Source organism: Galleria mellonella, unplaced genomic scaffold (assembly GCF_026898425.1).
Source record: "Galleria mellonella isolate WM207_F2 unplaced genomic scaffold, CSIRO_AGI_GalMel_v1 utg40, whole genome shotgun sequence".
NCBI lineage: Eukaryota > Metazoa > Arthropoda > Insecta > Lepidoptera > Pyralidae > Galleria > Galleria mellonella.
Window position 1 is genome coordinate 571,166 of NW_026442094.1, and position 72,089 is coordinate 643,254.

General features: G+C 33.7%; 1 protein-coding gene and 1 long non-coding RNA gene across 3 annotated transcripts; one reads left to right on the top strand and one right to left on the bottom strand.

Annotated features, from left to right (window-relative positions):
* Positions 1-353: 353 nt before the first annotated feature.
* On the bottom strand, positions 354-30,838 carry LOC128201346 (uncharacterized). Its single transcript, XR_008253201.1, has 3 exons — positions 30,186-30,838; positions 19,207-19,407; positions 354-533 (listed from the first exon to the last, which is right to left on the bottom strand). It is a non-coding gene; the product is annotated as an uncharacterized LOC128201346 (long non-coding RNA).
* A 3,995-nt stretch (positions 30,839-34,833) lies between these two features.
* LOC113520349 (uncharacterized) lies at positions 34,834-42,364 on the top strand. 2 transcript variants are annotated; one of them, XM_026905665.3, is made up of 6 exons: positions 34,834-35,103; positions 37,532-37,610; positions 38,428-38,514; positions 39,294-39,542; positions 40,377-40,518; positions 41,744-42,364. In XM_026905665.3, exons 2-6 carry the CDS (start codon positions 37,539-37,541, stop codon positions 41,926-41,928), a joined length of 735 nt encoding a protein of 244 aa, XP_026761466.2. In that variant the 5' UTR covers positions 34,834-35,103; positions 37,532-37,538; the 3' UTR covers positions 41,929-42,364. The 2 variants fall into 2 exon arrangements, with proteins under 2 accessions (XP_026761466.2, XP_031770488.2); XM_031914628.2 differs by having other exon boundaries at positions 34,887-34,930.
* Positions 42,365-72,089: the final 29,725 nt, after the last annotated feature.

The window sequence follows — 72,089 nt, forward strand, 5'->3', positions numbered from 1 at the left end:
GTAATAATTTCTTGTACTTAATTGTTTGTATCTATAATAAGTTTACTATTGTAATCTTTTGGAGGAAACAATAAAGAGTATCTATCTATCTATATTATAAATATTAAAGTTAATTTTGGTGTCTTAACGATTTAATCAATATTAAATTTAGCATATGGATAGTATGTAGTATATTATTAAAAATATATATTTACCAAAATAAAAAGCAGCCTTTAGCACTCATAATATACCTTTAAACACACGAAGCATGCTGTGGTTGCCTCTAAATGTAAGAACAGACCTAATCTACTAGTATATTGTATTAATTGGACCTTAACGTTAATTAAATCATGAATCGTCTTTATTATAAAAAAACTTATCGCTCTATATACACATATTTATTTATTATATTACTTTCTGTTACACGTCTATTAACTGTCGTATTTGAAAACTATTACAGGGAACTTTTGCACAAAGCTTAGTACCGTACCGTCGTCTCTTCTGGTACTGACAGTTTCAACGACGCGAATCGAGTGTCCGAGGAATGTAGAAGCCTGAAAGAGAAGCATTAAATGCTTGAAGAAAAAACGTTCTACGAAATAAGTACGTCTCGTACAAGGCACAATAATCGTACTTTGATAACAGATTGAGGCCATTATTTGATTTATATAGTTATAATTCTTTACAGTATTCTATTGTGTGTGCAAATAATTTCTAATCCTTACTATAATATATGTACATAAATAAATATGTGAAAGCGAGTTTGTTTGTTTGTTACCTCTTGGAATTTTATTTAATCTTCGAAAAATTTGGTATTATACATGAGATGGTAAACATGGGTAACACTGCGCTTCGACGCGCAATTGCGCCAACTCACTTTACTATTCTGAAAGTATCAACTTACTTCTTCAAAATAAGTTGACGCACAGCGCAGTACTGAGAGACGTGGAATGGGCTTATATGTATGTAGTAGTGTAGGTATTAAATGTATGTAAATGCACTGTACAATGTATGAACTGGCTTGTCAATCTGTGAAGTACCTCTTAACGAAACCCCGTCGGCATGGAGCCCGCTTCCGTTGAAGAAGTAATCAAGTTTCTCTCGAAATAGAACGTGAAATTTTTGCCGATCTTATTTATGGGGATGATTTAAACCGTCCACAAGTGGCTAAAAAGATTCAGAGAGGGCCGAGATATATCAGGACGTCCTTACTTCACATTCCGACGAAAACGTGGAAAGAATTCGAACTTGTGTTAATGGGGACCGTCGTTTAACGGTCAGACAGGTGGCTGAAGATAATTTGGGCAAAACCGTGGTCCACGAAATTCTAAGAAACGAACTTCAAATGAAAAAATTTGCGCCAAGATCGTTTCCGTGAGTTTTTGAGTAAAAATTCCATTACGGTGACCGAACACCCCCCCTATTCGCCGGATTTGGCCCCGTGTGACTTCTTCTTGTTCCCAAAAACCAAATTGGTACTTCGGGGGCGGCATTTGGGGGACATAAATGAGATTACGACGGGGCAGCTGAGAAACCTACAACCAAAAAAGCCTTCTCACAGTGGAAACGGCGTTGGCACAAGTGCATTATCTCACAGGGGGAGTACTTTGAAGGGGATAAAAGTGATTTACCTGAATAATTGTAAAATAAAATTTTTAAAAAACTTTTATACGTACTTTCCGGACAAACCTCGTACAATGTATGAATTAATGTAAACAAAAGTGAAAGTAGAAATAGAACGAGTTTTATTTATTTATGTTTTAAATACAGCACAGCGATATATGTTACCCTGCGCACCGGCACCATAGCACAAATTTGAGCCGGCGCAATAGAATGCGCCAGATTTACTGAGTTGACGCAAAAAAAAAATCGTCGAGTTACCCATGTCTATCAGATGGAGAAGGCATAGGCTATTATTTATCTTGATCAGTGAACATATCTCGGTCACGCGGACGAAGTTGATGGTAAATATATATATATATATATATATGATTTATTTTGTATAAGTATGCATTATTTTCTGTTAGTTTCTTTACCTATCCCAATAATGAAGTTTTCACTTTATTCGTGATTCACTCTATTCATCCCAAAAGTTGACTGGTAGAGAATGCTACTAGCATTAAATCGCCTTTTGTACTATATTTTCTTTAAGTCAATATAGTTATTTAAATCAAATTAAAATTAGTTTATCAAATCGATCAAAAAAAATATTTTCGGTATTTATTAAAAGGAAAAATAAAGCAAAAGTGTCTATGTCCCTAGAAGGATTGCTAAATTGAAACCGCTATGGCGATAACCTAAATAGAAACTAGTATCAGGAATAAATCATTGGAAAAATTTAATTCACGCATACCCCAGTTGTAACGATAAACGACGGGTGTTTACTTTTTATTGATGTTTTTGTGGCTTATATTGGAGTTGTATTGATTTGTGTTTGTATGAAACACAAAAATAAATTGGAATTCGCCGCGGTAACCCTAAATCTAGTGATTTATGTATAAACACGTTCATACATAGAAACCAGGGTTTAGACATTTTAGTTTAGATATTTTGCCAGAAATGTATATATCTAAATATGACCTCTATTTTTAAATCTTATAAGCTGTCTATCTACTACTGGACATAGGTCCTCCTCTCCTTTGAGGAGTTTTGTAGTAGTTGTCACGCTAGGCAGGTTGGAGACTGCAGCTAGCCTTTGGTGATATTTTAAATGTAGCCGCTACTGCCCATTTCTTTACTATTAAATTCTCTTAGTCGCCTCTTATGACACCTACTGGAAAGGAAAGGGTAGCCCATTCTATGTCGGGTCCACACAGCAACTTATGTTTATTATTTATATACGAGTAGGTATTTATATACAAATGGATAACGTAAATTTTATTAGTGGAAAACTTTGTACAAAAGTTTTGTGCTGGGGTACATTTGTTCCAATCGTGTTTTAGTCATATGGGGTATACCCCATACACTAACGACATAGAATCCTTACATCATCCCAAGTACCACTGCCTATCATATTTTTGCAAATATTTTATTTTTGGCAAAGTTGAAGTGTTTTTTAATTTACAGAGCTAACACTTGTTTACCCCGATATATCTACGTATCTCGATTACACCGTCGGAAATACGAGTAGATATTAGTCAACTATAATTTTTAAGGAGTGTAAGGAAATGCCATGAAGTCTTGGCATATTATAGGCCACGCTTTCCTCTCTCATGAGTGTCGTAAAAGGCGACTAAGGGAATTTAATGGTAGAGGGATCAGCAGCATTTCTCTTTAAACATCACCAAAGCCTGTTGTTACCAATTCGCTTGGTCTGATTGCCAAGTATGGCAACTACTGGTAAATTGCCCCTTATGAAAGATGTCTATGTTTAACAGTGAACAGTTAACAGTTTATATCATGATCATCAAGGCAAAGTAAGTGACAAACGGAGTCGCCGATACGGTTAGTATTATATTAATAAAGCTACTACACTAGTCTAATACGAACTATTATAGAGTACTAATTAAAAGCTAATGTTAGGATACTGAGCTGAATATCTGTCATACAGATGTGTAAGACACTGTACTCGTAATTGTAACGTTAAGATATTCCACAAGACAAGACAGGCTCGTGCCGTTGAATATTAATAGTACAAATAAACTAATGAAGCACCCTCTCAATAGACCTTTGAGTTTAATATTATTAAGAACTCCTTTGTAATCCTAATGAAATTTCAAAAAATAGAAATCATATATATTTTCCTATTATTTTTTTATACAACTTAGAATGGCAAACAAGCTGACGGCAGATCTGATGGAAAGTGGTAACCGTCGCCTATAGACATGAGCATTATGGTACTGCTCATGTCTATAGACGACTTCTTCCATCAGGAGCGATTTATTAATAGTTGCCATGTTTGGCAGGCGGGTTTGCAACGTTAGTTAGGCTTCGGTGATGTTTCAAGAGAAATGCTGTTGATCTCTTGACCATTAAGTTCCCTTAGTCGCCTTTTACGACACTCCAAGACACGAAGGGGTGGGCTATGTTATACCGGGATTTTTTTTTATACAACTTAGAATGGCAAACAAGCTGACAGCCCACCTGATGGAAAGTGGTAACCATCGCCTATAGACATGAGCAGTACCATGGACATAACACAGTGTACTATTTCGCCCATGATACCCCCCATGCGTTGCCATTCCTGAGGACTCAAGTGTTATTCCTCTGTACCCAGTAAATTCACGCCATATCCCATCTATCAAACCGAAACACAGTCATGAAAACACAATTGCATCACGGTAGAAACACGAATGGGACAGAGGTACCCAAGCAATCGACTTTTGTAGAAAGTCTCCCTCTGGTGAGGGAGACTACTATACTGTACTGTAACATCGTTATCTGACGATTTTTTACTATTATATCAGTAGTTAACTGTCCACTGCTGAACATAGGTTTGTCGCATAAAGAGGAGTTTGCCTGTAGTTGCCACGTTTCACAGTCAGGTTGGTAACTGCAGTTAGGCTTTAGTGATATTTTAGGAGGAATTCTGCTGCCTATCTCTAGAGTATTAAGTTCCCTTAGTCGCCATTTATGACACCCACAGCATAAAAACCCACTCTATGGCAGGACCATACATATACGAGTATCTTTATGAATAATACTCATCCCTTATGTCATATAGACAGAGCAAGTATCAAAAACAGGTCAACATTAAGGAGCTAAATTCTCGTTTGTGTGTGGGTATACACCCACATTTATACAAATGTATGTATAAAATTTAAATAAACTTATAAGAATTACTACTTCATATAAACTCTTATTGACTCTCGAGTCACAAAATTACCTAGCACTAGATGGAATAAAAAAATCTGTTTATTTATTTTTGGCAGCTACCTATTTATTATATTTTATCAATAAACTTCAATATTATTATCAAATCCAAATAAAATCTAAATTTATTTAAAGGTAAACCAAACATTCTTAAACTGTTACAAATTCTTTATATACTCTTATATTCATACCATCGTTCTTCTAAACTGAAAAGACTTGATATTATGTCCTTAATTTATTTTTCGCCTATTTAACTATTTTGTAATAAGCACTTTCAATAAAAGGGGTCTGTACCTACAAAAACCAAATCGTTCCACACTAAGAGCCCTCGAGCCTTTTACTCCATTGAGACAGCCTTTGAAGTACACAAAACAAACATAGACAAATTTGTTTCATGTTTATTTAATATCATTAATTTATCCTTTCACAATTTACGTGGCACAAATGATCGTGCTCTTTAAAGATGTATAGTTTAGTGTTGCCAACATTTATCGTTAAGTATCGATTAAAAATCGACACTTAACGATAAATGTTGGCTGGACATAAGCCTCCCATATAGATTGCCATAAAGAACGGTCCCGAGCCACCCGCGTCCCCGCCAGGAATAGCCGAGCCTCCGGGGACCGGGGGCCGTTTCTTTACAGTGGGGGGTTTTTCCAGTAGTTGCTACGCTTGGCAAGCAGATTGGCAACCGCAGTTAGGTCTTTTGAGATATTTTAAGAGGGACGCTGCTGCCCATACTTCGAGCATAAGTTCCCTTACTCGTCTCTTACGACACCCACGGGAAAGGAAGGGGTGGTCCATTCTATGCTGGGACTGACACGGTGAAAAATCGATAGTACGATGATTAATATAATCACATAAATATGACTATCGATAATTGATCTATATATTTGATAGTATCAATAGATCAAATATAATGTATTATTAGTTTTAACCAATGGCTTCGTTCCCATGCTTGGTATATTTTGATTAGTATCAAATTTCACAGCTACAGATTGATTACAGTACCAAAAAACAAACATACTTTCACATATCTATTATTAAAAAGACAAGAGCGCAGCTCTTAAAAAGGATAGATAGATAGATTTTACATTATAATCGAGTAAATTGTGTGAATCTTCACATCGATAAATAAAATAATCATTATGTTATTCTAAGTGAACACTATGGTTTAATTGATAAATAAATTAACAGGCAACATTGTAGTATAGACAAAGGAATCTCCGATATACAAGGTCGTCCATTACCTAAATAGTTTGTATCATTACATCGAATACCAGGCAATGTGTGACAAAAACAATTAATATCTGTCAGCAAATAATATTTATCAAGTAAGCAAAGAGCGAAAGTAGGACTAGTCTGTATAAATATATCAGTAGTTAGGATAGATGTCTACTAAAATTATTCCTTAGTCGTTAATATTTTTATATAACGTGGTATGGAGCACAAGCTAATCATCCGACTGAATTAGCATCGTCATCTATAGACAAGAACAGTAGTACCATTTGCTATATGGAATAAATGACCTTTGACGCCCACGGTACTCGCTGCTTATGCTTTACCATTCTCAAAGAGTAAGATAATTATACCACTGTACCCTGTAATTTCAACGAAACAGCTATCAGCTCAGCGTTTCTCGTCAGAAACACGAGTTGGACTGAAATATTCAGTATATATACAGGACCTTTGTACGAAGTCTCTTAATTTGGATTCCTTTAGAGAATCATCCGTCAAAATCTCGTTCCATCTCGACGACGATTCAGTTTTCGAGTGGCAAGTAACATTGACGTTTGGCTTTTTAAATTTATGCTATTTAGTACTTGTTTTTGATCTTCGAAGTTATGCGCCAAAACATCCACAGCGCCACAAGGGTACGAAAACTACCTATGAAGACAGCGCGTGGAGTACAGTACGTTCTAAAATTTCAAATACATTGCGCGGCGTCAAAACTAAGAATTGTTAATTATATGGTGTGGTGCATTTCCGGTTGAAAAATAATCTACCATCTTAATCAAAGTATTCATTGGAATCAGTTGTTTTCGTTTTGGTCAACCTGTCCCTTACACCCTGTATAATAAAAATAAATTATGTTTTTAGAACACACATTTTCTATTTTATTTCATTTGTGCCAAATTAAACAAAATAGAAAGAAGTGTCACTGTATACATAAATAAATGTGAATAGGTAGGCTATTTATGTTTTATGATTTATTTAATTCGTACTACGCGTACTAGTAAAACAGGTTTTTGAGTGTAAACAAGCGTACAGTGGAGTGATCTTAGGGTGAAATGAAAATTTTAAATTAAATATAATATAAAAAATTAGGATTTCGACGAATGCAAATTGCATGGGACCATATTTTGTGAGAACTTTGAAGGAGTCATTTTAGCAGTCTGGACACCGACCGATCAACATTAAACACCGAACAGAGGCCTATCAATCGCTTACAAACCTCATTCAGAAAGTGCAAACATGTTGTAACATGTGCGTAGACTGAATAATGCTCAGATATTGAAGACTGATAGAGAAAGTTGTAGAATCTCTACTAATAATCGTAGTAACGTAATAGCAGTAGTAATTTTTTTTTATGGAACTGATAATGACAAGCTTACGGCTCACCTGATGGAAAGTGGTAACCGTCGCCTACAGACATGAACAGTAGCATGGACATAACAGAGTATATATTGTTTCGCCCATTATGCCCCGATGTGTTGCCATTCCTGAGGACTCAGGTGTTATTCCTCTGTACCCTGTAAATACACTGCCAAGCCAATTCTCATATGTTGGCAGTCGCACGCATACTAATAGTAGCAGAATTAAACAATACTTGTTAATGACTAACCAAATTTTAGTCATTAGAATTTTGGAACATGTTGGTAACATTTCAGTGCTATAACCATTCGGGACTCGGGACAGGATAAAAGGTAAAGATAAAATTTAAAGTATGCAAATGTTGAACGGGGAGTAGCGTCAGTGATCCCGGCAATTAGTCTTCATTGAGAGTGTCGTCGTATCTGTGTTTTGCATTGTTAATGGCAGTCGCCGACTTCCCGGTCCGTATACTGTGAATGAATTATTTTTATGATATTTTATTAAAAAAATATATATTTATATATAATCATGTTTACAAGGTGGAATCGAAAATATTAGCATTCTGTTGAGAAAGTTTTCTACCATTGTCATAGTAAAAGTCATAGATCGTTAAATGATATAAAAATTTGCACTGTGTAATACTATGTCACCTAATTATACCACATTTAAGCAATAAATTTCATTCATTTGTTCATTCATTTATTTATAATGAGACCACTTTTGAGTTATTAAGGTTTAAGGTAAGGTTTAAGGCGATATTTTGTAAAAATGGATGTTTGTTATTCGTTCATGGAAAAACTACTGATTAAGTTCAAATTAAAACATGGGTAGGTTATATCCTAAATGATAACCTAATCCAATACTTATGTTTACGTTTACTTTATCTACCGACTTTATCTATTCACTAGAGTGAAGCTGTAAAATATAGCTGATGATAAATAGAATAGAAAATCACCATTAAAAACTCATTAACAAAGGTTTCCAAAGCTAAAAAAAAAAAAGGAAAAATAATAATAAAATAATTATAGGTATATGCAGACAGAACTGTTTTCTAATAGAACGAATTAGTGATACTTCGGTTTGTGAAAAAAAAAATATTATAAAATAGAAACGAAAACAGAAAATATTAGGAAAGTATGTCTGCTATTGTAGCCGATGTTTCGTGGCGGCGACTTTACGGAATTCATTTAACCCCACCAACTTGAGAGTGCACAAGTTTACTTCATTTAAACTTGGCACTGGTTACCACTCACGGAAGTCAGGTGTACGGAATATTAAGGTCTAACGCAGGGTTTTGAGAGAATTCAATTCAACTCACATTCTTTATTTAGGTTTATATAGTTTTATGACTAATTTTGCAAAATTTTTAAAAACTTTTGTGAATAATATTATTGAATAATAAGTATGTAGTAGTCATACTATATGACTATTTATTTAGATCAGCTTAGTGAATAATAAATTGCGTCAAAGCTGCCATATCTAAAAGTTGCATAATAAAATCTTATAGTTAATAAACCTAAATATATGTATGAAGTGTCCAAGATGTGATAGTAATATATAATTATTACAAAAATATATTTAAATATGACTAAAAATCTTTTACTATTTATATTATTAAAAAACTAGCTATATCCTGTGGCTTCACTTGTATGTACTAGTATATATAGTATTCTATATGCTAAGTTAGGACATAGTCTACTCATGTACCAAATTTAATTCGAATCCTTTCAGTATATTTTACGTGAAAAAGTAATAAATATTAAGCTATCCGTCGTTACAAACTTTCGCATTTATTATATTAATGGAATAATATTCTAATAGTAATACTATATAAATATAATATAGTGGATGAGTATTTTTTTTTTATACAACTTAGAATTTATTAGACAAACAAGCTGACGGCCCACCTGATGGAAAGTGGTAACCGTCGCCTATAGTGTTTGTATTAGCGCGCTAATTTCTAGAACTGCCAGTTGGATTTTAAAAAATATTTTTAGATTTGTATTGTGTATTATTTAACACCACAATGCGGCAACGGGCGAAGCCACGGGTACAGCTAGTCATTACTAAAATCATTGGCTTTACTGTAATCCAAAAAAATAGTCTAACATAAATATTTAAGGGTAGCCACTCTCGGGTCCATCTATCCCTTCACAATTACACCAGATACAATATAATATGGGTGAAGCAGAGTAATGCAGGTTTTTCAAGCCTCCACTAAACTATTATACGGGTCCTATATACTCATTGTCGAAAGCGTAGTCTTTCCTTACTAATGGAAGGAGCAAATAATACGTAACTACTATGTAGTTTTGTACAGTAATAGATGTTACAGACATCAAAAAAGGTACAAAAGAACATTAAATACGTTGGATTTGATGATGGATCCATTTAGGCATTTTTTAAAAAAACAATGAAATTTTGTATGGTTTTTACATAAAAGTATTTTAAATAAAATTGAATATTAAAAGTAACAATAATAAAAAATATTTTTTAACAATTAACAATGTCAAGTTCACCTATAATATATACGTTAATTTATTTATCATTGCCATATTTACGTTAGTCGCTTGAACAAAAGTCATTATTGAAGTAATAACATTTTTCTAATAAAAGCGATCGTAGTTTAATTTTAAAAGAATTGAGACTGTGTATGACCTTCATTTAGACAGGTCTTTAACAACACTACTGCCTAATAACATGTATTATGTTTGAAAATGTTCAGACGGGGTGTAAAGTTTTTTTAATGGATGGTAATGGAATGGTTACTTCGTCTATGCTATTGATATACTGGCGGTGTGCCAGTGAGGGATGATAGGTGATGATGAAGGTGTAAAGTTAGTAAAAGTTGATGTGTGTATATATATATATATTTAATTTTTAATGCAACTTAGAATAGCAAACATGTTGATGGCCTATCTGATGGAAAGTGGTAACTGTTGCCTATAGACAACAGAGTATACTGTATCATCTATAATTCCCCTCATTCGTTGCCTTATATTAGAATAAATACATATACTGATAACCTCATAAAGAAATGTTGAGTTTCTTTTAGTTCCTTCTTAACGGACAACTTTCAAAAAACAACAGTAAAATCGTAAAAAAAGTCTCTTTAGAAGATATTTCGCATGAATCTTGTTTTACTTTGAATTTAAACTCAATTTCTATATTATGATATTTATAATGGAATACTGGAATGAATAAACAATAGTTTAATACGAAATTAAATTTTAAACTCCCTTGCTGCTGTATCAAATCCAACTACTACTAATTACATAGATATAAACCCTAAATCCCAATATCTAAATACACGAATGGAATAATCATATATTTTAACACACAGAAGGAGAAACTATTCACACTATTAAATACTCAATTAGTACAACTAAAACCTGTAATACCTCTGTGGAATGTAAACTTTGAAGTTATGGACGAAGTTCATAGTCAACTAATAGAGCTTAATATGTTTAATGGAGCATCCCTGAACAGCCATAGTGGGAACCCGTGGGAATCTAACCACTTACTTTAATGACAAATCATTAGCAGACAGCAAACTGCGAGTTTAAAGTAGTGGTTACTGAGGAAGTTGTCTTTGGATTGATTAAAGTGATCTTTGATTTAGTCGATCAATGTTGATAACTGCATATCAAACTAACAATTATTATAAACTGATTATAGTTATTCCTTATTTTCAAGACTATTATGATATACAAATATGAGATTATCTTTAGTTTTTGTTGTAGATAGAAAAATCAAGAAAAAAAAAATAAATGAAAACATCCAACAGTATATGAGAACGTTTCTCGATAGGTTTAATTTGTATGTAGGTAAAAATACTTATAAGTTGAGTGTCTTGATGTCTACAAATAAATACCAAGTGCTAATTTTTACCCGCGATTTCGTACACATACATTTTAAGGTAAAACTTGTACCAGATTTTGACTACGACATACAGAAACAGTGAAATCTACATCCATTTCGGCGTTGTTAATTTTACGTAATGCCGAAATAAACATGCAGATAGAAAGGCAAAAAATCTAAAACATTCACCTTACATTGCTCGTATTAAGACCCATATATATTTTTTCTAAAAAAATCTTCTAAGCGCAGACATAATCTAGTTACAATTTTATTATCATCTACGAGTATATAGATTATAAAGTCTAGATTTGTCTAATACAGTTACTGCTATAAAACTTTCATTATTCTATAAACGAAAGATCTATTTCGAAAACAAACAGGACTTGTATTAGCATAATCACCGGATTTCAAACTAGCCAACGTCAGACATAGTTGGAGACAGCACTGCTTAAGTCCAAACTTATTTATAAGCCACCAGCTAACATCAGATAAAATCAAGACTGTTTAACATTATCGCATTATGGACAATGTATTCAATCTTTAACGTTAAAAAGTACAAAAATATAAATATTCGTTATCATGTCAGCCGTTATCTGTCTATTGCTGAACATAGACTTCCTACATAGACTGCCATAAAGAAAGGCGCTATTGCTTATGGCAGTTTAACATTGGAAGGATTTTGCCAGTAGTTACCACGCTTGGCAGGTAGATTGGTAACCGCAGTTTGGCTTTTAGTGATATTTTAAGAGAGTCGCTGCTGCTCATCCCTCAATCAATAAGTTCTCTTAATCGGCTCTTACGACACCCACGAAAAAGGAAAGGGTGACTCATTCTATGCCAGGATCACATGGCATATAAATAATCATGAATTATTTTAAATTGTGAAATACTTTATATATTTAGTGTAATAAGTATGTATGTAAGTAATCTATCATGTGTTTTTAAACAACTATAAAAATTTTGTCTTAAGAATTTTTTATCGTTTTTGACTACATATGGTTATACCTTAATACCTTAAGTTACTCATTCATGCAACTTGAAAAAATTACCTAAATTGGGACTTCCAAAAGAAGATGATGGTTAATTCGCCATGATTCCATTATTTCATCAATTCTGAATCGATATTCATAAATCTTTATGATTCGAAGCTGTCATTTTTCTTTCGGAATAATACACTGCTTATTGAATAACATAATTTATAAAAAATATACATTTTTATCTTATATATTTTTATTTAATTTATAAAAAGTATCTAACGTCATGTGTTTAAGATAAGTACCGATCCAGTTTGTGACACTTTGGCCCGGGATTATCGTACAACTGTGTCCATTTAATCCGTCAGGCGAACCGCTAGAGCACGTACCATATTCTAGTTTTAAATGCTTTAAGATGATTCCTCTAAATTTAGAATAAATATAGTATTAAAAAATTATAACAACATCAGTAAATAAGAGACACTTAAGAAAAATTTATAAAATTATTAAATAAACATTGTATCCCACAAAAAGTCGATTTCAATTGTGTCAATACCGTTTATTTTTATTTACAAACTAAACCACTGAATCGATTTTGATAAAATTTCTACGGAACCAATCTATAAGTATATCCTATCAGATAAAAAAATCGTTGTCCAAATCGGTTTAGAACTGACGGAGTAATGAGGTAACAAATATAAAATCCAGATAACCCTTCAACGTAACCATAGTGTTTCCGCGTTACAACGTCCGTACCACCTACATTTACGCAGAAACACTTATCCAAAATTAGTTTATAAATTAATGATGTAATCACGTAATCCTTATTTATTAATATATATATATATATATATATATATATATATATATATATATATATATATATATATATATATATATATATTATCCTTAGCGCCTTAACCAATCGCTCTACTAAAAATGTAGGGTGGATAAGGACATAAACTTTTTATCCCAGTCAGTGAATATATCTCGATAACGTGAATATAGTCATAAAAAATAAAGACGATTTGAGAACGTTCTCTTTTTAAAAATGACTTAAAAATAATATAAATATCACTATGAAATATCACTAGGTAAGCTACAAGTTAGTTTCACAGTATCTGCAATTTCGCGTGCACGGCCAATCGACAATATTTTATAGAAAGCTTTCAAAACAATTGAACTGGTGATCGATGTGAACGCACCAATTACCATCGGCCGAAGTAGGTTGTTACACTAGGAATCCATAAAATATATGAATTTCGAACGTTTGCAATATTTTTACGTGCTCTGACAACTGGCCGCCGCAGCGAGTTGGCGAGCGATTGTTACAAACCAATTTGCGAGATACCGCCGTTACGATTATTGAAAAATTTCACAGACACCAATAGAAACGATTCATAAAATCAATTCTAATCGATCGATATTGATATTGTGACATTTTGCACTCTCTATTTGCACCACTAGAACCCTTACCTTTACCACGTAGGGTTTTTGTTTTTAATGGATGATAATGGAATGATAACCTGAGCTTATGATATACGCTGGCGGAGCACCAGTAAGAGATGATAGGTGAGAATGAAAAGGCAGGTCAGGAAGACCATCGTGATGAATTTACTTGGAATTAGAACACGATGGTTTCAAGAGGAAACCGCGAGGAGGTTGTTTTGACATAGTATATTACTAGCAATGGGGCTACTAATCCCCATTATTAACAGTCCCTTTTCCTCTCACCGCGTTGAGTTCTATTAAAAGAACTAAACATAGTGCCCACCTTAGCGTACTTCTGAGCCCCTAAATGTTGAATGACGGTTCCCTGTGCTCTGATGAAGATGAGAAAAAAAAGTCATGTCAGATCCGCGCTGTTTACTCCATAGTGCCTATGACGCCACTCTTAGATCGCACTCCTCTTGAATCTTTAATTCCACCACGCTTCTAAAGCCGCTGCTGCCTAAACGTTTAAGAAACCTGCAACCAACGGAAGGCGAGATACTCGTAATATATTAGACGACTAGACTATTATTATTTTTAACGAAACCTTAACAAATATTATCAGTATATCATACTGTTTTCTTATACTCATTTCTACCTACTTTTACATTTTTACTCATTTTAAGTGTATTATATTAATTCAATTTTCAACAACGACAAAATACAATGCCTGTGAAATTTCAAACACCGTTAAGTTCCACACAATAAGACGGTAATGTATAATGTGTATTTGTGTTGTACCGCTAAAAGCATAATGTTGCCGCAACGTGATGTCGGAATGAAAGCGATTCAAACAGTAGTTCGACTATACAATATTTTTATTCCTGACATGATGGTGAATAAAATTGTCCTTCGTGTATGTCAATTAATTGCACATCATATGTATGTTGTTGCATGCAATTTTATGGTTTTTATTATGACCGAATTAAAAGTTATACCAAGCATTTCTTTTTTCATGATTTTCATTTTCAAAATGTCATAAGAGGCGACTAAGAGGACAAGGTACAGTAGCCAGTGTAAAAGATTGAAAACTCGAAATAAAAAACAAGATTTTTTTTGGAATAAAGTTGACTTTTAACTCGAAGGTCCTATTTTTATTTTAAAGCTAAACTCATGTGCTAAATATACCAAGAAAAAACCATAATGATTTTTAGATGAGGGCTTTTTATTATTATGATTAAATTAATTAAAGTACTCGTAACCGACGAGCGTGTATGAAAAGATTGATGATTGTGAAAGAAGCAAAAGAGGTTTGTTTGAATCGAAGCATTTGGCGTTTCATTGTTTCTGCCTACCCCTAATGAGAAACAGGCATGACAGATATGTATGTATGTATGTAAATTAATGAAAAAAAAATATTTTCTAACAACGCATACTATTTGATGGTTAAGACCATAATGCGTTTTTAAATTTTAGTCTCCGTAAATAAAAGGCGTGGCTTTATCTGCTAGAATTAGATAAGAATGTATGCTACATGTATGTATAAGATACGGTTAATTTAATCAGCAAACATTCATATCTGTTTACCCTCTTATGCTTGTTAAGTAAAGTAAGTTTCTGGTGAATTCATTACGACGGATCATGTGGTACTCTACCAACATAAATCAATGATGGAGCCCAGTTACCATATATATTTTTTTAATGGATGATAATGGAGTGGTAACCCCGCCGGCGTTATCGGTATACGCTGACACTAATGAGGGATGATAGGTGAGAATGAAAGCAGATCAGTTAGTCCATCGTGACGAATTACACTAGAATTAACCACGACAGTTTCCAGGGGGAACCGCGTGGAGGTCGACCTGATAGAGTGTATTGCTAGCAATGGATCAGTTAGACCACATTACTAACAATCTCTTTCTCCCCTACCATATCATTTGACATTTGATAAAAAATTGTAAATATAGCTTAAGTCGACCTACTGTTTGCATCAAGTTTTTCTTGCATGACGCCGCTGCAGGCTTATACCATCTTCTTAAATGAACTCGCCTAGAGATTGCTTTAAAGTTGATATAATTATTCTGTTTCATTTAAACAAGCCGAGTAGAGGTTAAACATTTAGTGTTATTAAATTAAAATTATATTAGACTCTTGGCACTCATATTACAATTTCACAAAGAAGATTAATTCCTGTACTACTGTATATATGTATTATGCATATATGTATTTTTGTTGGATGAAAATGGATTGGTAACCCCGCCTGCGCTAACGGGATACGCTGGCGGAGCACCAGTGGAGGGAGATCGATGAGAATGAAAACAGGCCAGTTAGCCCGTCATGATGAATTCATCAGGAATTAAACATGATAGTTTCCAGGGGAATCGCGTGAAGGTCGACCTGGTTAAGTATATTGCTAGCAATGAGATTTTTAGTCTCTATTACTAACAATCCCTTTCTCCCCTGTATATATTTATTATATTAGTAATATAAATACTAATTAGTTAAACCTATAATTTGTCACAAATCAAAGATTATTCCACCTTGTGTGCCTCAGCAAAGAATAGACCATGCCTTCCTTTCCCGTGGGTGTCGTAAGAGGCGACTAAGAGAGGACAAGAGATGGGCAGCAGCGTCCCTCTTAAAACATCCTCAAAGTTCTAACTGCGGTTACCAACCCGCCTGTCATGCATGGTAACTACTGGCAAAAATCACCTTATGGGAAAGGCTTGTCTCCAGCAGTGGACAAGTTAACGGCTGAAATAATAATAACAAAGACTATTTTTTTTTAATATTCTGTTATTTATAGATTTTATAAATATTTCATAAAGTGTTGTTTGAATAAAATGATATACCACTGTGACTATTGAATAAAAAAAAAATCAATAACATTGCTAGCAATGAGGTCTCTAGCCCCGTTACCTACAATACTTTCTTCAAATTTCTTTTTTTTTTCTTATTACGACAGTGATTCAGACATTAAAAACTTAACACTCCAGATGTTTGGCACAAACAAGTATTTGAAAGGCTTTATAGTACGCGTAACATAAATATTTCCAACGGCACGCACAGACGGCCAAAACTTTTGAATTGTACCGAAATGATCATCAAAGTTTCGTTATAAGTACGTTTCGGTGTAGAGTCCCTTTGGAACGACTTAACTTATTACTTGACTTATAGTCGTGGCTTTTTATTATCTTGTTAAATTATATTTATTCATTTTAGCCATTTACAATCCACTGCTTAATAAAATTCTAAGTTTCGCATACAAATTTGGTTATTTTGGAAGTGATGTGTTAATGTATATAGGAGGATCAAAAGTTTTTTGTTATTTTATTTTAAATAAATAGATAGACAGATACTCTTTATTGTTTCCACCAAAAAATTACAATAGTAAACTTATTATAAATATAAATAATTATATATAAATATTGTTAAAAAATTTACTTTGAAGTTATGGTAATTTGATTTCAATTTTCTTTTGTATAATATGTATGTATTTTATACAAATATAGAAAAAATAAAATTAAACACAATTAATGCGTTTTTTCCTGAAATCCTTACTAATATTATAAATGTGAGAGTGAGTTTTTTTTTTATGCAACCTAGAATGAGAAAAGCTGACGGCCCGCCTGATGAAAAGCAGTAACTGTCGCCTATAGACATGAGCAGTGCCATAGACATAACAGAGTATACTGTTGTGCCCGCAACGCAACGCATATACTGGGTATCATACCCCATATATGCGTTGCCATTCTTGAGTCAGATGTTATTCCTCTGTACCCTCTGTAAATGATCTCACGGAAAATATTTCTTTGTTTTAAAACTTTATCACAGTACTAATATAAATGTGTGTATATCTAAAGATAAAACATAATTGGATCAGATAAACATCGTTGTCGATTCTATTTCTTAGTAAAGACAATCTCTTAAAATTATAGATAAAAAAATCCATACAAGTATCTTCATAGGTACAGGCCGATTTGGCTTCGTCTTTTATTAATATTTTTCCTTATTTGGGATAAAAAAAACTTTTGTCACAGTACCTTATTTATTAATTCCTAACGACCCGATCAAACATCAACGGTATTTTTTTTAAATACTGCGGATGTTACATTACATTGCATGTACTTTCCTATATGTGTAAGAAATTTTAAAGTCGGTTACATATTTTTTTTATTTATTCAATATTAACAATAACACCATTTTTTTTTGCATATTGACTGTACCATGTCGAATACCAACACATGTTGTTGTAGAGATTTTACCAGTATACTTTTAGAATTCTAACAATGGTTGATTCTCGCCATAATATGGAAAAAATATTGATTTTAAACAAACAACTTTTGCGAACAAAATTTAATATTCAGTTTTTCAGAAAATCTGCTTATATCTTGATATGTTATTATGAGAGTAGATAGATAAGCTTCTTCTAAATTTAATACATAAAAATCCATACAAAATAGAGTAATACTATACACCGCATAACAGAACAAAAAATAAATACAACCGAATTGAAAACCAATTGCTTGTTCAAAGTTGGTCGAAAAATAATCGAAAAACAGGCTCAAAACTGGCGGCGCCAAAATTAAAAAAAAAAAGGCGCTTACAGCAACAACTGTGTTTGTATTTTTGTTCTTTAATTTGACTTTTTAATTAGTGAAGAGCTTTTTCTGCCATCTTAATCTTCTTATAAGATTGTCCAAATTAAAATTCCGTAAAGGCCCGCTTAGTTTTATTGTTCAAATACTTTCGTTTTTCATTTAAATGGCTCTTACGACAACTTCAGGTATTATAATTATTAAATTGTTTAAGAGATAATATTACTTGCTAATACGGGATGATGAGGAGGGAAATGCCAAATGATCTTCCTTTATTTTATTTGCTTATGTTCCTACAACGAAATCGATAAAAACCATTGACAGTATTATATTATATGTATCAGTATAAATCCAATGCTGGATTTGCCAATAGGCCATATATGCTGTGGCTTATGGGCAGCAAAGAGCGGCATATTTTGCAAAAAATATTATAATTTTTTTTCAAACTTACGTATCTTCTTTTTTGTATTATATATCTATAGAAACAATTTCTACATCAATATATTGAGAATTGATTTTTTTATGCAACTTAGAGTGGCTAATAAGCTAACGGTGATGGGAATCGTCGCCTATAGCCATGAGCAATCCCTAAATATAACAGAGTATACATTTTCACTCATGATACCCGTCATGCGTTGCCATTCCTGAGGACACAGGTGTTATTTCTCTGTACTCAAACCGAAACACAGCCATCCACCACTGCTTCATGGTCGAAACACGAATGGGACAGAGGTGCCCAAGCAAACGACTTTTGTACAAAGTCTCCCTCTGGTACGTAAACTAAAACGTAAAATCGAGTACTTTACGTTTTAGTTGCATTGAATTTGCAAATAATACAATTTTAATAAATAAACGTCGTTTACAACATAAGAATTACTTTATAGACGGCAAAAACAAATTAAACTTGGCTCAGAATCAACGAAGGCATCTTGTAAAAAATACAAAAATACAAATACCATAAACCTTCAATTCCTCTTCAATAGAATACTCCTGAACTATTGAGCGGTTGTGTCGACTCGCAGAGACGTCCACCGGATGCGGCTCGTCATTTCCGGACGATGCATGTTGCACGAGGTACGGTAACGTATATAGGAATCTGCTGAGATCCGGATTATGGCTTGCTTTAGAAAGTTAGGAACACGAACGAATACGTGTACCTAGAAATGAAAGCAATTACATATTATCCCGCTTTTAAGAATTCCCTACCAAAAAGGTACATAAAAACCCTTATGGTGCATCTTTGTCCATCAGTCAGTCCATATATCTGTTATAGCGTCATATGAGATGAGATAAAATAGATAAATTGCCACTTTGTTATATTGAATATATTTTATTTATCTATTTATACGAATGCACAGCGAAATTCAGTGAAACTATGAACATTTGGCGGACTTAACACCGGATGGTGTTCTTTACCAGTAAACCATTGGGTAAACCGAGAAATAAGTAGGCGGTGCATTATTGAATAGAGGAAAAATAAAGTACTACTTATTACATATTTAAATATTATAAACATATAATTAGACTAATATAAACATACACGTAATATATTAAGTAAATAAATACACACATAAATAAATGCATAAAATATTACTAGAACAAATTTTTAACTGTAATAGAAGGGCAAATAGAACTAAGGCTCCAACAATGTTACTAGCAAGGTCAAGTACATTTTGTATTTTATGTTAGCATATTTTTAAACATAAAAAGTTCTAAACATAAGTACTTTCATTACATCGACTCTCGTAATCTCACATCCATTTTTCACGCCAAAATAACATTAATGGTCGCCATATCTACGGAAACCATATGTCTACCACTGAGACAAGGGACTTTTCTCGAACGCACCATAATCAATCACATTTTCCGTGGAAGGCTCTTATAGAAATCATGGTTTTTTTAGCGGTAACTGTTGTTGGTGTTCAAAAGTTTTTGTATTCGATTTTGTTCAGATATTAAAAAATTAAATAATTTTAAACAGAATTGCTAATGTTACTAAATACACTTAGTAGATATTACATCACCATCATGTCAGCCGTAACATTTTAGACTCATTTATTATTTACATCATTCATCATTTATACCGTTAATCACGAAAAAGACTGTGTCAAATTAAACAGATTGCTTAATTTAATCTTTTGGTTTACATAAAAGATAATTTAATGATTATAACCTGATTAAAAACGCGCCTCCAGATGCCATTTCATTATATTAATGACTACAAAATATATAGCGGAGTCTGCGTATTCTGAGACTCGTTTTGGGGATTTTTCAGTCCTCATTTTGTTTGATAAACGTTAGACTCCTTCGTCATTTTATTTTAAGATATTAATTTTGGTGGGGCAGAAATAAATCCGTCATTTATCATTGTGTGCCCAAAGATTTGCTTAAATCGGTTTTTAGGAGCTTTAAGGATTAAAGAATTTATGGTAACCGTTGATATACTTTTACAGGTGCCTGCAACATGTCTCGGGTAAAGTCACATTGCCATAATTATGGGCCACTAGTTTTTAACTGCGGCTTCGTCCGTGTGACCGAGATATACTTATATCACCGGGATTAAATAGTAGACTAAATCCTATGTTTTGCACGTGCATGCCAAATTTCATGACATTTAGTTTAGCCATTAAAGTGGCCCAAAGTAACAAATAAATAAATTGACTTATATATTTATAAACGATGTTTTTTTTTAATCGGATGAAAAATAAATACGGTGACGGGGCGTCAGTGAGGAAAGAGAGATGACGATGAAAATAGGTCTGTTATCTCGTCATGATAAATTTGACAAGAATTAACCACAATTGTTAACAGGGGAAGTCAACCTGACAGTGTATAGCTAGCAATGGGGTTGTTAAACCCCATTACTACTTATTATAAAAATCATACACGGTACTTCATTATCAGTCAAAAGAAATCTGTAAATATTTTTATGCTATTTAGATTGGCAAAACTAGTTGACAGTGGCAACATTTGCCTATAGATACGAAAAGCATCATGGACGTCACAGAATATACAGTAACACCTATAGCATATTTCATGGATTGCTTCTCCTGAGGTGTTATGGTTTACTTATCTTGTAATTTATTTATTTATATGCTTTTATACTTTTACTTATAATATACATATTAGGTTATAATAAAAATATAAAATAGTCGTCCTACGCTGCAAAACAGAGTATAGATAAATAAAATTATAAATATATACAAATATACACATAGATACATATATAACTACTAGGTAACTTAACTATCAATTGTGACTTCACTAAAATCTTACCCTTAAAACTGACTCAGTCGAACGGATTTTTGAAAAAATATACCTTTAGTAATAAAGTGCAAATTGCTGTGTGGTCCCTGCATAGAATAGGCCACCGCTTCCTTTCCGGTGAGCGTCGTACCCGTAAGAGTCGACTAAGGGATAGCAAGGGATGGACAGCAGCGTCCCTATTAGACATCTCTATAAGCCTAACTGCGGTTGCCAACTCGCCTGCCAAGCGTTGTAACTACTAGCAAAACTCCCCTTATGGGAAAAGCTTATGTTCAGCAGCGGACAGTTAATGACTGAAATAATAATTAAATAAAGTGTTAAAAAAAAAAACATAAATAAACAGATTATTTTGTCATCTTTATTATAAGTGTGAATAATAAGGATATTTCTATTTAAAAGAAAAATAATCTACTTAACTGTAACAGGTGGATTGCTTTTTCTTTTTTTAGAATAATGTGGGTGTAGTCGTAATGCTTTACTAGGGTGGGAAACATTCCATCAGGAAGTTATAATTAGACATTTTCAAATATGGCTACAGTTGTTTTTTTTTTATCTATGTATTTATATTTTAACTCTTATGAGATAAATACAGGGAATTAAAAGAATATATCGTATATTTCTTGTATGCATGAGAGTCCGACGAGACAAGGGTCTTGGAACTTTACTACTTATACAGTAATTCACATGACATGATTTACCAGAAAGACTTCGTACAAATATCACCTGCCTCGGGCACATCTGTCCCATTTGTTTTCTGCCGTGAAGCACTTATGTTTGCATGGCTGTATTTCGGTTTGAAGGGTGCACTGAAATTATAGGGTAAGAACGCATAACATTAAAGTCCTCAAGTATGGTGACACATGAACTGTGCCATGGGTAACAGAGTGTATTTAGTGACGTCCATTGTGCTGGTTATATCAATAGGTGACGGTTACTTTTTTCTATATATGCCTAACAAACAAGCTGACAGTTTCATAAAAAACGCATATAATGTCTTAATATAATATATAAAAAATCGCCGTGTGGTCCCGACATAGAAAAGCCCACCCCTTCCTTTCTAAAAACATATCAAAGTAATTATATAAATAAGATTTATTTTTACGTCTCACTTGCTTTGTTATTAGACAGAGAGCTGATAAAAGAAGTGAAATGTAAAAATAAATCTAATTTCAATGATCTTAAAAGTCTAAGTCGAATCAAACTCTGCTTTGCTCTTCGAGTTTGTTTGTATGAACAGACACTTTGTTTTTAATAAGTAAGAATGGAATTCTAACCCTTCCTGTGCTATACGCTGTCGGGGCACCAATGAGAGATGACAGGTAAAGTTGAAAGCAGGTCAGTTGGTCCTTCGTAGCAAATTCCAAAAGAATTAACCACGATGGTTTCCAGGCGGAACCGCGTAGAGGTCGACCTGATATACTATCATAATTTCAGTCATTATCTGTGCACTGCTGGACATAAGCCTCCCCCATAGACTGCCATAAAGAATGGTCCTGAGTCATCTGCACCCACTGACTCCCTGCAATGCATTTCAGGTCGTCACTTCATCTAGTGGGGGGCCGTCTTACACTGCGTTTGTCTGTTCGCGGTCGCCACTCGAGAACCTTTCCTCCCCATCGGTTTTCGGTTCTTCGAGCTATGTGACCAGTCCATTGCCATTTCAACTTACTTATCCTTCGGACTATGACGGTTATTTTTTTTTACAACACGGGGCAAACGAGCATGCACCTCACCTGATGGTAACTGACTACCGCTGCCCATTATCACCCACAACGCCAGTGGCATTGCAGGTGTGCTGCCGGCTTTTTAAAAAGGAATATGCTCTTTTCTTGAAGGTTATGTTGTCGTATCGGTTCAAAAATACTGCTGCTGGAAGTTGATTCCAAAGAGTGGTTGTGCGTGGAAGAAAGTGCCATGAAAAATGAACGGTGGAGGACCGCCACTCGTCCAGATGGTTGGGATGAAATTATAATTTATGGCGGATTGTACGATGGTGGAAATCAGTAGCTGCTATCAGGTTATTTTGGTTCTTTGCGGATATCCTCGTTTCGGATTTTATCACGCAAAAAGACTCCGAGCATAGCCCTCTGCATAGACCTGATATACTATAACCTGGTTTAAAATACCCTATATTGATTATATTGGAGCTATTAGATTTCATTACTAATAATCCTTTCCCCCCTAAACGGACACCTGCAGTCTTTCCTCTAAATATCATTTACTATTTTTACGGTAGCAAGTACAATAAATCATTTACTGTGCAACCTGATAAATGGACACTGCAAATCAATTTCACTGGTTTATGTTTTCATATAAAATTCAGGATCGATCGCGCATTATTCCATCTTTGGCTCGCTCGTTTGCTACTAAATAATGTATTGTTTGAAGCCACCTGGTGATATGAGGTGCTTTCACACTGCAATCACTAAATCATCTATTTTTTTTTTATTATACAGTAGCACTAGCTTTTAATAGTGTAGCCTCCCCCCCTTCCTTTTCCATGGGTACCGTAAGAGGCGACTACAGCGGCTTATGATCGGGGGATAGGCAGCAGCGTTCCTCTTAAGACATCACCAACAGCCAAAATGCGGATGCGAACCCGCCTGCCAAGCGTGGCAACTACTGGCAAACCCCCCCTTACAGGGGAGGCTATGTTCCGCAGTGGAGAGTTAACAGCTGCTACTCGTATAATACAATACTAGCTTTTTATATACATAATATTATACAATTTCGTATGCGTGGATTTTAAAAGTAGATACATATTCCCATTTGATGTATCTAGATAAAATATATACCAAATTTTAAGGTAGAACAACAAGATAAAGAACCTGAAAATTGCATTCGATTTGATAAAAACTATTGTTTTTGTCTGTTATTATATTATATTATAATATATATAATATATTATATTTTAATATATATAATATATTATATTTTAATATATATATACCATATATGGTATAAATATTAATAACCGGATAAGTGTGAGTTAAACTCGCGTGGAAAGAGTTCTGTACGTTGATTATCTACGTCTCGTAAATTGTTTGATAGGGTTATTTTAAATATTTCTTATAATTTTCCTATAATCTATAGGTAAAGAACTATTTCAAATAATATAACTATAAAAAAATTTTGGCCCAGTAATTTCGGAGATAAGGGAAGGAATGGTTAGTTTTGACTAATTTTCTTAAATAACTTCAAAAATATTTGTCATAAAATTGTAAAAATTATAAAATTTTAAACATGCTATGAAAAATACCTATGCAATTTGTCCAAATTGCCAGAAAGTACGGGAAGGACCGTGCGGGCAAAGTCGCAGTTTCAGCTAGTGATTCAACAATTCCTACTAATATGAAAGTTTGTTTGTTTTGTAACCTTATAACGCCTTAACAACTTAACCAATCATTACGAAGCTTGGTATATCTACTGTATGGGATGTAGAAGGGCATAGGCTATTTTTTTATCCCAGTCAATAAACATACCCTGGTTACGTGGCGGAAATCGCTGGTATATACTAGTAAAAATTAACATGGATAATAACGCTCGATGTGAATATTGCTTAACCCCACCTGTCCACTATTAATTATTATTAAACCTACTGGCTGATTGCAGTAGGCAGTGGTTACGAGAACGTCAAACGTCAGAATTGTCGCAATAATTTCCATGCTTGTGACTGAATTGTTTATATCAAAACTAGCTATTGCCATTATAAAGGTCTTAATATAAAAAAAAGGAAATGGCGGAATCTATTTTTACTTTCTAATTATCTTATTAATACTTTCTATCATCGTACGGCTCGCCATCGACAGGGAGTTCACCCTTATACCTTACAGCCTAAATGGTCGCGTACAACGCGGTTTCAGAGATGCTTTCTCCCACGAACACTCAGGTTATGGAATGAGCTCCCTGCCGAGGTTTTCCCAAGAGACTACAGCATGGGGTTCTTCAAAAGGGGGGTAAAGAAGTTTATTCAGGGTCGGCAACGCGCGCGTAATACCTCTGGTATTGCAGGCGTTCATAGGCTACGTTAACCGCTTACCATCAGGTGTGCCGTATGCTTGTTTGCCACCTCAGTGGTATAAAAAAAATTACTTAAAGGATAATAATGGAATGGTAACCCCGCCTGCGCTAACGGTATACGCTGGCGGGGTAACAGTGAGGGATGATAGATGAAATTGAAAAGGCAAGTTAGTTAGTCCATCGTGATGAACACACTGGAATTCAGCACGATGGTTTCCAGGGAGGACCACATGGAGGTAGACCTGACAGAATCTACTTAGTTGTAATAATATAGGGTAAACGAAATAGATTCTTCCTGATGGAGGGGAAGAATTTGGTCGGGAAGGGAAGGGATTCTTAGTAATGCAGATTAGCAATATCTATCAGGTCGACCTCTACGCGGTTTACCCTGGAAACTATCATGTTTGATTTACTGTTGAATTCGTTACTATGGGCAAATGGAGCTATTTCATCCTTACGTTAAGTTGTATAAAAAAAAATACTTATCATCCCTCACTGGTACCTTGCTAATGTATACCGATAGCGCATTCTTTTATCATCCAAAAAAAAAAAAACAATCTTCTCGATCTTAATAAGATCTTACTGGAAACCTTCATCTTCACATATGGGTACCATCATACACTGGTATCTCGCCAACGTTTACCAATAGCACATCTGGCGTTATTCATTCTCCATAAACTAAATTTTATGTTCAATAATAAGGAACAATCGTCATGAAATTTGGTATACACTATTTGAAATGAAGAACATGGGCTATTTTTATCAAAGTCATACGGGAATCATGGTCATGAATAATGAATAAAAATTATGGTTAACAACTAGTCTTTATCATAAATACGACTTCATAAGAAGTTAATAATCTTCGGCAAACTTAAGGTTAAATATCGTACAAATAGAAACATTGTTGCATTTGTTATTCCGCATGAGTTAAGCTTGCAAACAACTTCATATATTTTTCTTGGCAACTTTGTAGTTTCATTGTTACCAATACGGGTATGTATATGACTTCTATATATGTATGTACATAAATGTTATTTATAAATATATACCATACATATACATTTTTTTTTTAATGGGGGAAAATGGTAGTAGTAGTAGTAAAAATCTTTATTGTACATAAGTCAGATTAAATACTAGTAAATGATTTAGTATACAATGGCGGACTTATCCCATAAAGGGATCTCTTACAGTCAACCTTTGAGAAGCTGAAAGAAAACTGTAGAATGTATAAGGGTAATAACCGTACAATTAAAGATAAACTAAATAATACCCAGTAAAAAAAAAATTGAATATATAACACAATAAAAACAGCTCTATATACCTACATATGTAAATAATAAAAGTAAATTAATAATAATATAACATTAATAAATAAAAACTTATACACATACACATACATATATACACATATACACACATACATATACATATATATATACATACATACACATACATATATACACTCCTACATACACATACATGTATACATAATAAATACATATATTCACAATTGGCTCAATGAAGAGGGATTTTCAAAATAAAATTTTATGATACCTGCTTTAAAAGATTTCAGCGACTGTGCCATCTTTAAGTTATTAGGAAGTGAATTCCAGAGACGTGCAGCATGTACAGTAAATGACATGGCATAGCTTTGAGTATTAAAACAAGGCAAATCTATAATGAAGTCATTACTGCATCTCAGGCGAACATCAATTTCGCGAAATTTGAATCTTTCCTGAAGGTAATGTGGACATGTTGGATTAAAAAGGATATTGAAAAGAAGAGTAAGAATGTGGACATTTCTCCGTAGCCTGATAGGAAGCCATTTGAGTTGACTGCGATAACTAGATATGTGGTCATACTTTCGAAGGTTATAGATGTATCTAATACATTGATTTTGCAGTCGCTCAAGTTTATCAACAAGCTCCTGTGTGGGATCTAGGTAGGCAACATCATGGTATGGTAACCCCGCCTGCGCTAACGGGATACGCTGGCGGAGCACCAGTGAAGGGTGATAGATGAGAATGAAAACAGGCCAGTTAGCCCATCATGATGAATTCATCAGGAATTAACCATGATAGTTTCCAGGGAGAACCGCGAGGAGGTCGACCTGGTTGGGTATATTGCTAGCAATGGGATTCTGTCTCCATTACTAACAATCCCTTTCCCCCCCATACTTATACATTATAAAGAGGAAGGATTTGTTTGTTCACTTATTTGTAATGGGTACACTCCCAACCAATTTTAAAAATTCACGTTTGTACAGGGTCAGTTTGGTACTACTGTAGTCCCAATCCCATTCGCCGTTAACTGTCCACTGCTGAACATAGGCCTCCCCTATAAGGTGGGAGAAGGGAGGTTGCTAATAGTTGCCACGCTTGGCAGGCGGGTTGGCTCCCAGAGTTAGGCTTTGGTGATGTTTTAAGAGGAATGCTGTTGTCCCTCCTTTGACTATTAAATTCCCTTAGTTGCCTTTTACAACATCCTCGGGAAAGGAAGAGGTGGCCAATTCTATGCTAGGACCACACGGCGAAGTTTATTTATATTTCTTTATTTATTTGAAAATACACTTACAGTCTCCCAAAATGTGTAGTGAGCCACAGGTTTATTTTACAAACTTACAAATTTTGTACAACATTTTAAAATATAACTATATATAGTCACACTTACACTATATTAAAGTTTATTTATATAGTTACTTTATTTTCAAACCTGTAAAAAATTTACCTCTTATAGTCTATACGTCTCATGGACATTTGAGATGCAACACACGAAACCACATTAGAAAATTTGTCTAGTAGAAATTGCATTATCCGACACCCTTGAGAAAGATTGGTGCTCAGTGACCAGATAATCTACTTAGCTGGCATTTTTCCAGCGGCGCCATCTAAAATGTCTAGAAATTCAATTTAAAACAAATCCAGGCCAATTGTAATTGAATCTCGCCAAATTAATTGGGCATAGATTACTTATTTAGACAATGTTTTAGAAATAGATTCTTGGTCAAAATGTTGATAACTCTATGTAAATTATTTAGGTCAGATTCTGAATTTGCCCATATTTTTTTATTTATATTTATAGAGTAACATTTACTGTTACATTTTTCACGGTTCATTTCAAATTAGAAAACTGGTGTATGTTTTATTTAATATGCCATTTAAAAGTGGTATCTTTTATTCATTTTCGTACTTCAGAAATATACGCCTAAGAAATAATGGGCAAAAGCTACTTACTAAAAAAAACATTTCGCCCTATAATATTTCTGAGTTCGTACAACTGCGTTAAAATGTCGTAATTGTATTCAGAGGACAGGATTTACAGAAGAAATATTTCGCTCAACTCAGCTCGACTCATATCTACACGACTAGGGTTGTCAATTTCGATTTTTGTTTTTTGAAGTCTAATACAAAATTTATTATTATTATCATAGATTATTGTAATCTTAAATCAACTTAATGGTTGAGGGATGGATAGTAGCGTCCCTCTTAATACTTTACCAAAAGCCTAACTGCGTTCAGCAGTAAACACTTAAAGGCTGATATGATGATGATTATAATCATGAATGAAATCAAGAAATGGCATATGGATAATCTAATTACATCACTGTCATTATTTGAATTATTTACTTTATTCAAAGTTTTTTTTTTTTATTTTTACCTTTATTATTTTATCATATATTTGTCTTATCTTTTATCACCAGATTAGATTTGTTTGACCAGATTGACTTTGTTTGTAGTACCTGAAACTACCTAACATTTAAAATGTTAGGTAGTTTCAGGTATAAAAAGTCCATCATAAGGATTAAATCCTTATGATGGACTTTTTAGTCATTCAATTGTATCGAAAAATAATTTTGACTACTTTCAATAGATTGGAACTAAGCGCTGTATGTAAATATGTCCAATGGTATTTATATTATTACTTTTAATGCGCATGAGGCTCCTGGGAATAGCTTATCCAAAACCAGAGGACTACAGATATCTTAAACCGCGGGATATCGTTAAGGTAACACAAAGGATATATGAAATGATGGTATAAGGCAGGGGGAAGCACAAAAGGTCCCGATGGGTCTACGTGCAACAGCTTAGCTGACCCCATATGCGAATATAAGATAAAATAAGATATTATTACTAGTTCTATATACATCCCGCGGCTTTATCCATATGAATCAATATATCCTATCTGTAAAGTTAAAACCTACATGTGTAGCAAATTCCATTCAAATCCGTTGAGTAATTTTTGCGTTAAAGAGTAACAAACATTCATCAGTCCATTTATCCTTACATCCATCCATCTTTACAAACTTTCGTATTTATATTATTAATAGGATTAAGAGCTCCTTATCGAGGTTTTTTCAAGAGACTTCAGTATAGGGATTGTTAGTAATGCGGACTATCAGTTCCATTCCCTGTCAGGTCAATCTCCAAGTGGTCCCTCTGGAATTCCAAGAATTCCCGTGCTGAATTCTAGGTATATTCATCACGATGGGATAGGAATAGACCTTTTTATTCTCACCTACCATCTCTCACCCGCCGGTACCCCGCCAGCGTACACCGTTAGCGCAGGCAGGGTTATCATTAAAACACAATAGCTGTGTCTTAACCAATTGTAACTTGGGTAGAATTTTAGTTATGAATACGATACATACATAGATTCAGCTGTAGAGTCAAAAAATAAACAATGAAGTAAATAAGAATAAAAAATTCACAAGATCGCTTTTAAACGTTAGATTACCATAAAAGCAATGTAAATTACAATTTTGCAATGTAAATTACAATCAGCAACACCGGCCGTTTGGCCTGCTATATAATATTCATCGGCTAACCGTATCTCCATAGGTATATATGTATAAGAAATGCAATACGGAGCGCACCTGGCAAGATATCGATTCGGTTAACTACTTAATGAAAGAAAATGTTTGTTCGGTAGTTTTATAAATAGCTTACAAAGAAATATTATTTATGATAAACGGTGGACATTTCTTAGAACGCGATTTTTTTTAATCTGTCTGATAAATCACAGTATTGCCATATGTGTTTATTTAATTGTAACATTGGTACGTATATTTTATCTGTCAAAAAGATTAATTAATTTGCTTTAATGCTTTAATTTTCAATAATATTTCTTTTCTTTTTGTATTTCCTTCATCAGTGTAAACCTTATTGGCTGTTGTATTATTTAATTGTGTATTTATCTTAATTATTATTATTTATTTATTTAAACTTTAATGCTCAGTAAAATTCTATGTACATTTGGCGGACTTAACAGCGGACGGTGTTCTCTGCCAGTCAACCATTGGACAAACCTAGAAATAAATAGGCGGCGCATTGAATAGAGGAAAAATAAAGCAATACTTGATATATTTATATATTATAAACATATAATTACACTAATATAACCATACATATAATATATTAAATAAATAAATATATACATATAATAAATTCATATATAAACAAACACGAGTAACCAGCAAGATTAAGTTTAAAGGTTAAATTATTTTTTTAAGCTGTATGTTTGCCTTAAATAAATACATAACAGATTGGTGACCAAACTGCGCTATTTGAGCACTAGAACGCTAGATATTTTGTGAGAATGACAGTATGTTTTTTTATTGGATGATAACGGCTTGACGTTGTCATTGATTAAAAACCCCTCCTGCGCTAAAGGTTAGCTGGCGTGGCACCAGTGAGGGATGGTAGATGAAAATGAAAAGGCTGATCAATTAGCCCATCATGATGAATATACCTGGAATTCAGCACGACAGTTTCGGGGGAGGTCCTCCCTCGAAACCTCTGTCTGGCGAAACATATTGCTAACAGGTGGCTGGGGGGGAGAAGGGATTGTTAGGAAACAGAATATAACATCACCGTCACTAGCAATATACCCTATCAGGTAGACCTCCACGCGATTTCCCCTGGAAACCATCGTGTAACCACGTGTAATTTTGTGAATTTTGTCACGATGGGCTAACTGACCTGCTTTCATCCTCACGTATCGTCCATCATTGGTACCTCGCCAACGTATACCGATAGCGCAGACGAAGTTCCCATTCCATTATCACCCATTAAAAAAAAACATGTGACTGGTAACCCGCATTACTAACAATCCTTTACCCCCAATCAAAACAAGTTTGTCGGCCCATTGTAACAAACTCGTGAAATTTAAATAGAATTCTACGTGTTTCTTAGAGAGATCGTGTAGAGGTCTTTTTAATGAGTGATAATGGAATGGTAACCCCACCCGCGCTATCGGTATACACCGGTGGGGCACCAGTGAAGGATGATAGATAAGGATGAAGCAGGTCAATTAGTCCATCGTGACGAATTCAACAAGAATTGTTCACGATGGTTTCCAGGAGGAACCATGTGGAGGTCGACCTAATAGAGCATATTGCTAGCAATCCCTTACCCCTCATCGTGTGGAGGTCGACCTGATTATAAGCTGTATCCCGCGACTTTGCCCGTATTAGTATTGTGACGTTTATTCAGCATACAACCACGAGCAAAACCTATTTACTGTTGTCTATAACTATAGTGTAAGTATTTCTACCTTGAAGCAGTTGTGTCTGCATAACTGCGTTTCGGTTTGAAGGGCAGTGATTTACATAGTACAGAGGTGCACCTTAGTCTTTGAATAAAAACAAATTTACACATACCTAACGTTCAGTAAGCGTACTCAAATCCTGAATAAAAACAAAACAAGTTTATTTTAAATTCTGTTGGAACAAAATATCGACTTTTAAACTGTTAGAGGTACATACAATTACGAGATCGGTGTGTTTGGAAATGTTTTCTTATACATTGCCGCATTAAAATGTATGAAGTTTAAAAACTTCCCTATCGACTACGTAATGTAATATAAACGATGCATTATAGGGGCTCTCCTGTCGGTACGCATGAAAACATCTGTGCAATATTTCCAAGAATAATAACACAAAACATATAAGTATGCAAATGATCATAAAGGCCGAGGTTTCGTTACATACGCGTTAGCGGACATAGTAGCGATTTATGATTTTTACCGCGACTTCTACCGCAGGACCGAGATATATTTACTGATTGGTATAATAAAAAGGAGAATGACATACCTTCTACATCGTATACAGTATCAATATACTAAATTTAATACTTATATTTTTTTAAATGGATAATAATGGCATGGTAACTCCACCTGCGCTAACGGTATACGCTGGTGGGCCACCAGTGAGGGATGATAGGTGGGAATGAAGAGACGTTTCAGCCAACCGTGGTGACGAGTTGAGAGTTGTAGCGATGCCATGTCTATAGCGTGTAGTCATTTAATTTCAACTAATATTATAAAATGAAATGATTTGATTTTCTTTTTTGATGTATACATATTTGGTTTAATTATTTACTCTTTATTGCACCAGTTAAAGAATAAAACAAAGATAAATACACTTACGAAAGGCAAACTCATAGCTAAAGCAATCTCTTCCAAACAACCTTTGGGTAAAGGAGGAAAGAAAAAAGACGCTAGCTATTTGGCTTTAGAAGTGTAACTAATAAAAAAGAAAACGCTAATTGTTTGTAATAGATAAATACAATAAAATCTAAATCAATTGCTGAAATATAGCGCAGTGAGAGTTGAACGGACGGACAAGCAAAGTCACACTATAAAGGGACACCAAAATCCTAACAATTATACGTAAACGAATTCTATTTAAAAATAAAATTTAAATTATGTACTTTATTTTTAAAAGTTTCGTAAATACGCGTTATTTTATAGCCTTGTTTTTTACAACACATAACCTAAAGAAATAGGTTACTATTACACCAGCAGATTGTATTACAGTTGGATCGATTATTATTTGGTTACATTTTTATTAAGATCTATTGAAACATAATATATTAATTACTCAAAACTAGCGCAACATGAGCGTACGCGCACACTATCTGAATTCCGATTATGATTACGATGCCGAATGTGTTTTTGTGTAAGTGAGACAGATTATATGGAATTACAGTATAAAATAAAATGAGATAGTGCTAGTATAACGCTGTGATATCCATCCTTATTACGCTGTAGCCACATCGTACTATCTATCTCTTTTTAATCCATTACCAAAATATTTGTTATTTTTATTAGAGAATAGAATATTTTATCACTAACGTCTAAGTTATATCATTTTAATTTTATGTTTGAACTTTATGCGTCTGACAAAATGGAGCGTTGGACACACACATGACCAATGACGGCTGTTTATCACAGAGTAGAGGTGAACGTTACATGAACTAACTGTTTTTAATTACTTGGCTCGTCGCGTTCACGATGACGCGTTAACGGTTAACAAACTGACGACAATAGATGATTAATATTATTATAATAACATAATTATAAATAGCTGCTACTATTAACCGATGTACCATCCGTAACTATACTATCTGAGGCCTGTGGTAAATTAATCGGATGGGGTTTTCCCTTTATTTAAAAAATCTGAACATTATACATAATTTCATTTTTGTATATGTATTACTAAACAGCTATATAGTATATGCATACTTACTAACACCATTACAATTTATGTGTCTATTTTTTATTTTAATTAAAAAATAATATTGATATCTTAATAATTTATTTGTATAATCGTGTATTTTCATGAGAAGAATAAGAATAATTCTTTATTAATACGCTACTACTGATGTTCTCAAGTTCACCTGTACTCTGTTGAAAACCTGTTGCTTTCAGGCAAGTTAACTAGCATGTTCGCCATAACGGCGACAAATTGATAAATGTCTCTGACTACCACATAAAGGCTTGGGGAGAAATTGTTAATGAGGACTAAGGAGCTTATTGCTAGCAATACCAGGTTGACCTCCATGTGCTCACCCATGAAACCGATCGTAGTTAATTCCTCGAAAATTTATTACGATGGACCAACTGGCCATGTTCACCGAGGGAAAAAAGATTGAGAATTAGGCCTAAAAAGCTTATCACTAAAAATATACACTATCAAGTCGAAATTGGAAACGATCCCTTTTAATTTTTGTACAAACTGTCCTAGCTATTAATTCAAACACTTCAAACAATTGTTTATGTCAAATCTTCTGACATAATAATGTCTGTCGGGTGTGCTAGTTCACAATAAATATTACCACAATTTATCTATCCGTTATTATAATAACTAAATAATTCTGCTGTATTTTTCGAGGATGAAAAATACCAAATGACGAGCTGTGGTTAGTTATTTACAACGGATAACCTATCCTTGACTATATATTCAATACTCGTTATTTAGCTAGTGATTAAAATAGCTACACATCACTACGCGTTGACTAACATTTTACAGTCTCGCACTCGTGCGCTTAGGAAAAGTACACAAATATATATATTATTGTGAAGTTTATTTTAAGCCTTTTATAATTGCGTTAGGTAAAATATCGATAGTGAAGTGTAAGATAAGTAGTGTATAGGCTTATTTGTTATGTGGATTGTTTTGGAGAGGCCATTTGAATTGATGTGAATCACACAACAGCCCATACTATATAGTGCATCACCCGTGTAATCGTAAATTAACTACACTAAACTACTCTTTAATGTTAAAGGTATTTGAAGTGACTCATGACCATTTTCATTAACGAACTTCTAATGTACTTCTAAAAAAATATCTTAGAGGCTAGGACATTCCTTGGTCAGAAACTTAAATAAATTTTGTTTTTACCACTGCAAGTGTTCCAAAGCAGGATTGCCAGATGTCATTTCTTATTTTTACCCAAATATGCCCTTCTCTACGCTTGACTTTTTTACTCTGTTTTACTATTATTATTTTTTGGTATATTTTATTGTATTTACCCGAATACGTCGACACAAAAAGGAAGGTATTATACGAGTTGGTATTAGACAAATCGTTTTTAGTGATAAGGCCACCCATTGTTTTTTCACTGTGATCATTTCTTATAATTGTTTTTATCTAGAAATAAGTTTAGGTACTACTGTAATCTTTTGGAGGAAACAATAAAGAGTATCTATCTATCAATCTATCTATTAATGGTAATTATAATTTTATTTACCAGAGGGAGATTGTATAAAGTCATCTGCCAAAGGTACCCGTAACCTCTGTCCCACTCGTATTTCTGCAGCGAAGCAACTATGATTGCATTACTGTATATTAAGTTTGATGAGATATGGCAGTGAAATTACAGGGTACAGAGGCATTATAACACTGTCTTAATTAATTTCCTTACCTTCCTTTTATTTTAGCATGAGTTATTTATTGCATATAGAAAAAATAATAAATAGTAACATGTTAATAGAGAGGTTAAGAGACAAAGGCGTGTAATTATATTAATTTTTGTCGTGTATTTTCCTTGATATTTTCCTTTAATACCCAATATATCAATAATGTATAATATATTATACATTATTATAAATGTCAATGTGAGTTTGTTTATTTATTTATTTATTTATTTATTTATTTATTTATTTAACACTTATTATTTATTTAACATTTATTTGTTAATTTATAATTACCAATTACTATAAAGTTTGGTATTTATGTACTATATTGGAATGAGAATGACATATGTAGGTTATTTTTAAAGCTGGTCAATGAACATATTTCAGTTACGCGAACGAACTCACGGGTATAAACTAATAATTATTTAATTAAGAGAAATTATAAAAATTTATTCACAATCAAACTGTTTTAACTCTTATATCGATCTGATATAATTGAGTTTTTTAGAGATCTTATATATTTAAGAGATATTATCGTGGAATATATACTGGAGAGTGTGAGGACAAAATAAGAAGATGTGCTACCACAAAAACAGCTGTGAGTAAAGTGCATAAAGTCTGGAAGAACCGTAACATCAAAGAACACCAAAATACATAAAATGAGGTGTTTGATTTTCCAAGTTTCCTGTATGGTGCAAAAACTTAAACGATCAGACAACAAGAACGCCGAAATTTGTGCTCTAGAGATGTGGTGCTGGCGACGACTGCTGCAAATGGACCTTGGACTGCTCTCCGAACTTATGTTTCTATTCTCAACGGACTGAAAATCAGAAAGAGATCATCTTCGACTGTTCAAATACGAATTCTCAAGTACTTCGGCCATATCATCTGGAATGAAAATTGTATGGAGCGTCTAATTGTCCAAGGGTCGGTATAAGGCACGCGTTCTCGGGGTAGATCACCAATGCGATGGACTGGCCTCATCAAAACGGCCACACAGCAGTCAATTGTGCAATAATCTCGTTCGGCTGTGAGCAGAAGTAGATGGAGACGCATTGCGAAGAGCTCAATCGCGAAGGAGGGCCTCATCGATGATCCATTATCTACATAAAAACCACTCAATATAGCGACCACTCTGTTACAATTTATTTTGCAATTTTATCTGCAACTATTTTTAAAAAATAACAAACATTTAGGTACATACTTATATATTCCGTGGTATAAATATGTGTTATATATGTGCGTAGTTTTTATCATTTCCGTTCTATACAAACTCCGGATATAAAATATAGATTATTCAACAAAGGATTATATGAAATATAATAATATATACATTTTATACCGCAAATAAAAAAAAAAACCTTTTGTATTCACTCCCATTATGGCCATATCATCTTTCACACAGTCCATCCATGTCTTTTTAGGTCTTCATCTAAGCTTATAGCGACCCACATTCATATTTAATATCGTTCTTCTTTTTTTTTTAATTATAAAATATGTTGTATATAAATCTATCACTAAAAACTTTCCACCTACTTCATAATTTACTTGCGTAGTTTTTCAAATACATTTTTATCATCAAAATCCAAATTTTTAGTGACAGCTTAATGAATAATTGTGCAAAACCTAAATTTTTTAGGTATTTTATCAATTTCATAAATATTGTATAGATTATTGGGTTATACCGGATTTGACAAATGTTATTCATTAGAAATTTATACATTATGTACAGTCGTATTTACAATTGTGTTCCTAGTTCCCACAATTCTTAATTTGCCTTTATTTTATCTGTTTCAGATATATTATGAATACCTCAACGAGATATTTCAATTTGAACCTCCGTATCCCATGTTTTATTATTGGATACATTAATTTGGTAAGATGTGATATGTGTGTGTAACTGTACATACGAAAAATTTTAATAATTTTAAAATTTTTATAAAATTATATAATATGTTAAATACTAACACTCTTAATCGTATAAATTAAAACGCCCTACAGATCTATTTTAACTAATGGAGTGTTTTGTCACTGTCTTTAAAATTGAGAAATTAGGGTAAAAGAAAAGGACAAAAATTTCAATAGCTAAATAAGATTTTTGGAGGTTTAACGCTTTTACAAATGAGGGAATAATAATATAATACATTTTTTATATATGTATATTGTAATAAAAAACATACAATGAAACTTATAGTCAGATGTATGTTTTATCTTAATACGCCATCTAGAATTTATAGTCATTTACTTCTAAAAAATGGACTTTTAAAAGTGGATTTATAAAGATGAAATCAGAAGCAAAAGTTTGTTTTGATATATAATATTTATTAATGTTGATAGTAAAAATTTATGTAACGGAAATAAATTTTATCATAGTCAGTTTTAACATTCCATACCTACGGCCAAAATTAAATTATTATCACTATATTTGATGTAGGTATTGTGTACTTTAATAGACTTCATTTAATACATCTTCCACTGGTGCCTCGTCGGTGTATACCGATAGCGCGGGCGGGGTTACCAATCCATTTTCACTTATTAAAAAAAAAACATACGAACTGGCAAACTTATTCTATACGTCTTTTTAATATAGATACCTTATATTACTTTTTCTTAAATATTTCTCATATACAGAAGTCTTCTAGTTTAATTTTTATTATATTAATTAAAAGATTTGAAATTTATTTTTCTTACAGTTTGTGAGTATCATCGATGTGTTCGTTCAAGTCACTGTGGTGTTCATAATAACTAATGGATTCCAATGTGACGTTAGTGAAAACTCTGTGAGTATATAGTTTTAGTTCACTTTTAATTGCATTATATAACGTAAGAAACAGCAGAACAACTTTACTAATATTATAAATGGGAGAGTAAGCTTGTTTATTACCTCTTGGCGTCTTAACAGCTTAACTGATCACTATGAAATTTGGTATATATCTATATGGTATGAAAAAGGGCATAGTCTACTTTTTATTCAGTAAACATGCAGACGAAATCGCAGGTAAAAGCTACTAAGCAAAAAATAAAATAGATACTTGTATAAAACAATAAATCGTTCAAATTATTGAAAGAAAGCTATAGTTAATTAAAGATACACGTCAATCGATGGAAAAGAAAGGTTCTTGAGTGGCGGCCCCGTATAGGCAAAGACGGTGTAGATAGCCTTCCTTATAGATGGAGTTATCCCTTAGGAATAGGCTTTTGTTCAGCTGTGGAGAACATACCTAAAAGTACATTCTTGAGTTAACTATAAACAACTAATTAACGAGCTAAATATAACTGCTTATTCATTTTAATTACAATTGTTATTGTGATAATAAAATTAATAAAATCCAGTTCATTTAAACAATGTAAGAAACAGTGAATCATTATTGTTGCGTGTACATTCACACATATGTAGAGTACTATACTATATATATAAGAATAAATATCCATGAATGCATGGGATACTACATGAGTATCCCATGCATTAATGGGATTCATTCCGTTTTATGGGCAAATGTGTACGTTTTTTCCACGTACCATTTCATTATCATCCATTAAAAAAAAACTTTAATTCCAGTTAAGCAAAATAAACTGGCCATGGATGGAACTAATTCTACTTGTATTAAATATTGGGACGCATGGCTTCTATCCATTCCCACTAACTCTACGGAACCGATACAATTTATACGATGGATATTCACCAATTATAGATGAGCCCAAATGCTACCCTGGCATAATGCATATATACCTGGTGGACATATTGAATTTTGTCATTAACATAATATGGTTTAAATTCGTTAAGGAGTACGTCATCGCTCTACACAAGGTATGAAATTAAAATTACTTTAATTATATATAATAAGATAGCACTAATGAACATAGTAATGGAAACAATTAATTTTCCATCTTTGTTAAATTAAATTGCTTGAAGAAATTCTAATTTGCGCCTCATTTTTACTATTCAGGTGCTCAAAACTGTTTCATTACGAGTATTAGAGTTTCTGTGAAAAAATTAAAAAATATTATGCAACTTGGCACACAAGCTGACGGCCCGCCTGATGAAAAATTGTAACTGTTACCTATAGTCAATAAAAAATATATAAATTGTCCCATTCCTTGTTAACTGTTGGTATATTTATTGCGAAGTCATAAAATAGTGTGACAATATATCTTTGAAATAACTAATAGTTTTCTAAGGGTTACGGAGCGAATTTTCCAGTATTTATCATGGGAAATATTGGTGCCTCTCTTATATCTATACATTGGATTCCATTGGACAATGTTTCAACTGTAAAGCAGTTGTGTTTGCATGGCTGTGTTCCGGTTTGAAGAGTGGGATATGGCGTGAATTTACTGGGTACAGAGGAATAACACCTGAGTCCTCAGGAATGGCAAGGCATCATGGGCGAAACAGTATACTCTGTTATGTTCATGGTGCTACTCATGTCTATAGACGATGGTTACCACTTTCCATTAATATTTATTACCTAATCCATAACTATAATAGTTAGTTAAGGTAACTGCTCTTATTAATGCCTGTCCCAAAATCCTAGTGTCTATCTATCCTATTTAAGAGCTGCGTTCTTGTAGGTGGCTCTCTTGCTACTACAGTGTACTTTGTTTTATTTCATTATAATTTTTTTTTATTTTTTTTTCGCAGAAAGATCCCGCGCCTATGCGTATGTTTTTGGTAATTTGTATCCTAAAATTGGCACTGCAAGCTATATATTTCAAGACACAACCTGACTTCAAACTTATCCGTAATCTAGATTCGTACTGGTTGATCAAATATATGGATATTAGTAAGTAAAATTTCGCTAATGTAATTGACAGTCTGTAACGGCTGATATGATGATGATGATGGTGATGAATGGCATAAGAATGAAAATCCGGGTAGAATTGTCACTCCTGCGAATTTAAATTATTAAATTCACAGGAGTTAAATGTTATTATTAAATAACACTCTTAGTGCTTTAAAGGGTCGTATTCTATGTGCTAAATCAGGGCTTGCAAGCAACAAATATCGCAATGAGAATGTAGGCTCTCTTTCGCTCAGTCGTACATATAATATGTCATATATTATAAATAAAATTAAAAAAAATATATGAGAATAAATTTTTGACAGCCCTCGCCACCTTTATGGGGTATAAAAGGAAAAAGTCTTAACAGTATGATAGGCTTGAGTACTATTAGTATCGATCTAACCATTGTTGTTGGGAGATTGTTATTAATGGAAACTAAGAAACCCTAATGCTAGCAATATACCCAAGCAGGTCGACCTCCCCGTGGTCCCCCCTGAAAACCATCGTGATAGATTAATTAATGAATTCGTCACGATGGACCAACTTACCTGTTTCATCATCATCGATAGTTTCTAGAGGGAACCGCGTGGAGGTCGACCTGTTAGGATATATTGTGCTATCAAGCAATGGGGGCTAACCTACTTATTAGTAACAGCCCCTTCCCCCCAGTAGAAGAAGGTTACCAACCATTTAGATATTGTTCGTAGCGGTCGGATAACTATTAATTTCCATCGGTTCTTTTATAACAATATATTGGATAATCAATATTTAATATATCCATTATTGGGTCAATACATAGATATTCTAACTACAATATATAGATATTGCTAGTAATACCACCAGAGGGAGACTTTGTACAAAAGTCGTTTGCTTGGGTACCTCTGTCCCATCCGTGTTTCAACCGTGAAGCAGTTGTGTTTGTATGGCTGTGGTTCGGTTCGAAGGAAGAGTGGGATATGGCATGGATATATTTACAGGGTACAGAGGAATAACACCTGAGTCCTCAGGAATGGCAACGCATGGGATGTATCATGGGCGAAACAGTATACTCTATTATGTCTATGGTACTGCTCATGTCTATAGGCGACGGTTACCACTTTCCATCAGGCGGGCCGTCAGCTTGTTTGCCATTTAAAGTTGTATAAAAAAAAAATCTCCTCTAAGTTAAGTATTTATTACATTGATTTTCAAGTATCTATGATAATGATTATTATAATTGTTTCAGTTATTTCAGCTCTCTGCATTATTATCATTTTCTTATATACACGACAGATAAGGAATGTGACTCGTAAGTTATTGCCTACCACAAATAATGATTGCCTGAAGCAACCATATAAAATTCTGAAGGAAGAGGGCGCCACAGACGCCGAAAAATGTGCAAATAAATGTTCTGCTATTTACATTAATTGAACAATCAGATTAAAATTTTGTACTAGTACAAATATCAAATCATATATAATTAAATCAGCGAGGAGTATATATTAAACAAGCAAATAGATATCTACTTGTATGGTGTCTATTAGAGTTCTATTACCATATATCGGTTGTGAAATAAAAAAAAAAAATATAATAAAAGTTTTATATAAATAATTCTATTATATAAGTTATTTGTTTAAAGCAGGTATTTTAATTTAATTTGTATCATTTAATAAGTACTATTAAATGAAATAAAATTAAATAAAATGAAATGCAATGAAATGAAATAAAATGAAATAGTATCTTTATATGTAATTAAATACATTTTAGTTTTTGTTTGTGTATTCTTTGTGTATTTTTTTTTGTATGATTTTTTATAATAAGCAAAAAATAAAGAATGAGTAAATAAAATTATGAAATACATACCCAACATTTTTTTCATTTAACTTGACCCATAATTGAACTATAGTATTCTAATTAAAATATCCTTAAATAGATACAGTATATCGACGAGGAAACCACAGAAGCTAAATATAAACGAATTAACTATATATAAAGGCTTTATGAACGTAATAGAACCCAAAACAGGTATTATTAGAATTTCTGTCTGTTTGTTTGTGCACGTTAATCTCAGAAACGGCTTAAACGATTTGAATGCGGTTTTCACTAATGCATTCTGGTTTGCTCCACTTAACATTTAGTGTTTATTTGATTTCAATTGATCCATAAATAAAAAAAAGGTATACCAATCTAAAGAATCATGTATAAAATTCTATAAAACAACCGATCTGTTGAAACCTTGAAATATTTTGTTTTTTTTTTACAACACAGGGGGCAAACGAGCATACGGCTCGCCTGATGGTAAGTGACTACCGCCGCCCGTGATCGCCCACAACACCGACGGTATTGCAAGTATTAATTTTCGAAAATTCTATCTACTCATGCGAAGCCGGGTCGGATCACTAGTATGTAAATATATTAGAAGCCCTTGGATTGGAAAAAAAAAACAAAAAAAAAATGGTAAGAGGAAAAGATTGTTAATAATAGAGATAAAAACAATACGCTATCAGATCCACCTCCGCGCAGTTCCCCCTGGAAACCGTCGCGAATGAATCAATTGACTTCATCCTAATAGTTCCATTCATCACTAGTTTCAGTTGTATATCGTTAGCGTAAAAATTGATGCACATTCCAACTTCATTTATTGAAAAACAAAATGGAATATGATATGTACCTACTCGTAACTGGTACTTATTATCAGAGAATTCACTCATGATGCATTCACAGACTTTATGCATTCACATTCCTGAGGATTATACAATTATGCACCTGAATTGTACCTGAAATTCTACGACTTAGTTTTACTTCATCTAAAAAAATCCTATACCCGGTTCTGTTAGTGGAAAACAACAAAAAGAAATAATAGGATTTAGTTCCAACATAACATAACATAATTAAACAGAGCTGATAAAAAAATATTATAATTCTGTTTGGTGAAATACAACAATGGAGTATTTTTTTATAGTAACATAAAAACCACTTTACATTTCAAAAGTTTTTATAATAATAATTTAAATAAAGAAATACTTGTAGATGTAGGTATGTACACAAATGTGAAGGAAGGCAGTCTCTCCATATCTCTCATCAAATTTGCATGACTACTTGATAGTAAAAATACACAAAGAAGTATTTACTTACATGACTACAAAGTCTCCATCTGGTGGAGACTGTCATCCATTCAGATTTTATCTATCTATCTATCTATCCTATTTAAGAGCTGCGCTCTTGTCGGTGAAGCTCTTGCCACTCACTACGATTCTCTGCGAGTCTTTTCACCACTTGATACGACACGACACCAACTTTTCCCTTGATCTGCCTGATGTAACTATGTCTTGATCTCCCACTTCCCATCCTTCCTTCTATCTTACCTTCTATTATAATGTTCATATTATTTATGTAATGTATTCATTATTTTATGTAAATATTTCAAATTCTATTTTGCACTACTATGTCCTATGCCACTGTGTTAGATTGACTGCAAGAAATCTCTTTTAGAAATAAGTTCGCCTTTGCTAACATTGTTATCAAATTATTGTTGTTACTGTATGTTTTAGTGCAATAAAGAATATATATAAGTTCGTCGTGTCGTATCAAGTATCCTAATAGATTTTTATGTGAAACAATTTTTATTTCAGGCGGAAGTTCGATTAACTGCATGATAAATTAAACTCCAAAACCGTAAATTAATGCCACGGAAATATTTTATACTAGATTTTTGCCTACTACTTTTTACGCGTGTATTTCAGAAGTAAAAAAAAATTAAATAAATTACTTAAGAGTGATGTATTAAGATAAAATACACTAATATTTAAGTTACATTTTCAGGAATTTAACTGTGAAAACTGCATCCAATTCGGAGTAGTAGTTTTTGCGTGAAGTTAAAATAAACATACAGGTAGACAATATTTATAAAAAAATATTATTTTAGGTTCTAATACGTTTATTAACATCCCTCATATTAAGTGTTCTTAAATATTCCCCATGTATATACATCGTCTAAATAAAATTACATTATATTAATAAGATCTTCTACAAGATATACTGTGACATCGATTCGCTACAATTCATGAGGATTAAGATATTGTACATCCGTCTCCTACAATTTCACTATCATATTCTTTCGAACTAAATAAATTCTAACTCGCATTCGCAATTGGCGACAAACTTCAGTTGGGAAAAGTTACTCAAATAAATAAGTCTACCTTTTTTTATATGCAGCTTAGTAATAGCAAACATGCTGATGGCCCACCCGATGGAAAATGGTAACCGTCGCCTATAGACATGAGCAGTACTATGGACGTAACGGTATACTTTTTCACTCCTGATACCCTCTATGCGTTGCCATTTTTAAAGACTCAGGTATTATTCATTTGTATCCTGTGAATTCACTGCCATATCTCACCCTTTTAAACCGAAGCACAATCATGCAAACACAACTGCTTCACGATAGAAACACAAATGGGACAGAAGCAAACTACTTTTGTACAGTCTCCCTCTGGTATGTACCTGGACATATCGTATCATCATCATTATTATAATAATCCCTCTATCACCCAGTGTTGAACATAGATCTTCTCATATTTCACCATAAAGTATGATACCGTGCTGTTTGCTTCTATTCATATCATTCTTGAGGTCAGTATTGAATCTCGCCGTGAATCGTTCCACAATTAAGATATGGCACGTAATATTATATACTTGATATAACATTATTAGATATATTAATTAGTTAAGTTTTATTTTTATATATACGTATACAATATAATAACAACAGAGGCATTATACTGTAAGGAATTAAAGAAAATGGCCAGTCACAGTTGGTGGGTGGGCCGTTATCCTATAATGTACGCGGGTAATGTCTCCAGACCGTTTGCGTTTCGTTTCACGTAGCGAGCGAATCCGGAGTGGGACGATTTTAAATCCAAAAGGATTGTATCTAAGTATATTTTTATTTTATATTTGCTAACGGAAAATAGTCATATACGAGTCCCGTTACCTGGGATGTGCAGGCAGTTTCCAACTGTGCCGAAAGCCCCGAACTATTTACTTAGAAAGTTTTCAAGTTTTCGGGAGTTTCAGACATCAGCGCTGTATTGTCATTAGTGTGCTTGTTGCTGTGAGAACTCTGGATAACTAACTGGAAATTCAACAAAGAATAATATCTTCTTTACCTTAGTTCAATATCCTCTAAAATAATTATTCTTCCACGAGGATAACCTTACCATTGAGGGGGTTTTATCATTATGACAATCTATGAAGGTCTATATTCTGCAGCGGACGGATAATGGCTGAGATGATGATGATGGATTACCTTAGTTATCTAAAAATATAAGCCTTATTCCTGTCAAATAAAGTATTATAATCAGAAAAAGAGATTTTAAGGATTTTAACGTACTTAGCACGTTATCAGATCAATCTTCAAGTAAAACCCTTCAGAAGCCATCATGGCAATCATTGTCATCTCCTGGTGATTTGTCAAGTCGGACCAACCGACCTTACTTCATCTTCATCTGTCCTCTGTCACTAATGTCTCGCCAGTGGATACCGATAGACCAGGCGGAGTTACTTCCATTATCATCTATAAAAAAATGCTAATCAGGTAAAACTCCTGAAGTAAGTGAGTAAGTATATTGACGCCGACTTTAGCATATTATTTTCATACATAACAGCGGCTTACCTGCCTGGAATGTTTCCAAACGATCTGACCCCGCTGCTGTAAGCTAAAACCCTAGTTTGTTGGATAATCTCCGTTTATTAATTTCCATAATACAATTCAAGCATTTTGACAATTTAAACTTGGTGTTATTTCAACGTTTAGCCGGCTTTTCACTATGAATGAACGAGATATAAATTATTGTCATTCCATACCTTGAGAATAATCTTCGTTAGTATGCTAATTGTATAATCAATATTTTAAAAAAGTCTACAGAAAGTAAATAAAATAATTAGCATTTATTAAACGATTTGAACATTTACGAACATTTGCATACCTCTGCGGGGTGCTGCATGTTATGTGCCTGTATATGTATGTAACGTCTTATTGTACCATGTAGCAAGCGAATAAATATGATTTGATTTGATTTGATCTGATTTGATTATCTTGCAGTGTGGTCTCAACATAGATGGTCGCTCCTTTCTTTCTCGTGGGTGTCGTAAGAAGCGACTAAAGAAGGGCGAAATATGGGTAACAGCGTTCCTCTTGAAACATCTCTAAAGCCTAACTGCGGTTGCCAATCTGCCTGCCAAGCGTGGCAAAGGCTGATATGAAGATAATCGTTTATCTTGCATGGTATAATTCTAAGGTATGATAAAAAAAAAGCGAAAAATTTGGAACTTAACATACAGTAAAATCAAAATCGTATAGTGACAAAATATATTCAATATCACATATATTTTTTTAATGGGATATAAAGATGGTGCCTCCACCTGCTCTGTCGGTATACGTTGGCAGTGAGAGATGGTTGGTGAGGATGAAGCATGTCAGTTGGCCATTCGTGGCAATTTCAGCAATAATCAAATGCTAGTTTTCAAGGGGAACCGCGTGGAGGTCGACCTCCTAGAGCTTATTATTAGCAATGAGGTAGTTACACCCTATTACTAACAACCCCTTCCCTTTAGTATCATGTACTGACGCTGTGTCAATCCAGCTACCAAGTTATGTGTCTGTGACTTATGAGTGCGTCTCTCACTTCATTGGTGCTATTTTCTATGGACGGATTTCTATTGAATTGTTTTTTTTTTATATGCCTTCATATTATATCATTAAATCTCTAATGCTTAGTAAATAAGTACATGACTATTGAATTTCAATAGTAAACTGATAAAGTAATCACACTGACTCACATTTCCAGATATAAAATATGTTAGAATGTCGTGTCAGATAGTGTCATGTTCGAAAGAACATGGCATATAGCTGAGTATCACCATTATAGGGCTGAACTTTTTATTTTTGTTTATTGTTACATATTTTTGTAATTATTTGTGAAATTAAGCACTAAATAAATATTTCTTTCTTATTTTGTAAACTATAATTAGATAATGTTTGTACATAGGAGATATTCAAGAAAAATTTACATGAAAAGTCTTAATAAATAACAGGAGTCAAAACAATATATAAATTATAGAATTTTAATTGTATACGTCAGAGGTGTTCTTCTTTAGAAATCTGTCCGATTCTAGAATAAGGACATACGGGTATGTGACTCCGGCCTCCCGAGCCACTACAGTGTCCCAGTCCTTTCCGCAACTGCAGTGCATTTTCTTTCCCACATAAGTTCCTTATTCCTCTCATTTACTAATTTCCTTTACGCATTTCCAACGTTCTCTTCTTTTTTCCTTAATCCTTTCCTCCAAACCGTAGGTGGTGGAAACCACTAACAAATGCATTCCCAAAGAGGGTTGACATCAGGCGGTCGGTCATAAAACTATAAACCAAATCCTTTAGTAATATGGATAAAACCACATTACGCCGACCCCAAATTATAATTGGGATAAGGATAGGAAGATGATGATGAATTGTATCTTTGTTCAGTCATCAATAAAAAAACTATAACACCAAATTTAATGTGATATTAATAGTTATATTCTTAAAAATCTAACTTAAAGTCTGCTATGCTATCTAAAAATGGTTACTACTAAAAACCACGCGTGCGCAATTGCAGGCCAAAGCTAGTAGATAATAATACAACTGTTCTGGACATATAATAGTTAAGGTACAATTTAAATACCTGGGAAAATGAATAAACATTTCCAGTGTAGAGAAATAAAGTGGAGAAAAAGTCAATTTGTAAAAGAGCAGCAAAGAAATGTATTCTTGGTTAGAATTTCTTTTAAAGTAACTTAGGAACTACATTATTTAGTAACTTTTACGTTACTTACTAAATACATTATCAATAAAAGAAGAAATTTCATAACGTACACAAAAAGGGAAATTGCTATAAAGTTAGCTTCATGTCCAAAAATAGTGTTTCAACATTATAAATATCCTTTAACTGTCCACTGCTGAACATAAATAAACCTCCCCAAAGCATTTTGCCAATAGTTGCCATTCTTGGCAGATGGATTGAAAACCGTCGTTAGACTTTGGAGATGTTTTAAGAGGGACGCTGCTGTTCATCACTCGCCCTCCCTTTGATGCCAAGAAAAAGGAAAAGTGGCCTATTCTATGCTGGGATCACACGGCAATTTTAAACATAAATATTATAAATGTTAAACATTGTTGCATTAGCCAATCAGTGTAATAAATGAGTAAATAAATATTTTTTTATACCACTAAGGTGGCAAACACACATACAACCCGTCTGATGGTAAGCGGTTATCGTAGCCTATGAATGCCTACAATACCAGGAGTTTTACGCGCGCGTTGCCAACCCTGAAGAAATCTCTTTACATCAATCTTCCAATAAAAGTAACAGGACACTGTTACTGAAAGCAACAGTTAGTTTTTTATAACAATTTTATTATAAATATAAATAAGCGTATATAATAGTGACTCATACGAACGCTTCGTTTTTTTTCCTTCACAAGCATGTGGATCCAATATTAAACATTGCAAGTTGCATACCTACCTAGTCTAATATTGCCACGACGAAGTTTCGAGGGCCACAGACGACGAAGTGCTCGTATTTAAACTTTGAAGCAGCATCTGTTATTTGCACTATAAATTTGTTTATCAGTTGATTTTTAAAGTTTTTTTTTTATTTATTTATTTACATTGAATTAAGTTTACATTTCACTAATATGCTGATGTAATTTTGCAATTCTGATCGGGTTTTATATTAGGGTAAAGTGGGATAACACCAATGGCGGGAGGGATGGGGGGAGGGTATTAGTAGTGGTAAGGTAAATCCCCATTGTTATTAATATACCTTTTCAGGTCGACCTCGACACGGTTGTCCCTTAAAACCATCATGACAAATTTCTCATTGAATTCGTCACAATGAGTTAACTGACATGTCTTTTCGTCCTCATATAGCGCAGGCGGTGTTACCATTCCATTACTATCCAATAAAAAAAACCAATGGTGGGTAATACCGAATACGGTATTCCTGCTATGTCAGAAAATTTTGTCAGTTTTGCATGTACCTATCATTATTTTGAAAATCATACCATATTTAGTGCCGGACAGTAAGTCCAGCAGTAAAGGCTGGCAACACTCGAGCAGCTCTTCTAACATTATATAGTTTCTATTAACTATTGTAATCATTTACTGTTAAATAAGTTACATACTAATTCGCCATACTTTTACATAAAAAATTCTGAAATATGTACCTGATGTATATGTTATTATAAATATGATATATATTTTATTATACTTTTTGCATAATTTCGATATAAATTTATTATAAAAGCATATTGTACATATATATGCTTTCCTACCTATGCTTGTACAGAATATTTCTGATTGTTCTAGAATAGTGCAAAGTAAATATTTACAACGGCATAACCTGAATAAATTACAATTTTGTGGTTTACTTCCCTGATTTATATTATATTAATAGTCTGCTAATTCTAAGAAATTAATTCTAACAAACTATATTATCTTAAAAATAATTCCACTTCAAAACAGAAAAATAATTAGAAATTATTCTGTTTATACTCCCGCTAAATCAGCTTCGGGCATTTATTGTGCAAATTATTGTACTATTGTCTATCTCGCTCTAACTTATAGGTTATTATATTTTCTCTCTTTTACAAATCGAAATTAAAATTATAACAAATACGTGGATTTTTGCAATTTTTACAACTTCAATTTCATATAAATTCAGATATGTCACGTAAACAGATTTACAAAACACGCACACTAGTGTAATAACGTCTCGTCTCGTTTTTGTACTTACATTGCAAGTTTATCAGTAAGTAGTACATTATACTACGTCTATGGTTAGTACAAACATTACGTACAATACAAACATTTGTATTTTTATGAATAAACCAGTTGTAATTTGAGCATTATTAATATATAACTACAATTTGTATATAAGTATAGTAAGACAATATGAGATGAGACGAGACGAGATAAGATAAAATTAATTTAATTTATTACCCTAATGGGAGACAGGCATGACAGATATGTATGTATGTATTTATTATAATTTAAATGAATTACATGTTTAATTAATTAATTAATATATTGTTAGTAAAAATAAATTTAATCATTTAATCCTATTAAAATATTCGTCTAAGTAGTAAAAATACTTCAATTACCTAGTCAATTTATTAAAGCACTCTTAAATTAAGCACTGTCTAATGATTTAATATACAATATTTTGGTGTACTAGTGAGAAATTAGCAGCGACGCTATATACTAAAAGACATAATAACTTAGTAGAATATACATATTTTTTTTATGGGTGAAAATGGTATGGTAACTCCGCCTGCGCTAACGGGATATGCTGGCGGAGCACCAGTGAAGGGTGATAGATGAGAATGAAAACAGGCCAGTTAGTCCATCATGATGAATTCATCAAGAATTAACCGTGATAGATTCCAGGGGGAACCGCGAGGAGGTCAACCTGGTTGGGTATATTGCTAGCAATGGGATTCTCAGTCTCGATTACTAGCAATCCCTTTCCCCCCAGAATATACATATTGGTCACTTGCAAAAAAAGCATAATCTACATAAAGCCCAATTTTGGTGGAAAGAAGAACTTATACAGGCACAAACAGCGGAGAATAAAACAGCAAAAATATTATGGAAAATGCCGGTACAGACAGATATAACAGTGAATCACAATCGACCCGATCTTATCTATATAGATTTTTTTTATACAACTTAGAATGGAAACATTATAGACATGAGCAGTACCCACCATGAACATAACAGAGTATACTGTTTCGCTTATTATACCCCCCATGCGTTGCCGTTCCTGAGGACTCAGGTGTTATTCCTCTGTACCCAGTAATTTCACGCCATATCCCACCCTTCAAACCGAAACACAGCCATGCAAACACAACTGCTTTACGGTTGAAACACGAATGGGACAGCGGTACCCAAGCAATCGACTTTTATAGAAAGTCTCCCTCTGGTAAAAAACACTAGATAAAACACATAATAAAACATACCTACTAGTAGACATCAGTGTTCCGTCAGATTATAATATTATAGCTAAAGAAATAGAAAACCTTAATAAATATCATAAATTAAACACCGAAATTACTAGATTATGGAAAACACAAACGATAGTATTGCCAATAATAGTGGAAGCGACAGGTGTAATAGCGAATAGCTTGAGTAGGTATTGCGAACAACTACACGCGAACATCAATATAGGTATACTACAAAAACAAGCAGCCATGCATTCCTTGGCCATAATATGTAAAGTACTAGGAAATACAATAATTACTCTAAACTTACAAGATGCACCACATCACACCGCTACAGACACACACACACACACACACACACACACACGTATAGAGCTATGAAGCATAAAAATAATATATATGTAGTAATATATATGTGTATGCATATTTGCATACACATATGCAATTAAAGGGGTTGGGATCTCAACTTTCTTTTTTCCAAAGGTTTTTGGGACGAGTTGTCTGAGAGAACCGGCAAATTAACCGAGAATGAAGTATATTAATAATAATTTTATTTAGACAAATAAAATTATAAATATATATAAACATAGAAATACATATAAGTAACTTAATTGTAAATTGAATCTTTTTGTTTGAATTTTGAAGGCATGCATTTTATATGATTTTATAGCACATATGTGCTGTAAAATTTTGTTCTGTTTATTTATTTATTTATACTTTTGCACACATTGAAAAATGTCTACAGGGCGGACTTAATGCCTGATGGCATTCTCTACCAGTCAACCGCCATGCCAAACAGAGAGAAAGCAAATGGCGGTACACAGATTTAAAAACAATAGTAAATTAAATAAATATTTTAAGAGATAACAATTTATGATAAATAAACATACAAACATATAGAACAATATACTTACAAACAATATACACACATAAATCATTATTTATTATTTGTTGCATATTTACATCTGTAAATATAGTATCTACCAGTTATCTATCCATCTCCTCTCCATCCAAAGGTTGCCTGGAAGAGATCGCTCTTAGCGATAACGTCGCCCATTGTTTTCTCATTGTGATTATTTCTTGTAATTATTTATATTTACAAGTTTACTATTGTAATCTTTTGGAGGAAACAATAAAGAGTATCTATCTATCTATCTATAATACAAACTCTGTCTAATATATCCAGTACTATTTATTATTGTGTGAACGATTTATAATAACCAAATTTACCATTCTCCTATCAAAATACATACTTATAAAACCATTTAAAATTATAGTTTTTTGAAAAATAGGTAACTTTTTGGACATTGGATGATAATGGAATTGTGACCGAATTGCTGCGGTGCGCCTGCGCTGTCAGTATACGCTGGAAGGGCACCAGTGACAGAAGATACGAACATAGGTAAGAATGAAAGCCATTCGTGGGCTCGCGAGCTCCATCTTAGAAAACATGGCATTCGCAATCTTATAAACTCGGGACTCTTCAATAGCAAAAACAACAGGTCAGTTAGCCCATCGTGACTAATACCACAGGAATAAACCACAATGGTTTACAAGAGAAACCGAGGAACCTAGCAATTGGTCTGTTAAACATAATTATTACTCCCAATATAGGAAGCTATTTTAAATACAACAGGAACATTTATGTATGTTTAGTGAAAATTTGTTGCAACTTTATGTTTCCGCTTCAGCATATCTGGTCGATTTGAATTGAAAGCACGATTTACTTGTATATGTTCTAATTTTTAGTACCATCATATTTTTAATTGGCTCTACATTTTATAATTAATTATTCAATTTATTTCTGAGACTAAATTGCACACACCGTTCGTAACAGCCAGCAAATCTAGATCGCACGTGTTCTAAACTTAAAATATAAACTGCTATTAAATCATTTATCAGCAATTTTAAAACTATATCACGTATTTGAAGTGTGATTTACTGAATACAACGCCCCCTAGATGGAGTCGTGCAATTTAATAAAATTAAGTGGCTACTTATTTAAGTTCTAATTAAGTGCACCGACGTGCGACAAAGAGTAGCAATGAAATACTCTGAGACGTGATTAAAATAAAAGATGATATTAACCAGTTGAGAAGTGTAATTGCGTTTTATTATTTAAATCCGTCTAAAAATGTTAAGCATACTTAGTAATTTAGTAGATATTAAATACACCTGCAGATGCTGCCTTCAAATGTAAAGCGTCTGTTTATTCAAACAACTTTTTAAAAATTATTAGTTTTATTTTTAATTTTTAGACTTTTGCCTTGCATAATTTATTATTTACTACCAACTTCCCACGCCTTTATAAAGTATTTTATGCGTTGTATTAGTAGTAATATATAAACTACCCATGTACACAATTTCATATAAATCCGTTCAGCTATTTAAGCGGGACTAAGTTTTTTTTTTATGTAACTTAGAACAGTAAAAAAGCTGACGGCCCACCTGATGGAAACTGGTAACCTTCATCTATAGATATGAACAATGCCATGTACATAACAGACAATACTGTGTCGCGCATGATACCTCTCATCCGTGGCAACGTAGGCAACGAGGAATAATAATTCTCGGGATCTAAAGTAAAATTACTGGGTACAGAGGAATAACACCTGAGTCCTCAGGAATGGCAACGCATGGGGGTATCGTGGGCGAAACAGTATACTCTGTTATGTCAATGGTACTGCTTATATCTATAGGCGACGGTTACCACTTTCTATCAGGTGGGCCATCAGCTTGTTTGCCATTCTAAGTTGTATAAAAAAAAAATTGATTTTGTACCTTGTAATTTCACTACTTTTCACTAGCTTTTGAAACCGAAACACAGTCACACAAATATAACTGCTTCACGGCAGAAACATAAATGGTTTAGAGACACTCAAGCAAACGACATTTGTATTTTAACATTTATATTAAAATATTTATATTATAATATTTAATCTTTTTATTTTCAGGGAGTACTTGGCCTGGTTAAAAAGGGACAGTGGGCATCAGATAATGGAGTGGATACGGTTTGTATGTCAATCTATCTGTCTGTATCGAACATACATCTGTTCTGGTATTACGCAAAAATTTCTACACCAAATTAGATGCGGTTCAGAGTTCTCTTTCTAAAGGTCTAATTTAAAATCTGATCATGTTTCATCTCAATACGCGATCTAAAATAGTCTATTTCATTAGTTCTTCTACTTCTGAAATTTATGCGTACAAAGAAGCGAGAAAAAAGCTAAATATAAATAAAGTTTTAAATAGAATATTATATAAATATACAATTACTATTTATCATTACCGTCCGTTGGTATCATTTCCAGTGGCATGACAGAAACCAATCTCGAACATTGGACGTGCATTCTCGGTTCATTTTTCATTGCAGTGTCTAAAGTTTAATATCAACGCTTTGAGACGCCACGTGTTATTAATGGACACTTGAGAACTTTGTGATAGAAAACTCAACGTTAAGAGTGTGTTAGAGTTATTTAACAATCTTAGATCTGCACGTAAAGCCTTCGCCCGATAAACTATGCCAGAGGCTTTACTTAATATATTTTTAAAATAATTTAAATATATTAATAAAACTAAGAATATATTGCATTAAAAGATTTGAATGAAAAATCATGTAGACAAAGTAGGTTGCGATGCACAAAAATAACAACTTTTTTTTTTATTTGATGTACTTCTAATTTCAGTATGTCTACTCAGATTGAGTATAAGCAACTGCGGCATAGACTTTTTTAAACTCAACTTCCACAAATTCAACTTTAACGTTATAAATGAATCATCATAATCGTCATTTCAACTATTAATGCTGAATGTAACCTTCGCGATAACGGAAGTTTTGCCAATAGTTGCCATGCTTGGCAAGCAGGTATAGCAACCGCAGTTAGGCTTTTAGAGATGTTTTCGCTGCTCCCTATGCTGGGACACTCACAGGAAAGAAAGCGGTGGCCTATTCTATTCCGGGACCACACGGACCCGAGTCTCATATAAAATAAATATAAGACCACAAAGGAAATAAACTGTATAATTTCAAAAATAATTATCAAAGAACATTTAGACGTGACGACGTAATTAAATAATATCTCACAAATTCGAATTGAGTACTATCTTCTTTTGGGAGTCGCATAAAAAATAAAAACCTCCGGCAACACTATCGCCACCTATGACAATAGTTACATAATTTTTTTTATTTCACGAATACTAATACTAGATTTTGAAATCCATTTCTGTTGCATCTGTATGTAAAGATAAGTTTTAATCATAGGATTAAAGGCGTGAAGCGTAGGCTCCACGCCTAAATAGCTCAGCAGATAGAAATGCAATTTGCTACATAGATAAAGTATATTCTAGATTAGTATTTTATATAAATAAAATATAATAAAATTGTATATATATTAATTAATTTATTTAAATAAACAAATAAGTACGAGAAGTTAAAATTATTAGCATCTTTTTAAGGAAGTAATCTGTCCCTGACATCGGATATTTTTCTAAAAACAAGCGTTGTAAAATAACAAATTATAATAATTCACATGAGCAAAACTGCGTGATACAGCTAGTTACATAACTATATAAAATGTTAGCCAAATTATCACAAGATGGAAACACTATAAAAGAAATGTCAAGAATATAAAAAATAATCTGAACCACCGAGATTAAAGAAGATCTCAACGACCTGAGCACTTCAATTATTTAAAGGGCATCAACTACAATGGTCCTGTGAAAAGTTATCCAAAGCATAAAAATTAATATCCAGGTAGAAGCGACACTCCAGCGAATTCATGACGTCAACGCGGACTTGTGCTTGCCATAGTTTAAATAATATTGCATTATTTCGTGCTCATTATACTACTTTCGTTTAAACAATAAAATAATCAGGACAAACAAGCAATATACCTCAGATGAATTATTACAATAATCACACTCACTTACACATATGTCGCATGAATCGTATCATATCGTAAAATTATTTATTAGACGCGAATAAATCTGTCTCATGCTTTCCACTCTATATAGGCTTTGAAGGGTTAGAGGAAACAAAGGAATGGAGTTATCAATTATAGTTTATTACTCTATTTAGTGTCTGAAGGATTATCAATTAGGTACAGTTCATTATTTATAATATTATTTATGTACTATTTTTTATTTATTTATTAGACGTATAAAAATTAAAAAAAATAGTTTTTATACAACATAACACAAATCAAATAAAGTTCTAAATCTATTTATTATATATTTACTATATGTTACGCCTTGCATAAAAACTCAATAGATAATTTCTCCTTTTGTGTTCTCATAATTAAATGGAAGGTCCTTCAGGGATAAGTCTGTATCGTGGCTTTACTTTTAATCTATTTATTTATCTATTGTTTCAAATATGAATGTACAATAAAGCTTATATAAACAAACAAAGAAAATTTTACCACAATTGATGCTTCTACAAGGGATAGCGTACAAGTGTCGCTTCTATCCGGTTAATTTATTATTATACTCACAGAATGGATAACCGTGGATCTGGGATATTAGTGTCCGCGTCTCCTGGTAAACTATTATCTTAGTTTCCCAGACTTTTAATGGAAAGAATTTTATTTCATCCAACGTTCTATTAATTAAATGTTCAAGAAACGTGACTTCGCGACGCGGTTTTATTAATCCCACTTTCCTAGATTATTTTCATGAGACTATTTAACATTTTCGGCTCCAATTTTGTTCAATTGTTGCTGGAATTGTGTAATTCTAAATTAAATGGTATGAATGGTATTTAATGGTAGGAATTATAAAAGACAATTTTTGTATTAAATTTGCACAATTATTGAATTTGTGACCCAGTTTTTATTCACGGCTCTGTACTGATGATCAGAATATATGCTGATTCGAGTAAATAGCTAATCGAAAATACCTAATAAATGTCGCTTATAGACGTTGACTTTAAGGCACCTAAGATACCCTTAGTGAGTCGCTATTGCAAGTAATAAGTTACGCCTTCATATCTTATAATTTACTGCTATATCTCTCTCTTCTATGCCGTATGATCCCGACATAGAATGGGCCACCCCTTTCTTTCCCGTGGGTGTGGTAAGAGGCGACTAAGGGAAATTAATGGTAGAGGCATAGGCAGCGGCGTCTCTCTTAAAACAATTAACTTAGCCAAGCAATGCAACTACTGGTAAAACACCCCTTATGGGGGAAGCATGTGTTCAGCAATGGACAGTTAACGGCTGATATAATATTATAAAATTCTAAATTAAAAAATTGATGATGATGATAATCTTTTATTTATGCAACTTAGAATAGCAAACAAGCTGACGACCCACCTGATGGAAAGTGGTAACCGTCGCCTATAGACATGAGCAGTACCATGGACATAACAGAGTATATTGTTTCGCCCTCGATACCCCTCATGCATTGCCATTCCTGAAAACTCAGATGTTATTCCTCTGTACCCTGTATATTCACTGCCGTATCCCACCCATCAAACCGACACAGCCATGTAAACACAATTGCTTCACCGTAGAAACACGAATGGGACAGAGGTGCCCAAGCAAATGACTTTTGTACAAAGTCTCATTCAAACAGAAAAATGCAAGCACCTGACATCAAAAATGGAAATAGGATAGAGTAATATCTCTTTTAATCAAATAACTTCTGTCAGTTTTTCTTGTTGCATTTAAGATTTTTCTATCTAACGATAAATATTACTATATCCTAGTACACCTGCTATATTAGGGTTGTCACGTGTGTGTGCACTTCCAAGCCTAGCAATATTGATAAATTCAGCAACAATACAGACTAAAGAAGCAATTTCATTATTGGGTACAGTGTACCCGTCAAATTATGTAAATTCGGATGAGATCGAGACAGTATTGGGCTGGCAGGTGTTTCTTGGATCACTTTGCCTCTTACCTTTGGGAAAACCCTAGCTACAGTTGAATAAAAAAGTTCACTACTATAAAAATGGAATAACCGCTCGGAGTACTCCCAATATTTGGTGATATAGCTTTTCATTTTAGTTTATGTTTGGATAAATGGATACTGAATACCACTCCAGTTTCTGTAGGTACACATTGTAGTATTGTCAATACAATACTAATATATTACTGTATATTGTTGTTTAATTTTTGAAAAAATAAGAAAAAATATAACATTGTAGGAATTTAACGACAGAGCCATGAAAATGACAGAACATGTCACGTTTGATGCAGGAGTAAAGTCCAGTCGATCGGAAAAAAACCCATTGAATCGAATCAGCGTTTCTTGTAAACTAGCCTTTGCCTGCGACTTTGCGAGCGTGGTGTCGTGTGTCTCCTTTAAGTTACAATTTATACAAATTAGTTTTCTATCAAACGCTTACGTTTTAAAATAAACATATGTTCCAAACTTTACCTTCCTAGATGTAATAGTTACATTTATTTATTTAAATGTAAATTTATATTATATATTAGACTTAAAGTACTTTAATTCTGAATTAAAATTCGTGTTCTCTATTTCAGAAAAGAACAATTGAGTTCATATACAAGTATACGAGTATCAGTTGGGCAACGCTTGACTACGGCTGAAGATCTATAGATCCTAGTCTAATTTTTATACATTTTTCAAAATTCATGTTACTTATTATATTATACTTTAAAAATTATTGTTATTTGTTTCATACTTTAAAGGATAAGTAAAATCATTATGTGGTAAGACGCTTCAGATATTTGGTTTTAGATATAATGACGGCAGCCTAAAAATTTTGACTCCTAAACAAACAAGGACACACTCGTCTTTCCAAAACGAGATGTTTAGTAGTAACATCAGATTTTAACATTCCATCTATAGTGCCGCATATTTCTGATTTCATGTAATGATATTAACTTAACTAGAAAACGTAAGGGGGAAAGGGGCTTGTTAGTAACGGGGTCTAACTGTCTCGTTGTTAGCAATACACATCAGCATCAGCTCGACCTCCACGCGGCTCCCCCTGGAAATCATTGTGTTAAATCTAGTGGATTTTGTCATGATGGACTAACTGACCTGTTTTTATCGTCACCTATCATACTTTACTGGTGCCCCGCCAACGTATACTGATAGCGTAGTCGGGGTTACCATTTCATAATCACCCATAAAATTTGGGGGGAAAGGAATTATTAGCAATGGAGTTTGATAGCCCATTGTTAGCAATTTGCCCTATTAGGTCGACCTCCACGTGGTTACAATTCTTATTGAATTCGTCACGATGGGCTAACTGACATGCTTCATCCTCACCTATCATCCTTCACTGGTGCCCCGCCGGTGTTTACCGTTAGCGCGGGTGGGGTTACCATTCCATTATCACCCATTAAAAAAAATCACATTTAAAAAAGTAGATAACGTAGTGATGTTTTATTTAAAATATCTCAAATAGTTTAACAGACATCTTAAAGCAACGTCCACTACTTAATGTAACGGAAGTTATAGTTTGTAGGATTTAACCATTAAATTTTGTAAACGAGGATGAGCTCTCTGTTGCCTTTTGTGATGCAACTATTCAGGTTAACAATATATAAAGCAGTTATATTTTGATTTCCAGATTAGAAACTGCTGTTTGTATCCGTACAACAGTTTATTAGAATTAAACGAATAGCCTAAAATCACGCAGCTGATTTCTGCATGTATAAGAATTTGTAATGAAACTTGGTTTAAATGAAAGTTGAGAGGAAATACAATACAACTGGGTGAACTTTTTCCATTAAATAATCTTCTACCTACAGAAATCAGCAATGAGCTCTTGGTCAATGTAAAAACAGAACTGATGATTGTCCTGGCAGTTTTTATTGTCATTATAATTATTTACAACGTATAAGTTTTTTTTTTTTAATAAAATGTAGCCTATGATACTCCTTATGAAATTCCCATTGTGTGTGTTTATAGATATCGTATTAAAAATGAATATTTAAAATTATATTATTTTTAACTTTATATTTGATATTTACATGGGTAAGTAAATCTTAATCTTAGCATACTACAATAACTCATGAATAGAGCATTGTAGATGTCTTCCCATAAGATGGAGATATTGATTTATTAATACTTGTCTAATTAGGTGATTTGGTAAAACTTTTATTTCAAGATATTGCACAATACACGCCGGTCTATTATTTCCTTCTCAGTGGGAATATTTTCTTCTCTATAACAGTTACCTCCTCTTACGACATCATGAGATTGAAACCAGGGACAGCTTGCATTCAGTTAGTACGGTCAGCATCGAAAGTCGATGTCATCAAGATTTTCAAAATGCTTATACACCGTTAAATATACAACTCGTCGCGTGTTATATGTGTGTATAGTAGCATAAAGTAGGTAGGTATCCCTTCCTATCTCGTGGGTGTCGTGAGAACTGACTAAGGGAGGGCAAGGGATGGGCAGCAGCGACCCTTTTAAAACATCTCTAAAGCCTAACTGCGGTTGCCAAAGCGTGGCAACTACTAACAAACTCTCCCCCCCCCCCCTCACGCTTATGTTAAACAGTGGACAGTTAAAGGTTGATATAATGATGATAACGATGATGATGATAATGGTAGCTGATTATGACTTTTTAGTATCTCCATCAAATTCAACGCTAATTTTGATAAGCATCCATTTATAAATTCTGTACTCATATTTTTTTATTGCTGACTGTACAGTTCTATCACTATATTAAAGCCAACATTACAGAGTACACAAAATATATCAAAAAGTCGTCTAACAGAAATACTTTAGATTGTTCATTCATGTACATTACAGGTATCTACCACAAGTCCCTAGACGGCGTATAAACCGGCAGTGCCAAAAAAATTCCGTATACGTACCTTGTGAATATTTTACTCCACTGCATCACCACAAAATATTCTATCGATATGCTCTGTGTCACTTTATTTTTATTTGTTCCATATTTGTCACGTCATGAAAATACAGTATCTCTCGGCACCAAATTTTACTAGTTCCAACGCCTTCGCTGAATTCCAATATATTCCGGCTACGTTTATTCTTGCTGCAAAGAATCTTATTTGGCTTTCTTTTGTACTTTTATTTACATTATACTGAATATTCAGAAATTTATTGATAAAATGAAAGCTTATTTTTGAAGATTCAATGAACAATATGTGTAAGTTGTGTCTATTAAATGTTTATATTGTTTATAAAATAAAATATCTATCAATACCGTGTGCAAATTCAGTATATGTTACAGATCCGTGTTTTTTACACGACTAGTTCCTAAAAAGGAATGTTATTGTATTGTTAAAAGTTTCGTAAGTATACATTATATTCTTATAAAATGACGCGATATGCCATAACCGCTCATTTCTAAGGGTCCTGGATTACCCTGAAACTAGTCAAGATTTCCCTGCTAAAATACACGTAAGTTAATCTGGTTGTTATTGCAATTATTACATTAAAATGTTATTTTCTTTGTAACTTTTTAATACATACTAAATCAAACCATACCATATCAGTAATTAATTGTCAATTGCTGAACATAGGCCTCCCTCATAATTTTGGGAGGTTTGCTAGGCGGGTTGACATCCGCCATTAGGCCCTTGGTGATATTTTAAGAGGGACGCTGTCCATCCTTTGACCATAAATTTCCTCAGTCGCCTCTTACGACACCCACGGGAAAGGAAGTGGTGGTATTTACTATGCGGGATCTACACGGCGAATACTCAATGCCATGTTAAATTCATTTCAAGTGTTTAAAGTAGCAGATAGAAGTGTTAAAAATGTCTCGTAAATTCAATATTAAACCAACTTTTTACCATTAATTGTATTATTTACATGATTAAGATTACTAAGAAGAGTTTTGTATAATCATGAGGGTCTAGCTGGCTTAGAAATATTCAATTTATCATGATTTACCGGGAGCAATGTTTATTATATAAACTAAAATTTAATTACGTGGCTTAATACAGCCCGACTTAAGTCTATTTGGGCAGTAATAAAGGTCTTGAGCGCTGCAAACACGTACCAGGTGACGGTTTGGCTAGAAGACTAGCTAATATGGTAGAAACATGGCACAGAAGATAGCGTTTTTCAAAAATTTTCTCTATTTTATTTTTTATGCAAGTTACAAATGATAAACCATCTAATGGTAACTAACAATCGCAGCCCATGTATGCTTCCAATACTAGATGTACGGGGAAAAGGATCGTTTGTAATGGGGCCCCATTACTAGCAATATACCCTTTTAGATCAACCTTCACGCAATCCCTCTTGGAAACCATTGTGATTAATTTTTATAGAATTTGTTATAATGGGTTGACTGACTTGCCTTCATCCTTACCGGTTGCACAGGCAGGGTTACCATTCCATTATCAACCACTATAAAAAACTACACTAGACGTAATATTTAGGTGCTGATTTTGTGACGTTAAGATTTAATCAAACCGGAACCCAGCTCAACAAGCAAACTACTTGGCAGTAGCAATACGTCAATGGATGACAATAAAATGGTAACACCACTTGCAGTATCAGTATACATTAGGGGTGATCTAATAATTTCTTCTCTCTCTATCTGATTCAGGCTAGTAACATTGAATTATGCAGCAAGATTTTTAAGATTTAGAAATACAGTACTCCGTAAATTCTAAATGACAAGTGACATATTTAAGAAATATATTTCAAACTGGTAGACAGAAGTATTTATTAAGTGGCGGTCTATACCCAGCCACACAATCAGCTAGTTATCGGTAGAAATATGAACGAGACAGAAGTATTTCAGCAGACGACTTTGTACAAAGTAACTCTCACCATATTTGCTCGTTTGGCAGCCACAATCCGAGAGACCAGTAGACCATCAATTAGTACCTACAGCCGATGCTCGTAATTTGCATTCAATACTGACACAATACTGAGCCGCGAGCATTACGCTGCTCGTTTGCAGCTGACACTTGCATCGAGCGAACGTCTTTGGCTTATCACAGGGAGCCTTTGTTGTTAGTCTGTGTGCTACGTTGCAGCAAGACGAAGCCAAGATATAACTGAGATATTTGGAAATCTAATTCTGATCAGTAACTTTGAACTATGCAGTAAGATAACTGTTCCGAAAAGCTGTAAATTTTAATTGATATATGCATTTAAGAAACATGACTGAGACAGAAGTAGCCATGCAGATCACTTTGTACAAAGTAGCTCTCCATGTTCTCGCTCGTTTTCCAGCCACAATCCGAGAGGCCAGTAGTGCATCCATTAGCACAGCCGGTGCTCGTAATTTGCATTCAAGACTGACACAATACCGAGCCGCGAGCGTTACGTCGCTCGTTTGCAGCTGACACTCGCATCTAGCGGACGTCTTTGGCTTGTCAAATGGAGCCTTTGTGGTGAATCGGTGCGATACATTACTATCCTTTTGGGTAAGACGAAGCCAAGATGAAGCTGAGATGTTTAGAAATCTGATTTTGGTTTGGCTTTAGTAACATTGAATTACGGAGAACAAGGAGCTTTGAGAAATGGTATTCCAAAAATTTTTATACATATTTTTTAGGAAATACATTATACATTATATTGTTTTATGACATTTTACTTTTTTAATATTATTATAGTGCTCTTTTCTTACCGATAAGTGCCGTAAGAGGCGACTTAGAGAATTTAATGGTCATTGAATGGACAGCAGCGTCTTTTTTAAAATATCCTTAAAGCCTAACTGCAGTTGTCAATCCGCTTTCCAAACATGGCGACTACTACCAAAACTCCCCTTTTGGAAAAGGCCTATGTTCAAGAGTGGTCAGGTAACGGCGAATATAATAATATTGCAATAAAATAAATACATATCTAGCTTTTTTAAACAGGTGTTCGAAATATTGTGGAGTGACAATCTATTTCAAGAAGTGCATATTTGAAATAGTGTTGGATATTTTTTGAAATACTTTTATTACCTCTTATTTTTTTTATATTACCTCTTGGCACTATATTGGTTCTGAAATTTTATACAATAGTAGTACTTATTTATGATGGAGAAGGACATAAGCTGCTTTTTAACATATTCAATCAATATATTCCAATAACACGGACAAAGTCGCAGAAAGAAACTACTGTGTGTAAACATATAAAACTGCAACCTACCAACTATTTACATCCAACGCCCAACTTTTCTCCACACTATATACCTTATAAGTCTATGCATCTAATAAGGATTTCGATCAATATTCAATAGCTAGATAATAGAAGGCTACTCTTGGTTTATCGATGCGGAATCTTAACCACTGCGCAGTACCAATGCTGCATCCTATTTGCATATTGAATCAGATTTCGGTGCATAGTAGTACCCTCAGGCGTTGCTCGCTGCGATATTATTGCCGCATTACAAGCGTATTACTCTACGATAATATCCACAGATATGTATTAAATAGATGGCGTAACTGTGTAAATTATTTTATTTATTTTTTGTACCAATTACCAAAATTATGCTTTTTTGTAATTGTTTAAGACAAAAACTTTGAAAAAGTATGGCATTATTTTGGGCAAATATTCATTTGCTCTTCCTGTGAGAGAATTTTGTAGAAAGAGATTTCGTCAATTCTCTTAACATAAAATTATGTAAATAGAGTTGACAAAAATAGTATTAAAGCCGATGCAAAAATAGGGGGAAAGGTGTGCACAGAGTTATAGCTTACAGAGTTATAGCTAGGGTGTGATAGCTTATCACTACGTCTAGAGGCGCAATGTCTTTGTGTTGACAAAACTGGAAACGAATCTATTATATATTAACTTAGAAGAATCCAATCAATACTTTAAATAATAAATAAACTGATGGCCCACCTGATAGAAAGTGGTAATCGTCGCTTATAGACATGAACATAACAGAGTATACAATGTCACTATGATACCCTTTTTGAGTTGCCATTCCATAAAATGTTTAAACATTTATTACTTAGAAGCATTTCAAAGAACGTATCAGTCTCGACTAGTATGGACTTAAAAGATTGCTTAGATTATCACTAGATGACTCTGTCAAATACAAGAAAAAATACTTTTTTATTTAATAAATGTTTAAATGGTTGATATCTCGATATCTAAATAAATATTGATTTGTAAAGGATAAATTCAAATCCAATTAGTGAGACATAAAAGTAATAAATAAATTAATACGACATAATATATTTGAACTAAAAATAAATTATCCAGTCTATTTGAAAGTATAATGGCTAAATCCAATTTGATTTTCATACCTTCGGAGGGTCCACGTCAATGGGCATAGCAAACCGTCGTAACACGTCAAGCCTTGTTAACCCGGCTGAGGATTTACTGCTAAATTAGCCCGCCCGTTAGTTTAGGACAGTCGCAAAACAAATATAAACTAACATACAAAGTCGCTTAAAAGTCGCCACTTGAAATGAAATCCACTCAAATCTCAGTTCATGACTAATTTCGTGAACGACTTTTTACGCCATTACACCCCGAATCCACGGCTTAGGACAATGATTATAGAACAGAAAATCCCTTAATTAAAACTTTAATCCTGAAGGAATTGCGTTGACCACCCGGTACAATGCTACCACTCGGTTATTATCACTCGACGTTGTCTGTCATTCATTACAGAATAGACATTGTATTTAACAATATTGCATTTAATGTTGTGATTTTATAATTATTACTTTATTCTATTTTTAAAATGAATTATGTAAGTTTTAGTATTCAAAAAATCTTAAAAATAAAAACCTGCACTTTATTTATTAAACCATTCAGAGTTTATTACAGATCAAAATCCTACTTATGTTTCCTATGGAATCACACATAAATTACAATAGAGATACTAAGTCTGTATCTCAGATCAAATTTTCCAATCTTGAAAAAGATGAAAAGTACCTATATTTTGTCTATATGTTATTTTATTCTATATATTTCGTCAAACACGAATCGCGAGAAAAACATACTTCAATATTGACTGAAGTTTAACTTCTAATTAAAAACGAAATAATCCAAAAGATATCGCTTATCATACACGCACAAAAAAAAAATACAATCGAATAGAAACTCATCATTACTTTTTTCTTTTTTAAATGGATGATAATGGAATGATAACCCCACCCGCGCTATCGGTATACACCGACGGGGCACCAGTGAAGGAATAGGTGAGGATGAAGCAGGTCAATTAGCCCATCGTGACGAATTCAATAAGAATTGTTCACTATGGTTTCCAGGGAAAACCACGTGGAGGTCGACCTAATAAGATATATTGCTAGCAATGGGGCTGTCAAACTCCATTGCTAACAATCCTTTTCCCCCCCACTCATCATTATTATAATATTGCTAACTAAGCCGTAAACAAAATGTCAAACTTTATACAATAGTATTGAAGCAGTAGTGTTATACGGCGTGAATGACTCATCAAAGTTCGGATGTTCATTTTAATAGAATTTTGTTGAAAACTTTCTTTCCGCGTCCTATTATAACTGGACGCCCTTAATGGTGTTCATTGTTTTATTTGATTAGTTTTAGAGGAAATTATATTTATTCCAACTTTTAATAAGTTAGAATAAATTTGTTTTTGAATTAGACCTTTGTTAAGGATTTGTTATGCTCGAAAAGTCGTACACGCGGTCAGTTTTTTCTTTTTACTACGAGAATAAGACAACATCATCATCGTCATCTCAGCCATTATCTGTCAGCTGCCGAACATAAACCTGCCTTATAGACTGCCTAGAATAAGCCATACAATAGTAAATATCACCATATACAGTCGAACCTGGATAAGTAGGAACCGGGTGAACGAGAAACTCTATTAATAAGAGGATTTTGCCAGGTCCTGTCATCTTGCCTCCCTAAAACTTCTATAAGTGAGTATTATATTACCTGTATAAGTGACACTAATTTTTCACTCGTGGACCTCTTTAAGTCCAGTCTTTGAGATAGCTACTTGCTTATGCCTCTATGAGCGACAGTTAAACCTATGACGATATCGTTCAATAACAAATTTCATTAAAATCCATGTAGCACTTTATTTTCACTCATTTTGTTCATAGTTTTATTATAACTAGCATAGACATTTAAATGGCCGTGTGTTCCCGGCATAGAATAGGCCACCCCTTCCTTTCTCGTGCGTATCGTAAGAGGCGATTAAGGGAGAGTGAGAGTTGGACAGCAGCGTCCTTCTTAAAACCTCTCCAAAGCCTAACTGCGGTTGCCAATCCGCCTGCCAAGCATGACAACTACTTACAACCCCCCCCCCCCTCCAACAGATAGGTTATTGCGTGACCGTGCCATGTGCTTGTGTGCATTTGTTTATTTACATAAATTAAAACAATTTCATTATTACATCCGGGTAATTGATCAAACGACTTGGCGGGTACCTTATATTCCTAATCGGATTAACCGGCCGGATATTCGTGTGGTAATACGAACTTTACTAACCGCCCCGAAATTTAATATAAATTTAATTAATTTATGTGGTGCGTACGAAAGGGGCCATTATTACTTATAATAGGTATACATAATTATTCTAACACATTTAACTGGAATATAGTTATTTTCTATTAGTTTATTAAATTTAATAATTTTAAATTTTTAAAACATAACTGTAATAATCAATGAGTTCAGATTTTATGTTTTTTGTTATGTTCACCTTAACGTCTGTAGTAGGGATGTTTAATATATAGCAATATCTATATATTTTAGTTTTAATATCTGTGTACTGGCAACAAATATGTTAAATATCTGATATTTAATATTTAATGGCGAAATAAAGAGCCCGATCGAAATTAATATAGATATCCGACCGGTAGGGCGATATCGGAATGGGTAATGACCTTATTTCCGCCATCAATGTCCAAAAGACTCCCATATATAGATAGTGGAGGGTGCCAATATTACTATATATATATATATATATATATATATATATATATATATATATATACAAATGAATAAATATATGATCGTCTAGTATAAATGAACATGTATATATGTAATAACCGCATGATTCTTTTATTAGTATACTAGTAGCCCGTCCAGCGTCGCACGTGTGGACATTTTTAACATTTCCCTTCACTCCTCTGCTCCTATTGATCGTAGCGTGATGAAAAGAATACTATAACCTGTCCAGGAGTATGAAGAATAATTGTACCAAGTTTCGATAAAATCTGTCTAGTAGATACAGATACAGATAGACAGACAGATAGACAAAAATTTTACTCTATGCATTTTTGGAATCAGTATCGATCACTTATTAGCCCCTGATAGTTATTTTGGAAATATATTTCATGTACAGAGTTGACCTCTCTACACATTTATTATAAGTATAGATGATAGGAGTTACAATGGTGATTAAATAAATGCAGTAGTAAGTTAAATGTAAGAGCTTACTAACAACATTAATATCATTTAGGTGACAAAATTAAAGATTAATAAATCTTATGTGGAAGGGGAATGGGGGGATGAATGGTTGGCACTTCACACACGTCCAGACCAGTGGAAGATTTACCAACCATCTATGGCTCTTCCTCCTGAATGGACAGGGAATTATTGAAGATATATAATGTACTGGGTAGGTAGTCGATTCTTGAACGTTAAAGAACGTTAACAAAATGTTAACCGTTCATAAAATAAGATCTTACAAAATTGAAATTAATCGTCCGGCAACGGTTATTAGTGGACTGTATGAAAATTATTACGATGATGGTAGGCAAATAAGAAACACAAGAGTATAATGAAAGTGGAGACCACTGACCTGAAGCTTTGTAGTTAGCAGGATTCGGTTCTGGCTTTAGGCTTCCCAATACTTCTGGCTCGTTCGAACTTACCCTCAGATCCAAGTTACTTATCCACCGCCTTGAACTGACCAACAGTAATTCTCAGTTCCAAACCAAATCAAAAGTACATCAACATTACAGTGGCTCCGCCAGCCCCACAATACTTCCAGTATAGAAGTAGTTGTTTTGCCAATGGCAATGGATCGATACTGAAGTGCAGTGCAGTGCACAAGAGTTTACTGTGGACGCCACCCCTTTTGGTTCTATAAGGTGACATTAAGAGGAGGATTAACCCGTAGATACAGCACGTGATCGAAACTGAAGTCCCAGCATCACTCGGTCACGAGCTTACTAAATGGGGTTTCCCTTCAGCTCAAAATGTGATAATAGAGATCAAACTGTAGAGACAGCCCGAAACGTGACTGAAATCACGAGATCACTCAGACACCAGAACTTACTTATGGAATTTACTTAAATTAATAATTTATTAAGTACAGAGAAATAACAAATTTTAAGTCAAATTTTAAGTACTTATATGTTCAGCAAAGCCTTAACACGTATGATTTCCATATGTAGTTTTATTTATTGCGATCGATTATGGCGTACAATCTGAATATCGATTTAATAATGCATTAATACAAAGTATCATAAATTAATGCTGAATGAACGTCACAATTTTGTTAAATTATTTTTTCTAGCTTTATACATTTATGTCTGTAAAATTATAATGTTAAAATATTAAGATACTATTTCAATTAATTACATAGTTCAACGTCTCGCCACAAGATGGCATTAAATCTATTTTCCATATATGACGTATCGTTACCTTTGGTTCTGATACTGCTGACATGAACCCGCGAACTCAACTGTTTTTCTTTCAATTTAAGTTAGATTTATATTTACAACAAAAGTTAATTTTGCATTTGTTTGAATACTGTGACTATAATAAGCATTAAGTATTTTTTGTAAATGCATTTTAGGAATATTCATTCATCCATATATCTAGATGGAGTATCTCCATCTATACCGATGTCCAAGCTCATACAAAGGTCGTCCACGTACTTTCGTCCACGCGCCCTTACAGTGTCACAACGACATCTCCCTAAAGGGGAAGTAGAGCAAAACATTTTAACGAGCATCAAAACACTACACTCATCTGACGCTGGATTAACAATCTGTACACGGTCCCTTGACTTAGGTGCAGTATTGCCAAATTGAGGACTTTTTCCGCAGTTTAGGGAAAAACATTCGTGTCGGAGAAATTAAATTTTTAGACAGTTAACGGCTGAAATGATGATGAATGCTCTAGAAGGCGACGTTACTGCCAACCTCTCGGCCGTTAAATTTCCCTAGTCTCTCTTAGAATACCCACAGGAAAAGAAAGGCTTACTTACTACGACTACACGGCGACTTTTCATTATCTACTGTTAGACATAGGTATCTCCTATAATTAAGATCACTACAAAGTATTATCCTGCGCCACTTGTATCCAACGACTTTTTGCAGCACTTTTCAGACCTTCACTCCATCTCGCGGAGGATCACCCACATTACGCTGGCCTACATGAGGTTGCTATTCAAGAAGAATAGTACTTACTTGTGAAGTAAAAACGGTCAAAATTTGTTTCGGTAAAAGTGAATGAAATCTTATCAAAAAAATTGGTAATTTGGGGAAAAATAAAAAGTCGTATCTGGCAATGCTGTTTAGGTTAGATTTTTTGATTCCGCCATCCAATGTTTTTATAACGAGTACAATCAGTAATTTCTGTACATGGATCGCTGACCCGATTTGTTGCGATTCTTTGAAGAGTTGTTTTTGATGATAAATAATGTTGATCTGTTTGACATAGCTTTACCTGCCGTTTTTTTTTTTTTTTTGGGATTGCACGAGTACGGTTATTCTTTTGATGTTAAACAAATAAACAATGTATTTTAATGAAAATATTATCAAAGTTACGTTACGTCAAAAATTGTAGTGATTTTTTTTTATTAACATATGAAAATAGGTCCGTCATTTCACTTGCGCTATTGTATATACTGCTGCGTTTGGTACCCCACTGGGGGTTTTTTCTAATGGGTGATAATGAAATTGTAACTCCATCCCCGCTAACGGTACACTGGCGGGGCACCAGTAAGGGGTGATAGGTGACGATGAAAGTAGGTCCGTTAGCCCATCGTGACTAATCCCACTAGAATTAACCACGATTGTTTCCAGGGGACACCGTGTTGAGGTCAACCTGATAGGATATATTGTTAGTAATGGGGAAATTAGACCCCCTTACTAACAATCTCTTTTCCCTCAATCCACTAGAGCAATGTTTTTCAAAGTGTCGGTCACGACCCCTTGGGGGTCCCCGAACCTCTACAAGGGAGTCGCGGAAGATCGCGAAGCCGTGACAAATTAACAGTTTCGTAAATACATCAATGAAACAATAATACATAATGAAGTATCTATAACAGACATCGATTACATGTCTGTTTTAGATACTTTATTATGTATTATTTATTTTATTTTATTTTATTGATACTGACCTGTGATATTGACCTGTGAATATAAATACAACTGTACGGATTTCATAACTAAGTACTACAATAAAATTCATGCACATTCGAAACCGTGAAGGGTAGGGGGTCGCAAGATATTTTTACGTAACAAGGGGGTCGCGTCTTGAAAAAGATTGAAAAACACTGCACTAGCGGGGTACCAATAAAGAATGATAGGGGAGAATGAAGTCTCATCGCATTGAATTCTCCAGAAATTAACGTTGATGGTTTTTAAGAGGGATTGCGTGGAGGTCGACCAGACAATTAACGTTGTGAGCAATAGATCAAGTAGCCCCATAATAAAGAATATTTTGTTTTTGGAAATTACAGA

What these genes read in the sequence shown, in the direction of transcription:
- LOC113520349 (XM_026905665.3), top strand. Translation starts at nt 37,539, where the DNA reads ATGAATACCTCAACGAGATATTTCAATTTGAACCTCCGTATCCCATGT. An exon ending in TTATTGGATACATTAATTTG is followed by an intron (nt 37,611 to 38,427) that starts GTAAGATGTGAT and finishes TTTTTCTTACAG; the next exon opens with TTTGTGAGTATCATCGATGT. An exon ending in GATCAAATATATGGATATTA is followed by an intron (nt 40,519 to 41,743) that starts GTAAGTAAAATT and finishes TAATTGTTTCAG; the next exon opens with TTATTTCAGCTCTCTGCATT.